This window comes from Eptatretus burgeri, chromosome 6 (assembly GCF_056783735.1).
Source record: "Eptatretus burgeri isolate ZD-2024b chromosome 6, Ebu_testis_v1, whole genome shotgun sequence".
In the NCBI taxonomy this organism is placed as follows: Eukaryota; Metazoa; Chordata; class Myxini; order Myxiniformes; family Myxinidae; genus Eptatretus; species Eptatretus burgeri.
In genome coordinates this window covers 45,698,374-45,770,462 of record NC_140966.1, presented here as the reverse complement: position 1 = coordinate 45,770,462, position 72,089 = coordinate 45,698,374, and the positions used below count along the sequence as shown (strand labels likewise).

The 72,089-nt window shown below is 45.4% G+C and overlaps 1 protein-coding gene across 1 annotated transcript; it reads left to right on the top strand.

Annotated features, from left to right (window-relative positions):
• The first annotated feature begins 16,401 nt into the window (after positions 1-16,401).
• On the top strand, positions 16,402-70,274 carry SPHK2 (sphingosine kinase 2). The gene is made up of 5 exons (XM_085884813.1): positions 16,402-16,906; positions 44,689-44,820; positions 49,371-49,465; positions 53,609-53,724; positions 64,342-70,274. Exons 1-5 carry the CDS (start codon positions 16,456-16,458, stop codon positions 65,444-65,446), a joined length of 1,899 nt encoding a protein of 632 aa, XP_085740939.1. The 5' UTR covers positions 16,402-16,455; the 3' UTR covers positions 65,447-70,274.
• Positions 70,275-72,089: the final 1,815 nt, after the last annotated feature.

Sequence of the window (72,089 nt, the reverse complement as noted above, 5' to 3'; positions counted from 1 at the left end):
CTCGAGATGGCACTCTCACTCGGGCACACGGTTGCGTGCTCCCGCATGCCCACCGTCATCTCCCTTACGTACAGCGACCTCACACACGCTGTCCCTCTCACACTCGGCCGTTCACTCACGCATGGCCTTTCACTCGCAAACGTGGTTCCACTCACACGCAGTGTTTCTTCCACACACGGGGTCTCTTTCATACTCGGGGTCTTTGTCACCCACGCGGTCGCTCTCACACACGCCATGTGCGCGTCGCAGCACGCATTTCACCACACTTGTAAACACACACCTCGACACCACACACACCGGGACCACGCTCGTGTACACACACCTCGACACCACACACACCGGGACCACACTCGTCACCACACTGGGGATTTGTGCCACCCCAAGGGTTTCCGGGGCCTCTCTACCCCCCAAGCTCTCCGTGCACCCGTCAACAGCACTCTCCCCCTCAACTCTCTCCCTCAACTCCGCGAAGCTCGACCGGACCCACCTGGTCGTGAACCGCTTCAAGGGGGCATATTCCCTCCCCTCGTTCCTGGAGGAGGCTATCCAGCTGCTTACACCGGGTCCCAACACGTTCCGCAAGCTCGCCCCTATTGTCCTCCACTACCTCCGTGTGTGTGTGTGCTCGTCTTTAACCCCGTCTTTATCGTGCAGTCTCTCCCCTATCGTTTCTACCTCCCGTGTCTCTGTTATTCTTTTTATCTCGTCCATTATCTCCATCGTCTCGATGTGTTTTACACACGTCTCAGTCACCCCATTTAATTTTTCCCTCTGTGTCACCATCACTTCCTCCGTCACCTTTACGAGTCTCGTTTTACACGTCTCCCGAATTAATTCGCCCTCACCCGCGTCCTTTGCGGGCCTGACAGCCGTTGCACTCCCCCCCAGCTCATTCGCTCCAGCACGTGGCGCCGCCATTATGCCCGCCTGCAGGCATCGCCCCACGCGCTGCATCTCACCCCGCAGTGTTTTCATTTCTTCTTTCATTCCGTTTTTTTTTTTTTAATTTGTGTTTGTATCCATCTTTTCTTTCATTTCTCTTCCCATTTGTTGCGCATTTGTTTTCATTTCGTTCATTTGTGCCAGCAGAACCATTAATAGCTGGCCCACGTCAGGTGGGTCTGTGGCGGTCGCTTCACCATCATGAGGCGTGGATTCGCCGGGGACCGGGGGGGACCTTGACTGAGGAGGGGAGGGGGAGTGTCATCCACCGCAGCCGCTGCCGCACCCATTTCGGGTTCTGGGTTCGGTTGGGGAGGGAATTGCTCCTGCACAACAAGCATTTCCTGCTCGGGGTTCTCATCCTGAGGCATGGATTCTACCAATTCCACGTCCATTTCCAAAACCCCCAGCTCCCGTTCGCCTTGAAATGCCATCTAATCCCCTGAAAGAATTTAATTTGAATCACTCGTAATTTGGGGGGAACGGAGGGGGGGGTTGCACCACTCACCCCTGAACCGATTCCCGTGAATTTAGTTGGAGACGGGGTGGATTCGAATCTCACTCCCGGACACCAGTGTTACGAATTCTGGCCCGCTTGGCGTGCGATCGATTGCGTAACTCCAATCGCAACCGTGTCGCCCACCGGATGGACAATTCAGTCGTGACCTCCTGGAACTACCGCCAGGAGCCAGTCACGGGTGGGGGTTTAACCTCACCACGATCGTGCCAATTGCCCACCCGCGCAGGATAGGGTTGCTCGCCAAATTCGACCTCCCTAAGTACCTGCGCTAGTAGTCGACCGGGTGATCGTACCTCGCCGCAGGTCTGCCTAGGACACGAACCGCTTAAGCGGTCCGTTCCGTGCTTCAGTGATAACCGAGCGGTGTTATCGCCGACCTCGACGGATCAGATTCTCTTCTTTACCCTGGGTGTTCAAAACCCACTACTAATTTATTCCGCGATTCAAGATGGCACTTTCAAAAGGGAAAAAGAAGACGAACCGGATACATTTCACACAAGGACATTTATTATAACACACACGTATTCAAAAGCAAGGCAGTCATGCAATGTACAAGAAAGAAATAGAAAGCGTTGCCACTGAATACAAGCAATGTGCAGTCACTTACATAGGTCTACTTAAAGGGAGACGGCGCGACAGCAGTCATACAAAAGCAACGGAAAACCCTCCCCATAGGCAGGGAGGTAGACGGGGTTCGTAAACCTTTGACACGGGACCTGGAGGACCGAACGGGTCCCGTGAGACCGAAGGGCCCCTGGCGTGGTCAGCGAGCTATCTCCGGCGTTGCCGTTGGTGCTTTCATGACCCACGACCAAACAAAGAAAGGACGGAAGGGCAGAAGGGGCTTCAGGACCAGAGAGAGAGAGAGTGACGTTGACGACCCAGACAGAGAGTGAGAGCGCGAGCTCGACCCTGGCCACCAAGAGAGAGAAGCACTCGACCCCGACAGAGAGCTCATGGACCAGAGAGAGAGTGACGTCGATGACCCGGACAGAGAGACAGAAGCACTCGACCCCGACAGAGAGAGAGAGAGCTCATGGACCAGAGAGAGAATGGCGTCGACGACCCTGGCCACCAAGAGAGAGGAGCACTCGACCCCGGCAGATAGCTCATGGACCAGAGAGAGAGAGTGACGTCGACCCTGGCAGAGAGAGTGAGCCCCGCACGCGGTCCGCCTTATATAGCGCGGGGCTCCACCCTTCGCTGCTCCCCATTTTCGGCTCCACCTCCCTTCGAGAAGGTTCCCGAAAAGGGGCGTTCCCTCACCCCGACTGCCTCACGCTGTTCATCCACCAATCGGCGGCAAGCTGCCCTCCCCCTTTCCTTCACACCAAGCGCGGGGAAAAATAGGCGGGAAAAAAAATCTGCGCGCCCAAAAGGGAACTCTTTTGGTTCCCTTTTTCGTTCGACGGTTTTCAACGCGGCTTGTTGCTTGCGTGGAGGTTTGTTCAAAATAACAATAGAAAAAGAAAAACGGCTATCTCAAAGAGTCGCAGCCCGATGAATCACACGAATTGCCTTTAAACAACGGTGGGGAACTATCTGCACATAAACTTAGTGTCATAACTGATCTGAGGACCCTTTATGGTGTATTGCGAATTTCCACAGCCATAACAATATACATACATACACAAACATACATATACATACATACATACATACATACATACATGTACACACATCTACATCCATCCATACATGTAAATACACAGCTACATACATTTACACATCTACATACATACATGTACACACATCTACATACATACATGTAAATACACATCTTCATGCATACATGTAAATACAAATCTACATACATACACAAACATTTACACATTTACACATCTACATACATACATGTAAATACACATCTACATACATACACAAACATTTCCACATTTACACATCTACATACATACATGTAAACACATCTACATACATACATGTAAATACACATACACATACATACACATACATACATACATGTGAATACACATCGACATACATACATACATGTAAATACACATCTACATACATTAACACATTTACACATCTACATACATACACATACATACATGTAAATACAAATCTACATACATACACAAACATTTACACATCTACATACATACATGTAAATACACATCTACATACATACACGTAAATACACATACACATACATACACATACATACATACATACATACATGTGAATACACATCTACATACATACATACATGTAAATACACATCTACATACATTAACACATTTACACATCTACATACATACACATACATACATACATGTAAATACAAATCTACATACATACACAAACATTTACACATCTACATATATACATGTAAACACATCTACATACATACATGTAAATACACATACACATACATACACATACATACATACATACATACATGTGAATACACATCTACATACATACATACATGTAAATACACATCTATATACATTAACACATTTACACATCTACATACATACACATACATACATACATGTAAATACAAATCTACATAAATACACAAACATTTACACATCTACATACATACATGTAAACACATCTACATACATACATGTAAACACATCTACATACATACACGTACATACATACATACATACATACATGTGAATACACATCTACATACATACATACATGTAAATACACATCTACATACATTAACACATTTACACATCTACATACATACACATACATACATACATGTAAATACACATCTACATACATTAACACATTTACACATCTACATACATACACATACATACATACATGTAAATACACATCTACATGCATTAACACATTTACACATCTACATACATACACATACATACATACATGTAAATACAAATCTACATACATACACAAACATTTACACATCTACATATATACATGTAAACACATCTACATACATACATGTAAATACACATACACATACATACACATACATACATACATACTGTTGTGGTTACCAGATTCGCAAACCACCATTCAGGTCCCTTAGGTGAGGTATCTCGGTAAGTGCATGTGTAGTTAGGCCCAAACCCGTTGTCTAGTGGGAATACATGTCATTTATGCGAGCTGCGACTCTTCAGGATAGCCGTTTTTCTTTTACTATCTTTATTTTGGACCAACCGCCATGATCACAACCACAACATCAACCACCAACCACAACGCCGCTTCACCACAACCGCCACGACCTTCCCGTCACACCTCGCAACCGTAGCATCGCCACCGTTCTTGCCCCGCTGTGGGTACCGGTGTTGGACTCATGCAGAACGCGCGTCGAACAGCGTGTACAAAATCACGGATTTTGTGCTTCAAAAACGGATCAAAAACGACACACGCCCACTTTTTGCCGTCCAATCGGTGAGCGAGGGGCGAATTGGCCCCGCCCCCAGGGCGATCGATATATGCAAATTTGTGGATCAAAAAGCCTTCACGCCCACTTTTTCTCGGGCCAATGGGGAGCGAGGTGAAAGGTCAAAGGGAGGGGGTCAAAGGCGAAGTTACGGGGGGATAAAAGGACGGTGTTCGTCAGTCAGAAGAGAGTCGCAAACGAGAACGAGAAGGAGTCGAGAACGAGAAGGAGTCGGAACGGAGGGGACGAGTGTGGAAGACTGGAGCCCGAAGCCTGCAGTGGCTGGAGAAGCTGAAGAGAGTCGGACGAGGGGGTGCTCGCGTCGGTGCCGGGAGCTGCACGCCCGAGGAAGGCCGGCAGCGCGACCTGGCCGAGGTGGAGACGCACACCAGGGATAATAAAGATCCTCTATACCCCGAGCATCAGCAACCCCCTCCTGTTTCCCCCCGCGCTGAGATAGTGCGACCAAGGGGCCCCCTTTTCCCACCCCCCTGCCTGACACTGTCCGCGAGGCCCGCGGAGAGAAGCGCCATCGCCGCTCCGCGTCTCATCACCAGACGGGTAGGCCCGACCCGGTCTCGGCCTCAGGCCTGCCTCATTCTTGAGGGTATTTCTTTTCCTTGGTTTTGGGTATGTGTTGTCGGCGCCGTCTGTGAAGTAGAATTGTATAAGTGTTGCCGTGTGCTCGGTAGTCGGTATTAGCTCTGCACTGTGTTTTCACTTTTATGTTTGCTTTTTGTGTAAATGGAATTGTGTTTTCTTTTTTTGTGTGCATTTGGTGGAATTGTATTTGTGTGCTTTCCGTTCGTCGCGAATAAATGTGCTTTATTGTTGAACTGTTCTCCCGCTTCGCTTCGTCTTTTCCTCCATTGAATCCCCATCTTGCTTCACGTAAAGGGTTGGTAGTGGGCTGAATACGCCCGATAATTAATCGAACCGTCGAGGTCGACGATAACACCGCTCGGTTATTCTGATAGTACGGAACGGGTCGCTTAAGTGGCCCGTGTCCGAAGTCGACCTGCGGCGAGGTGCGATCGCCCGGTCTACCCTCCGCGTGGGTACTTAGGTAGTTCGAATTTGGCGAGCAACCCTATCCCACGCGGGGGCTGATTGGCTCGATCGCGGTGAGACCGAAAGGTCCACCCGTGACTGGTTCCCGGCGTTAGTCCGAGAGGGTCACGACTGGATTGTCCGTCCGGTGGGCGACGTGCCGCGATTCGAGTTACGTGGCCGTCGCACGCCGGCGGGCGCGAAAACCGCAACACTGGTGTCAGGTCGTGCGATACAAATTCATCGCCCTCCTCGCGGCACTGGTATCGGAGAACAGGAAAACAGGCTCTCCTGTCTCCGGCTAAATTCACGGGAATCGGTCCAGGGGTGAGAGAAGCGACCCCCGATTCCCTCCAAATTACGAGCGAGCAAATTAACCCTTTAAGAGAAGCAAGATGGCGTCTCAAGGCGAGCGGGAGCCGGGGGTATTAGAAATGTATATGTGTAGTAATGTAGAATCCATGGTCCAGGATGGAATCCCCGAGCAGGAAATGTTGATTGTGCAGGAACACGGACTCGCCCAACTGAACCCAGGGCCCGAGGTGGGTGCGGCAGCGGCCGCGGTGTATGACACCTCCCCCCCCCTCTCCACCAAAACCCTTCCCCAACCCCTGCCGAAACGGCTCAGCTGAGTGCATCCGGCATGGCCCAGCTATTCACCATGCTGGCACAAATGAATGCGGAAATGAAAGGCATGAACGAAAAGATGGATACAAATACAAATGAAGTGAAAACGACGATGGATGCGAATACACAGCAAATGAGGGAAGAGATGAAAAAGTTCCGGGGTGAGACGCAGAACATGGGCCGATGCCTGCAGGCGGGCATGAAGGCCGTGAGCAGGGAACTTAAAATGGCGACTCCACGTGTCGGAACAAACGAGCTGGAAGGGGGTGCAACGGCTGACAGGCCCGCGGTGGAGGCGGGTAAGAAAATAATTCGGGAGACAAGAGACGAGGTGAAAGTAATTGGGAGGGAGAGAAAAGAACAATTAATACGGAAAGCAAGGATGAGGTACGCGGAGATCGTGAAAGAGCAAGGAGTGAAAAACAGGGAAGGACGGGAGCGACTTAAAGAGAAAGCAAGGTTGACCTACATAAAGATAAGGGAAAGACGCCAGAAAGAAGCAGAGACCAATAAACACGATGAAGACGGGGTAAGTGACGCGCACACACACACAGAGGTAGTGGAGGACAATGGGGGTGAGCTCGCGGAGCGTGTTGGGACCCGGTGCGAGCAGCTGGATGACCTCCTCCAGGAACGAGGGGAGGGAGTATGCCCCCTTGAGGCGAGTCACGACCAGGTGAGTTCGGTCGTGCTTTGCGAGGTTGAGGGGATGAGTGCTGTGGACAGGTGCACGGAGAGCTTGGGGGGTATAGAGGCCCCGGAGACCCTTGTGGGGACACAAATCCCCAGTGTGGTTGTCCCTGTGTGTGTGGTGCAAGGCGTGAGTGCGGCACCGTGTGTGGAAGCGACCCCGTGTGTGAGTGGTGTGGTGGCGATGGTGCCAGAGTGCGTGCTTCCCAGCACGCCGAGTGTGGATGAGGCACCGTGCGTGAGTGTCGCCATGTGTGTGAATGAGGCACCGCGGGTGAGTGCCCCCGCGTGTGTGGATGGGGCACCGTGTGTGAGTGTCGCCATGTGTGTGAATGAGGCACCGCGGGTGAGTGCCCCCGCGTGTGTGGATGGGGCACCGTGTGTGAGTGAGGCCGTGTGTGTGGATGAAACGGCCAGTGTGGATGAGGCACGGAGTGTGAGTGAGGCACCGCGGGTTAGTGCCCCCGCGTGTGTGGGTGAGGCACCGTGTGTGGAAGAGACCGCGTGTGTGAGTGTCGCCGTGTGTATGGATGAGGCACCGCGGGTGAGTGCCCCCGCGTGTGTGGATGAGGCACCGCGGTTGAGTGCCCCCGCGTGTATGAGTGAGGCACGGTGTGTGGATGAGGCACCGCGGGTGAGTGCCCCCGCGTGTGTGAGTAGTATGGTTTGTGTGAGTAGTGAGGCACGCGTGAGTGAACGGCCGTGTGCAAGGTCGCTGTGTGCAAGGGAGACCGTGTGTGTGAGAGAGCGGTATGTGAGGGAGATGTCGGTTGGCATGCGGGAGCACGCAGCCGCATCTCCCGGTGTGAATGTGATGGTGTGGACTGTGTGCGTCGTAACACGCAGGTGTGCGTGGGTTGAATGGCGACGACGACGACGACAGAGGAGAGAAAGCCGAGTAGCGGCTGTAGTTGTTTCGGGGACCGTGCCGGGTTCACCCAGCAGTGAGCACGCGGTTCGTGCTGTGCAACGCACGAGACCACCACGTGCTCGCTTGCGAGAGTGAAGTCCCGGTCCGGAAACGCACGCGGTGGATTTGCCGATCCCGCGGACGGACAAAGTTTAGGCAGGTAAATGGATTTGGACCGGACGGGTTCTCCACGCGATCGTGTGTGTTAAGCTCCAACGGGCAAAGCACGTGCGTTCGCGTGGGGAACCCCTCGAGACGTGGGGCTTGTGTTTTTTTCTGCGCACGGTGACGTCATGGCTGCACGTGGGGTTGGAATCCGGCAGGAGGGGTATCTCTGCCGGATGGCACCGTCCAAGGAGGGACGAGGAACACGTGCAGCTGCATGACGTCACGGGCAGGTGTAAAGTGCGCGAGCTCTGAGTTGCCGCGCAGGTGCTGCGCATGAAAAAAAAAAACAAGCCTCACTTTCGGGTGTACAGGATTCCTGGGCAAGGGGTGAAAGACCCCCTTACCTGGGCACAGGATGAAAACTAGTTAGGGGGAAGGGTTAGCTTAGTTAGACCGACTTCATGGGGCAGGGGTAAGTCCTCATGGAGTCCGTGGAATGGATTAGTTAGAGGGATTGTAGCCAGATTTAGGTTGGGAAATAAAATGAATTTTTGAGTTAGGAGACAGTGACAGACTTGTGGATGTGTAGTGGGGACGTAGTTTAGCTACGTAGTGTTAAAAGGAACGTGCTATAGTTTAAGGGACGACGTGGGAGCACGAGTTAGTTAGGGGATGTAGTTAGAAGGATGGCAGAGTTCAGCGGTGTGCGTGTTGAAGAGTTGGTGAGTTGTGAGGTGAGTACTTGTTGAGTGAGTGAGGCCAGCGGGTCTGTGTGTATGGAGTGAATGGGGAATGCATGGTGCGATGAGTGATTGGGGGGAGGAGTGACTCCCGCCCAAGGGACCCCGGGGTCAGTGTAGAGTGAGTTAGCTGGGTTAGTCAAATTGAAAAATGGAGGTTGTTTTGTTGTTGGTGGGAAAGTAGGCTCGAGACCCATTTGGAGGGGTGCAGGAGCCCTGTTGACGGGCTTGGGAGCGTGGCTGCGAAAGGTGAGTATCGCTGAGTGGGTACCCCGGGCACCAGGCTAGTCGGCCGCGGTAGGCCATGGGCCCATGGGGGGCCGGGATAGAGTAGTGGGCACGGGTGCGCCTGCTTGGTGCGGGGGCCCGGAGCGCCATTAGCCGCGTGGGCAGTGTTGTGGGCACGGGTGACCCTCGGAAAGGGGCCCGGGAGGCCGGCCTGCCACGTGTGCGTTTCAGGGGAGGTGCCATGGGGGGCACTCCCCGGTGTTAGGGAGCTGGTAGGCTCGGAGGCAGTGTAGTGCCCGGGGGTGCCATAGCGGGAGATTCGGCAGAGGGTCGTGCCTGCCAAAGGGAGCCACGTGTCCCAGCCAGGAGACCGTGTGAGGGCACGGAGAGAAAATTGGGGGGCGAGGCCCGAAATTGTGAGGACACCAACACAGGCGACGGGAATCTGGGTTGTTAGAACCAATAGTTTAAGCGAGAGGCGCTTGTTGAAAGCCCCGGGGTAGTTTAACTGTTAAATGGTTAGGGTAGATTAGGAGATGTACCCCTCCGCACCATCCATCCCCTCGCTGTCGTTGTGGGCCGCTGGACCCACTTTGGGTTATAGATCGCCGAACTCTGGGGAGGCCATTCTGAGGCTTGAGTTGGGCCTCGACAGAGGACGTTAGCTCTCCCTTATTCCCCTCCGGGAAGGGAACGTAGGGGTTGGGAGTAGGCTAGGTGACAGGATAGGTTAGCCGAACAAGGACGATAAAGGGGGGTAGGGGACGATTTATAGTGGGGAAGTAAAAATAAAAACAACAAAAAAATAAGTTGGGGCTAAATTGGGGTTTGACAAATTAAGGGAGTGGGTATGTACAGTGACAGGCAAAGGTGATAGGTTGGGAGGGAGACAGGTAGGTAGGTCCGAGCCCGCCTTCTTAGTGGCCAGCACCACCGCACTCCCTCCACCAACCTCCATTGAACGGCAAAGGCTGGCCAACTTCATCGGCTGGCCGTGTTTTGCTTCAAGGCCTGTGCCGGCCACTTCATCTGCAGCTGTGGTACCTCGAATCAACTGTGGTCCACCATCGCTTGTGGAAACACGGGCTGCGGTGAACCAGTTGAAACGGGGCAAAGCTCCAGGGATCTGTGGCATCCATGCCGAACTTCTCAAGGCTGGTGGAAATGCTGCACTCGCGTCGTTGCATGCAGTTTTGTGCTCTGCCTGGAACACAGGCATCATCCCAACTGACTGGAAGAGGGGCCTTGTTGTCCCTCTCTGGAAAGGGAAGGGTGATCGCCAAGACTGCAACAACTACCGAGGGGTGACGCTGCTCTCAGTGCCGGGCAAGGTCTTTGCTCGGATAATTCTTAATAGGGTTCGCCACCATCTGCTTGAGCACCAGCGTCCAGAGCAGTCAGGCTTTACACCAAAGAGGTCAACGATTGACCGTATCCTTGCACTTCGTGTCCTCACCGAACGCAGACGAGAGTTTCGGCAGGGGCTGCTTGCAGCCTATGTTGATCTCTGTAAAGCGTTCGATTCAGTGAATCGGGATGTCCTCTGGAGGATTCTTGGTCTTCGTGGGGTGCCACCGAAACTGATCGATCTGATGTCTGAACTCTACTCTGGTACTGAGAGTGCTGTGAAGTGTGGTGGTACCGCCTCTGACTTATTTCCAGTTGTTACTGGAGTTCGTCAGGGATGTGTACTTGCCCCCACACTTTTCAGCACTTGTATGGACTGGATTTTGGGGAGGATGTCGGAGAGATCAAGTTGCGGTGCATCGTTTGGCAATGTCAAGATCTCGGACCTTGATTTTGCAGATGATGCAGTCATCTTTGCGGAGACTTTAGACATCCTCTTGGGGGCCCTCGAGGTGCTGAATGAGGAGTCGGAGCCGTTGGGATTACGGATTTCTTGGGTCAAAACAAAGATCCAGGCTTTCGGTGACATCTTGGATGCTGCTGTCCTGTCTGTGTCTGTTTGTGGTGAGGATGTTGAGGTCGTGGATAGATTCACTTACCTTGGCAGTGATATTCATGTCTCCGCAGGTTGTGAGCCGGAGGTCAATAGACGTCTGGGTCGGGCCTGGGGAGTCATGGATTCACTGGATCATGGGGTGTGGCGCTGCCGGTACCTGTGCGGGAGGACGAAAGTCCGAGTCTTCAGGTCCTTGGTACTTCCAGTCTTGCTCTATGGGTGCGAGACTTGGACTTTGACCAAGGATCTGAGACGGAGACTTAATTCCTTTGGTACCAGGTCTCTTCGGAGAATCCTTGGCTATCGCTGGTCGGATTTTGTGTCCAACGAGCGGTTGCTGAGAGAGACTCGGATGAGATTTGTTACCTGCATAGTCCGTGAGCGTCAGCTGCGGCTGTATGGACATGTGGCTCGTTTTCCTGACGCTGATCCTGCTCACCAGATTCTCTCAGCGAGGGAGTCTCATGAGTGGAGGAGGCCAGTGGGCCGACCATGTGCCTCATGGTTGCAGCAGGTTGACCATCATCTCAAGGAGATGGGGATGGGCCTGGCATCTGCCTGGGGGATGGCCAGACGGAGGCCCCTGGAGTACCGGCGGAAAGTGGACGCAGCGACGCGCTGTTCTGGCACATGCTCCCATACCTGACCTGACCTGTGGTACTTCGAGGCCTGTGCCGGCCAGTTCGTCTGCCGGCTGTGTTTGCCTGCAGCGGCCTTGTTCTGCGGGCTGTGTTTGCCTGCCACCTTTGCCATGCCATGCCCACTGCCCACGTTCACCAGCCCCGTTCAATTTTTGCTTTGCCCCCCCCTGTTCATTTCCATGTGCGCCAGGATCAGAAAGCAACAGTTTGCAAGCTGCGAGAACTGCCCTGTTGGCAGCTACAACACGGGCCTGCAGTGGCGGCCCGTGCACCGTGTTTGTGTTCATGCATCCATTCGTTGTGCTCATTGCGTGTGCCACTTGAGCTGGCACGGAGACTACGTTTGTGCGGCCCATGCACCGTTGTGGTTCACTGAGTTCAGTTCAAAAGGGAAGGCCTTGGACTGCGTGTGAGCAGCCAGCCACGTTCCCTGTCACCTGCATTGTTTGAGCCAGAGACTGCATGCGGGCAGCCTGGCTCCCTGCTAACTGCTTTCTTTTTGCAGAGTTCAATGATCCTGGGCCATGGTTTAGTGTAAAATTTGTAAGTTAAGGTTAAGATGTACTGTACATATGAGTGCGCCCCCGGCATGTATGTCTTAGCGCCGGCAATTTTATTTAAGTCGTCCGTGTGAGTGAGTTTGTTTAGGTAGTTACGCAGCCCTTAGGTTATTTATTTTGGGGACACGAATACCATGAATGTCGCACTCAGGGATCCGTAGGTAAAATGTACTAGGGGAAAACTACACATGATGGCACACGAAAATTTGACGACTCGGGACGAGTCTGTAAAAAGGGAAGGGGGTAGTGTTGTGGTTACCAGATTCGCAAACCACCATTCAGGTCCCTTAGGTGAGGTATCTCGGTAAGTGCATGTGTAGTTAGGCCCAAACCCGTTGTCTAGTGGGAATACATGTCATTTATGCGAGCTGCGACTCTTCAGGATAGCCGTTTTTCTTTTACTATCTTTATTTTGGACCAACCGCCATGATCACAACCACAACATCAACCACCAACCACAACGCCGCTTCACCACAACCGCCACGACCTTCCCGTCACACCTCGCAACCGTAGCATCGCCACCGTTCTTGCCCCGCTGTGGGTACCGGTGTTGGACTCATGCAGAACGCGCGTCGAACAGCGTGTACAAAATCACGGATTTTGTGCTTCAAAAACGGATCAAAAACGACACACGCCCACTTTTTGCCGTCCAATCGGTGAGCGAGGGGCGGACTGGCCCGACCCCCAGGGCGATCGATATATGCAAATTTGTGGATCAAAAAGCCTTCACGCCCACTTTTTCTCGGGCCAATGGGGAGCGAGGTGAAAGGTCAAAGGGAGGGGGTCAAAGGCGAAGTTACGGGGGGATAAAAGGACGGTGTTCGTCAGTCAGAAGAGAGTCGCAAACGAGAACGAGAAGGAGTCGAGAACGAGAAGGAGTCGGAACGGAGGGGACGAGTGTGGAAGACTGGAGCCCGAAGCCTGCAGTGGCTGGAGAAGCTGAAGAGAGTCGGACGAGGGGGTGCTCGCGTCGGTGCCGGGAGCTGCACGCCCGAGGAAGGCCGGCAGCGCGACCTGGCCGAGGTGGAGACGCACACCAGGGATAATAAAGATCCTCTATACCCCGAGCATCAGCAACCCCCTCCTGTTTCCCCCCGTGCTGAGATAGTGCGACCAAGGGGGCCCCTTTTCCCACCCCCCTGCCTGACACTGTCCGCGAGGCCCGCGGAGAGAAGCGCCATCGCCGATCCGCGTCTCATCACCAGACGGGTAGGCCCGACCCGGTCTCGGCCTCAGGCCTGCCTCATTCTTGAGGGTATTTCTTTTCCTTGGTTTTGGGTATGTGTTGTCGGCGCCGTCTGTGAAGTAGAATTGTATAAGTGTTGCCGTGTGCTCGGTAGTCGGTATTCGCTCTGCACTGTGTTTTCACTTTTATGTTTGCTTTTTGTGTAAATGGAATTGTGTTTTCTTTTTTTTGTGTGCATTTGGTGGAATTGTATTTGTGTGCTTTCCGTTCGTCGCGAATAAATGTGCTTTATTGTTGAACTGTTCTCCCGCTTCGCTTCGTCTTTTCCTCCATTGAATCCCCATCTTGCTTCACGTAAAGGGTTGGTAGTGGGCTGAATACGCCCGATAATTAATCGAACCGTCGAGGTCGACGATAACACCGCTCGGTTATTCTGATAGTACGGAACGGGTCGCTTAAGTGGCCCGTGTCCGAAGTCGACCTGCGGCGAGGTGCGATCGCCCGGTCTACCCTCCGCGTGGGTACTTAGGTAGTTCGAATTTGGCGAGCAACCCTATCCCACGCGGGGGCTGATTGGCTCGATCGCGGTGAGACCGAAAGGTCCACCCGTGACTGGTTCCCGGCGTTAGTCCGAGAGGGTCACGACTGGATTGTCCGTCCGGTGGGCGACGTGCCGCGATTCGAGTTACGTGGCCGTCGCACGCCGGCGGGCGCGAAAACCGCAACAATACATACATGTGAATACACATCTACATACATACATACATGTAAATACACATCTATATACATTAACACATTTACACATCTACATACATACACATACATACATACATGTAAATACAAATCTACATACATACACAAACATTTACACATCTACATACATACATGTAAACACATCTACATACATACATGTAAACACATCTACATACATACACGTACATACATACATACATACATGTGAATACACATCTACATACATACATACATGTAAATACACATCTACATACATTAACACATTTACACATCTACATACATACACATACATACATACATGTAAATACACATCTACATACATTAACACATTTACACATCTACATACATACACATACATACATACATGTAAATACAAATCTACATACATATACAAACATTTACACATCTACATATATACATGTAAACACATCTACATACATACATGTAAACACATCTACATACATACACGTACATACATACATACATACATGTGAATACACATCTACATACATACATACATGTAAATACACATCTACATACATTAACACATTTACACATCTACATACATACACATACATACATACATGTAAATACACATCTACATACATTAACACATTTACACATCTACATACATACACATACATACATACATGTAAATACACATCTACATACATTAACACATTTACACATCTACATACATACACATACATACATACATGTAAATACACATCTACATGCATTAACACATTTACACATCTACATACATACACATACATACATACATGTAAATACAAATCTACATACATACACAAACATTTACACATCTACATACATACATGTAAATACACATCTACATACATTAACACATTTACACATCTACATACATACACATACATACATACATGTAAATACAAATCTACATACATACACAAACATTTACACATCTACATACATACATGTAAATACACATCTACATACATACACGTAAATACACATACACATACATACACATACATACATACATACATACATGTGAATACACATCTACATACATACATACATGTAAATTCACATCTACATACATTAACACATTTACACATCTACATACATACACATACATACATACATGTAAATACACATCTACATACATACATACATGTAAATACACATCTACATACATTAACACATTTACACATCTACATACATACACATACATACATACATGTAAATACACATCTACATACATTAACACATTTACACATCTACATACATACACATACATACATACATGTAAATACACATCTACATACATTTACACATCTACATACATACACATACATACATACATGTAAATACACATCTACATACATTTACACATCTACATACATACACATACATACATACATGTAAATACACATCTACATACATTTACACATCTACATACATACACACATGTAAATACACATCTACAATCCACATAATTTACACATCTACATACATACACACACATACATACATGTAAATACACATCTACATACAGAGATACAGTTGTTAGCTATGAATGACAGTCCGCCTTGACGAGGCTGAAGTCTGATCATGGAGGGACTTGTACTTGTACATAAATCACAGACAGACACATTATGAGACTTTTTCGTGACTTTTGAACCCTCGAGGTCACATGACTTACCGTACATTTGTGGGAGTTTGTCCAACTTTGCAATTTACTCGATGATCGTCGACATAGTTTTACCTCCTTCATAAACCAAGATTTATAAAATATCAACCGGCGGCGTGGGAGGTTCACAAGGTCTTTTAAACTTTCACAAATTAATCGGAAACTGGAAGAGGAGAAGAAGAAGATTAATAATTCCTCCTCTCCGTCCTCCTCCTCTCCGTCCTCCTCCTCTCCGTCCTCCTCCTCTCCGTCCTCTCCGTCCTCCTCCTCTCCGTCCTCCTCTCCGTCCTCCTCTCCGTCCTCCTCTCCGTCCTCCTCTCCGTCCTCCTCCTCTCCTTCCTGATCCTCTCCTTCCTCCTCCCTCGTCCCCTCTCTCTCCTCCCTCCTCCTCTCTTTCTCCTCCTCCTCTCTCCTCCCACTGCTCATTCGCAGAAGGCGAGACGGACTCGGGTCATTCGGGAAGGTATGGCAGGCGGCGCTGCCCTTTCGGTGGAGAACGCCGTCCCCGAGGCCGACTTGGACGGCCTGATCCCGAGTACCGAGGTTGTGCTGCGGGGTGAGGCCGGTGGGTATCCACGAGCGAGCTCGCGTTACGTGCTGAGCCTCACACCGGACGCGCTGCACGTCCGGCGCCTGCGATCGCGGCCCGAGGCGAAGCGAAGTGTCCGGAGCCTGCTGATGCTGCACGACGTCGTGGGATGTCGCACGCTCCGCGCTCGCAGCCCGGGCACGAGCGCCGCCTCGGCCGCCGCCTACCTGTCCGTGTACTCGTACCCGCGAGGAGGGGGAGGCGCGAGGAGGCGCGAAGTGCGCACGTTCCGCGTGGACGCGCACGACCACCTCGACGGGAACGTGGCGGAGGCCGCGCGATGGGAGATGGCGATGCGACGGCTGGTGTCACCTGCCTGTGAGAGCGGTGAGTGTGCTGCCTCGGAATGGTTGGACGTAAAGATTGGAAGGAGGCGAGCTTGGAGGGGAGTGGGTGGGCTGACAATGGGGAGGCGTTGATGGAGAGGAGTTGGAGTCGTTTGTTGGGGAATGATCGATGATGCAAGAGATCGGGGGTGACATTGCTGAAGGTTGTGGGGATGGTTCGAGTCATGGTATTCTGTGGTGATGGTTCGGGTCATAGTCATGGTTCAGGTCATGATCATGGTTCAGGTCATGGTCATGGTTCGGGTCATGGTATTCTGTGGTCATGGTATTCTGTGGTCATGGTTCAGGTCATGATCATGGTTCAGGTCATGGTCATGGTTCGGGTCATGGTACTGGTTATGGTTCGGGTCATGGCCATTGTCATGGTTCGGGTCATGGTATTCTGTGGTCATGGTACTGGTTATGGGTCATGGTCATAGTCATGGTCATGGTTCGGGTCATGGTATTCTGTGGTCATGGTTCAGGTCATGGTATTCTGTGGTCATGGTTCAGGTCATGGTATTCTGTGATCATGGTTCAGGTCATGGTCATGGTTCGGGTCATGGTACTGGTTATGGTTCGGGTCATGGTCATTGTCATGGTTCGGGTCATGGTATTCTGTGGTCATGGTACTGGTTATGGTTCAGGTCATGGTTCGGGTCATGGTCATAGTCATGGTCATGGTTCGGGTCATGGTATTCTGTGGTCATGGTTCAGGTCATGGTATCTGTGGTCATGGTTCAGGTCATGGTATTCTGTGGTCATGGTTCAGGTCATGGTATTCTGTGATCATGGTTCAGGTCATGGTCATGGTTCGGGTCATGGTACTGGTTATGGTTCGGGTCATGGTCATTGTCATGGTTCGGGTCATGGTATTCTGTGGTCATGGTACAGGTTATGGTTCAGGTCATGGTCATGGTTCGGGTCATGGTCATAGTCATGGTCATGGTTCGGGTCATGGTATTCTGTGGTCATGGTTCAGGTCATGGTATTCTGTGGTCATGGTCCAGGTCATAGTATTCTGTGATCATGGTTCAGGTCATGGTATTCTGTGGTCATGGTCTAGGTCATAGTATTCTGTGATCATGGTTCAGGTCATTGTATTCTGTGGTCATGCTTCGGGTCATGGTCATGGTTCGGGTCATGGTATTCTGTGGTCATGGTTCGGGGGATGGAGGAATGGTAATGGAAATTGTGGTTGGGCGATGATGATGATGATGATTTGCCTGGTGTTGGCTTCATGGTCAGGGTGGTGGACTTGGGATCCGAGGATCTGAGCTCAAATCCCACTTAGCTGTTGAATTAATACCAGGTGGGGTTGACTCTGCCCGTCATCCTTCCGAGGTCGGCAAAATGAGTGCCAGCTTGCTGGTATCCCTTGTCGGAGTGGTGACCCGTCCAGGATTGTGCCCAATAGCCAAGGAGACTGCTTAGGCAACAACAACGCTCTACACAGAGTGTGGTCCCAATGGATTGGATGGATGAACTGGATTACCGAGGAGATAGAGGTGACACGTGTACCTGTGCCTCAGGCTGTTTGAAGGAAGAGACTCCACTTCGTACAGGTGTTGCATGCTCGGCAACTTTGGATGAATATGGTTTATGACTTGAGAGATTCAGCTCTTACGTCTTACACAAGCAACGATTTCAACATTGGGGGCAGAGAAGGAGGTGTGGGGTAAGTTTACCACGAATCAACACGTTGAGGGAGGTCTCCGCTCAGCTAGAAACAAATATATTCAGTATTCACCCAAACCATGTAGTCTCAGCCATCGGGTCATTCTTATGTTTTTATTTTTCCGATTGGCTCGGTGTCGTCACACATTTTTTGCTTCTACGCAGGTATCTTACAATCTCTCCTGCGTCGGGTGAATACCTCGAGTTGGGGTTACCTTCAGTTTCAAGGTATTTGTAACAACTCGACCACAGAATGCAGTTCGACATGCCGAGCAATTTCCGAATTCTATCAACCTCTTCGGAGTGCAAATACAATGCACCTGAAGTCCTGGACACCGCAGTCGACCATTTGGACCATAATGTCTGCACTTGGATCCACACCCCATCAACTGAACCCATCGTTTATGATACCGAGTCAATATTTGCATTTTAGTTAATATTTACAAACGACTTTGTCAATGATTTTTAAAAAGCATTATAACTTATCTCGAGTCGGTAATAACTCGGTTTCTCTCGTTCTCTCTGTCTCTTCCTTGGTGTTCATCTGAGCATGGCAAGGTCAGCGCCGAATGAGAATTCGACATTCTTCTCGATCCACGGCTCTTCCGAAGCACAGCTTTCAAGAAAGTACCGGAACCTGCTTTTTTAGTTGAGAATTTAGCGATAAGAGGATACACGAATGCCATTCATACCTGAACTCCTCGTACGTTTACCTGTACATCTGACGTCGATTGTGTGCTGAAGCAATTTGTTTCTCAAAGCATGAAATTTGTTAACATCACAGTCTCCCTCCTCCTCCTCCTCCTCCTCGTATACGACACAAGGCTGCAGATATCATCATTGGCTGATGCTGTGCCCCTCCACCAGTACACTGGTACTCATTTCGCTGATCTCGGAAGGATGACAGGCTGAGTCAACCCCACCTGGTGTTCATTCACCAGCCAATGGTGCTCAAACTCAGGACTCTAGGATCGCAAGCCAGCCACTCGAACCGTCAAGCCAACACCAACCTTTACATCACAGTCTAATGATAGGGTGTATATATATACTCCTGTGTTCTGTTTGTTGTACTCGTATATATGTAGCAGGTAATGCCCTGAGCAGTTCTCTATTTTGTCGAATATATATATATATATATATATATATATATATATATATATATATATATATATATATATATATATATATATATATATATATATATATCGAATGTTGACACATTTGGGTCCAACATCCCCCTAACCTCCAATCTACCTGTGGAACCATCCCTGAAACCAAATGGCAATGCTGACATCTTGATGACTGTTGGAAGTTTGAAACTCAATGATTCGTTGTCAATTGATTTACATTTGCAATTTGCACCGTGCTATTGTATTCCAGCAGTATCTTCTTCCTCTTTATTTGTTTTGCTTGTCTGGTTTGTCAAAACGTCCATTGAAATGTGTCCAAAATGTTTCCTGGAACGTTGATGCCGTTCCAAAAACAGAAGGACGGAGGTGTGCACGCCACCAGTGGAAAGTTCAACTGACAAATGTGAAGAGAGTGTGAAAGGTTCGCAAGTGGACATGAGGTCTCGCATATGGTGACGACGTGGATTCCCTTTGCACGACTCGGGGAGGAACAGAACTTCAAGAAGCTGGAACTCATTATTATTCGGCTGAGAGAAACCCAAATGAGATTTGTTACCTGCATGGTCCGTGAGTGTCAGCTACGGCTGTATGGACATGTGGCTCGTTTTTCCTGACGCTGATCCTGCTCACCAGATTCTCTCGGCGAGGGAGTCTCGCGAGTGGAGGAGGCCAATGGGCCGACCACGCGCCTCGTGGTTGCAGCAGGTTGATCGGCATCTCAAGGAGATGGGGATGGGCCTGGCATCTGCTTGGAGGATGGCCAGACGGAGGCCCCTGGAGTACCGGCGGAAAGTGGACGTAGCGACGTTCTGCTCCCATACCCGACCTGACCTTGTATGTTGAGAGGAGCTGAGGATTTTTGGGAAATAACTTGTCCATTTGAGATTGTGTCTCTTCAGGCCATCTTTAAAGTATGTTCTGCTCAGTACAGATCTTGGCTTGTTGTGAAGCCAATGAGGTTCATAATCTGAGCGATGATGAGCGTTCCACCACGTAATGGGGAATATTTCATCAGCAATCCTTCTAGAAATGTACTGTGACAGAAGACGAGGCTAATTTTGCTTGGAATTCATGTTTTATGAATAGATCGGTGTTTAATTTTAATTTTTTTTTTCCAGCTCGTCAAACAGAGCTTGTTGGTTGTGTTGATAAAACTGTGCAGAATAAGGCGCAATTATTAGCAAAGTGGTTGTTGTCATTTCTATGCTCGACTGGTGAAGGGAGGGGGTATCAAAGTATTCCTGGGGACTGTTGATTGTGAGCATCCACAGTTGAGAAGTTACCCTTGGACAGGTCACGAGCAGCACGTTGCGATCCAGGATAGCATATCCCTCAATACAACTAGAACGGCACTCTGTAGAGCACTTACGTCCACCAGGGTGAACAGTTTACATTTTGTAACCCACTCATCGGCCGGATCTGGATCTGGACCCAAATCAAAGTCTAATCCGCTTGCTCGTCACCTAACCAATTCACCCACCGGGTTTTGTCATAACTCGTCCACAACTTTTTTGAACTATCGTATTTGGCCTCATATCCTAATGGTTAAGAATCACTTAAAAAAAAAAAATAAAAAACAATTAAAAAGTTCTCATAAACGGATCCGGATCTTCACGAAAATTTAATCAATTCTTCCTTTCCACACACCCAACCTGTCCTCCAAGTTTTGTCCAAATCTACCTCCAACTTTTTGAGATATCGTGCTCGCAGGCGGGGATGAAAACGTAACCCCCGTCCACCTTCAGTGAGACGGGGCTAACAAGGGTACCAGAATACATTGGCCGAATCTTTTGAGAGATACCATTGGATTTTTAACGTCCACCAGCAGACAGGACGGCTGACTTTAGGTCATAATTCTGAAGGGCGGAATCCTCATTTGAGCGATCCCTTGCTTGCCAAGCACGTGGATCTGGACCAGGAAGTGAACTGAGGACCTCCACCAGGAACAGGAGAGCAAGCGATATTACGATGGCCACACAGTGGGGCGACTTGTCAACGCCAACAACGCATGATTGTCCGAGAGAAATCGACAAATTCGCCTGGTTCTCACAGCTCTCCGATTCACTCTGCTTCCTCGTCTTGCCTGAATGATTCTATAAAACCGTTGATCTCTCCCTGACTGGGGGGTAGGAGGTGGACGAGGCGGGAGATGGTGGTGTCAAACTTATAGAATTTGATGTGGATATTGTAAGAGAAACATGGATGTGATTTGTTCTGTTATATCCGCCAGTGAATTGCTTGCAGAGCGGGAGATGTTCTGCTCGGTGCCGTTCACAGAGAAATGTTCAGGTGGAAGAAATCATTTCCAGGTTGGTACCAATGATGCTACATGGACAAACATTGAGGCAGTTGTCGGACGATGCCAAGGCAACACGAACGTAATCCGCATGGACTCGTCACTCCATTGTGTTGTCGGTTTTAAATAGAGGATGCTGCTCCTTATTATTTTAAAAGGAATATCTGCCATTTGCAATCTACTGTGTACGGTAGTCTTTCTTAACTTGCGGCTCCTGTTGAGCTGTGCGTAATGTCCTCTTGATTACTATTATGAACATGAAACTAATTGATGTGATTGCGGAAGTAGTTGCGCCATGTTAAACCACAACGCCGAATTGCATGCTTTGGTTCCTTCAAATGCACATGATCAATCTCGTCGTCATTTCAATGGCCCATTGTTCGTTGTCAAAACACTTGTGGTTTCCATGTGCATTCATTTTTAACAATTTGATATTTTTAATGCTAATATTCAAAGTTCATGACTGACGTTTTTGTTTTGGCCTTCCTTGGTGCCGGCATGCGTGGGCCGACACTCTGTGTTTTGGTGGTGCCCTTTTCTGTTGCGCAACTTGCCCTCTGGCCTTTTGTTGTACGTCATCGCACGGGCATCTACATGGTCTGAATGAGATAGTTTTGTTCTCTCTACGAGGGTAACGCTGGCACCAAACTCAGTGGTGTTATGGTATGAGCGAGCATCCGCTTGGAGTCCCGCCGTTTGAACCGCCGCCGAGTCATCCCAAAGACTTTCAAAATGGTAAGAGCTGCTTCCTTTGCTTGGCGCTCAACATTGATAAAGGATGGAGCACAGACAAACAACCCCGGGAAGGCAATGGCAAACCACCCAGTATAACCCTTGCCAAGAAACTGCTTCGGCAGCACCGATGCTCTGTAGGAGAGTGTGATGCATCAACATCAACGAGGGTAACGATGAATGGCTCTGTTCCTCATTTCTTTTTTAAAATCCATGGTGATCTTCACTTCGGTTTGGGATCGATGTAAGTCAAGGTCAGGAAACTCTAAATATGTTGCAGTATCTGGGGTGCAATGCTTCCAGTTCGAGGAGTTTTGCTTAGGTCCAGTAACCATGGGCTTGCAATGCTCTCAACAGAGATGTGGACCCTCTTGTGTACAGAGTGCGAGCAACATGCCATGATGGGCCTTTGTGCGCAGAACTTCCGCCAAAAAGCTCATGTGGATGCTTTGTGAGATTACAGGAAGTAAATGAATAGCATCAGTTTTCAGGAATAACATTCTCTACTTTGGATAGACTGAAGAACTAGTCTTGCTCCTGAAGACCACTTCCCCTCTTTTTCTCTGATGAAGGGTTAACGCCCGAAATGTCAGCTTCAACTCGCTGCCTCCAGTGTTTAACATACCTTGATCAACGTTCTGTTGATTTTATCCAGATTCCACTTTAGGGCGTTTGTCTAGGCTAAAAAGGTCAATTTTCATGATGTTTTTTAAATTTACTATGGTATATTGTTCTTTACTCGAGTACCTTACTCCCATTGCCCTCCATTCATTAATTGTTCATTACATTTCCTTCTCCCCCTCCTTTTTCCTCCTGACATTTATAATGAACCTCTTCTACCCTTGCTTTTCTCTGCTCACCTTCCATTCATTTTACTTTTTCACAATTTCTCTTTCTTAATCCCCAACTCTTCCCCACCCTTCATCCTTGCGCACACACACACACACACACACACACACACACACACACACACACACACACACACACACACACACACACACACACACACACACACACACACACACACACACACACACACACACACACACACACACACACACACACACACACACACACACACACACACACACACACACCCAAACATCTCTTTTGGCCTTTTTGTGCTTTTTCTCTCCCAAATAATACCTTCATCTTTTGTTTTTGTTTCATAAATACATTTTGGAAACAAAATAATCATTTTGATACAACATTGCTGTTTGTAAATTGACAATGAAGGCCTTGCTCTGATCATGCTAAAGTAGCAACATGATAAAAATTTAAAAATACCTTTCCTGTTAAAATCATCAAAAAACGCGATCGAGTTAAATGGTGCAGGTCAGAAGTCTACTGGTTCTATGTATGGGATGTTTGGTTGTAGAGCAGAGTTCATCCAGTGTCTGTAACCTCTACCATCTTGAGTTGCTCCAGCAGAGTAGATCCAGTGTTTGCAACATCCTCCATCCTGAGTTGCTCGAGCAGATTCCATCCAGTGTTTGCAACATTCTCCATCCTAAGTTGCTGGAGCAGAGTACATCCAGTGTTTGCAACATTCTCCATCCTGAGTTGCTGGAGCAGAGTACATCCAGTGTTTGCAACATTCTCCATCCTGAGTTGCTGGAGCAGAGTACATCCAGTGTTTGCAACATCCTCCATCCTGAGTTGCTCGAGCAGAGTCCATTCAGTGTTTGCAACATCCTCCATCCTGAGTTGCTGGAGCAGAGTAGATCCAGTGTTTGCAACATCCTCCATCCTGAGTTGCTCGAGCAGATTCCATCCAGTGTTTGCAACATTCTCCATCCTGAGTTGCTGGAGCAGAGTAGATCCAGTGTTTGCAACATCCTCCATCCTGAGTTGCTGGAGCAGAGTAGATCCAGTGTTTGCAACATCCTCCATCCTGAGTTGCTGGAGCAGAGTAGATCCAGTGTTTGCAACATCCTCCATCCTGAGTTGCTCCAGCAGAGTACATCCAGTGTTTGCAACATCCTCCATCCTGAGTTGCTCGAGCAGAGTCCATTCAGTGTTTGCAACATCCTCCATCCTGAGTTGCTTGAGCAGAGTCCATGATCAGTGTTTGCAACCTCCATTGTTTTCGAGGGTGTTTGAGGTCTGGTGTCGATTTGATATAATGGATTCTGCCCACCAAATGTTGGAATGGGTTCATCTGATTATTTGAGTTTATCTTGATTGGGATAACATTCTTATGAACTATGTCAGAGTTATTTCATCGTGCTCAAATGTTCTAACCATATATTTTGAGTCTGATCGAGGAGAGGTGGCTTCAAAGTTGCACTTAATATCATCTGATTGAGTTTCTATAGATACCATTTTTTCCATTCTTCATGGATGTAAAATGCATGGGTTATAAAAATTGGCATCATGCAAAACATATAAACGCATGAAAATTAGGAATGCGGGACTTTCAAAATGGCGTAATCCACCCCAGAATTCTCGGCGGCACGCATCTGCAGAACCCTCTGGATATGGCAATTGTTCGGGGCATGTGAACTGCTGCCGTGCGTGTGATGAGGATTGTTACCTAAAATGACTCGTGACCTCAAATGTCATTTCAAATGTTCCGTATTGTGAAACAGTTTTCGTCCTTGGTATTGGGCTTGAACTCCTACTTTCGCTGTTCACCTCCACTCATTCGTTCCTCCTTCCTCCTGCCTGTGGAACCAACTTGCACACTTTCTGCAATCTCATTCTTCCCTCCAGGTCTTCAAGACAGCTGTTCACAACCATCTCATATCATTCCCCATCCACAACCATGATCTTTTCTACCCCTATTAACCCTCATTAACTCCACCTCGTTCCATGTTTCTAGTTTATTTCCTTCCTGAGAGTTTCTGGCTGTATCCATCTTGTTCATGCCATGCATCCTCCCCTACCCCCACCCACCCCCCCATCCTTCTCCATAATCCCTTATTTGTCCAAGTCTCCTTATATTTTGTCCCCTCATTCCTGCTGTTTGTGTGTTTCCCTCATCTCTTTCTACTATTCCATTACATCCTGATCTGTTCTATGTTCCAGCTCCTCAATGAGCCTTGACATTTCATACAAAGATCCATCCATGTGATCCGAGGCTCCTGAGTTCAAATCCCACTTGTCTGTTGAATTAATACCAGGTGGGGTTGACTCAGCCTGTCATCCTTCCGAGGCCGGCAAAATGAGTGCTAGCTTGCTGGTATCCTGTGTTGGAGTGGCAGCCCGTCCAGGATTGTGCTCAAGAGCCAAGGAGACTGCTGAGGCAGCACCAACGCTCTGCACAGAGTATGGGCCCAATGGATGGATGGATGGATGGATTTGGACCATACTCTGTGCAGAGCATAATGCTATTGGGCACAATCCTGGATGGGTCGCCACTCCGATGCAGGATACTTGAATAGCTCAATCATCCTAGCAAGCTGGTACTCATTTTGCTGACCTTGAAGGATAACAGGCTGTCAACCCCACCTGGTATTAATTCAACATCCAAGTGGGATTTGAACTCAGGACCCTAGGACCCGAAGCCCACCATCCTAACCAGTAAGCCAACACCAGGCATATACAAAGATGGATATTCCTTTTTGTACAGTATTTCACTGCACATTAGTTTGTTTCGTTAGTCATTCATCTTGTCTTGATTATCAGTTATCACAGTGAATTGCTCTGATCAAATTTTACACCACCTTATAAAATATGAAAATACTCATAACTGGGCTCTTAACGTGTTGGATGTATTAACGAGATCTTCCAGTTTCAGCCGCATGAAGTTTGAACACGTGACTTGCATTCGAAATGGGGATTCACAAAATCAATCCATTTTTGAACATGTATTTGAGTCTCAAGGAAGAGCGAGCAGAGTGACAGTGACAGTGACAGGGGTTAGTTGGAAAGCAAACAGGTCAACAGCCAAAAGGGAAGAAGGGGAAACAGTGGGATAACAACAAAAGGATGGGACAAGGAGAGGAATTGTGGGATGGGGGTGAGAAGAGTGTCTCATGGCTGGAGGAAAGCTCAGTGCTGCCTCATGTAAATGGGATAGATCATGAGGTGACGGTGGGCAGTAGATTTAAATTCCTTTCGGGATGAGCTCACCATAACAGACTCAGAAAAAAAAAAGTTCCACCAACTCATGTAAGTCTCCATGGAGGGTTCCCAGATGACGTCATTTCCCTCACCAGAGGGCATGGCGGCCATGTTGGCCAGGTTCAAATCACAGTTGCAGTTGAGTGTCAAGCGTTGATGTGTTTTTGTGTTAAAATGATTCACTATTGTGTCGTATTTGGCTGCACGTTTGAAGGCGCTACCATAAGAATACGAGCTGGAATTAAGAGTTGAGGCAAAGCAACACTATATATCTATACTAATAAAAGGGCGTGTGCACGTGTGCGCGTGTGTGCGTGTGTCCTCCATAACTTCAAAACTATAAAACCTCGCAGCCTGAATCTTTGCTTGCATACTAAGAAAACTCCATGGAAGTGCAAGAGTGAAAATTGGGTTTTTGGGTTAACTAAAACACCCCTTTTGAAGATAATTTAGTTGTGCTCATCAAAAAAACCCCAAAATAAGCCCTCTGTGGTTGCTGGAGTCTTCAGCCGCCATTTTGTTCAGCCTATACCTTGATTTGGAAATACAATATACTCTTACGGACTAATTAAAGTGTGTAATCAAAATATAATGTCGCATTTGAGAATCGGATCTGGTGAACAAAATAAGTCAAAATGTGGAGTGAAATCCGAAAATTTCAACAAATCACCGATTTTTGTACCTTAGCGTATTTATTGAAGCGAAGAATTAAACAACTTTTTTTCTACTGTTCCGACGATTATATTGAGTGAAGAAAAAATGATTGAATGTGTAGAAAGTGTAAATTCATGGAGTGATCACGTGCTTTATAACCTGCTTTTACCATCCATGACGGCACAGTCCACAGGGGGTCCTTTTTTTTTTCGATAATTATATGAATATACTATGATAGTTCCGCCAATATATTAACTACTCGGTAGTTTCCTCAAGCAAAGATAAGTTCTTTGTTTGTTGCTGCAAGTGAAGAGGCTTTTTTATTTTTATTATTATTTTTTATTATTTAATTTTATTTTTTATTACTATTTTATTTTTGCTTAACACCGGGACCAAGCTGAAGTGTTTTTGTACATGCGGTTTCAGAAGGTGGAACGGATCCCTCCCAGGTTTCAAAGTATCCACCGTCGTGTGCGTGTGTTATTGGTATACATTGTCGAGGCTCATATGAGAGCGAACGCACAAGAGGGGCAAGAAGAGCAGGAGACGGAAGGACAAAACAGTGGGGAACAGAGGCATAAGGAGATCTGTGGAAGGGAGAGGGAAGGGGCAGAGAACACGGGGAATAGAAGATGGACATTACAGGGACTTTCAGGACCGACGGTCTCTTGCTCAACGGTCTCTCGCTCGATGGTCTCTCGCTCGACGGTCTCTCTCTCGACGGTCTCTCGCTCGACGGTCTCTCGCTCGACGTTCTCTCGCTCAGCAGTCTCTCGCTCGACGGTCTCTCTCTCGACGGTCTCTCTCTCGACGGTCTCTCGCTCGACGTTCTCTCGCTCAGCGGTCTCTCGCTCGACGGTCTCTCGCTCAGCGGTCTCTCGCTCGACGTTCTCTCGCTCGACGTTCTCTCGCTCGACGTTCTCTCGCTCGACGTTCTCTCGCTCGACGGTCTCTCGCTCAACGTTCTCTCGCTCGACGTTCTCTCGTTTGACGGTCTCTCTCTCGGCGGTCTCTCGCTCGACGTTCTCTCGTTTGACGGTCTCTCTCTCGACGGTCTCTCGCTCGACGGTCTCTCGCTCGACGTTCTCTCGCTCGACGGTCTCTCGCTCGACGTTCTCTCGTTCGACGGTCTCTCGCTCGGCGGTCTCTCGCTCGGCGGTCTCTCGCTCGGCGGTCTCTCGCTCGACGTTCTCTCGCTCGACGTTCTCTCGCTCGACGTTCTCTCGCTCGACGTTCTCTCGCTCGACGGTCTCTCGCTCGACGTTCTCTCGCTCAGCGGTCTCTCGCTCGACGTTCTCTCGCTCGACGTTCTCTCGCTCGACGTTCTCTCGCTCGACGTTCTCTCGCTCGACGTTCTCTCGCTCGACGTTCTCTCGCTCGACGTTCTCTCGCTCGACGTTCTCTCGCTCGACGTTCTCTCGCTCGACGTTCTCTCGCTCGACGGTCTCTCGCTCGACGGTCTCTCGCTCGACGTTCTCTCGCTCGACGTTCTCTCGCTCGACGTTCTCTCGCTCGACGTTCTCTCGTTTGACGGTCTCTCGTTCGACGGTCTCTCGCTCGACGTTCTCTCGTTCGATGGTCTCTCGTTCGACGGTCTCTCGCTAGACCGTCTCTCGCTAGACCGTCTCTCGCTCGACCGTCTCTCGCTCGACGTTCTCTCGCTCGACGTTCTCTCGCTCGACGTTCTCTCGCTCGACGTTCTCTCGCTCGACGTTCTCTCGCTCGACGGTCTCTCGCTCGACGGTCTCTCGCTCGACGGTCTCTCGCTAGACCGTCTTTCGCTCGACCGTCTCTCGCTCGACGTTCTCTCGCTCGACGTTCTCTCGCTCGACGTTCTCTCGTTTGACGGTCTCTCGTTCAACGTTCTCTCGCTCGGCGGTCTCTCGCTCAACGTTCTCTCGTTCGACGGTCTCTCGCTCGACGGTCTCTCGCTAGACCGTCTCTCGCTAGACCGTGTCTCGCTCGACGTTCTCTCGCTCGACGGTCTCTCTCTCGGCGGTCTCTCGCTCGGCGGTCTCTCGCTCGACGCTCTCTCGCTCGACGGTCTTTCGTTCGACGGTCTCTCGCTCGACGGTCTCTCGCTCGACGGTCTCTCGCTCGACGGTCTCTCGCTCGGCGGTCTCTCGCTCGGCGGTCTCTCGCTCGGCGGTCTCTCGCTCGGCGGTCTCTCGCTCGGCGGTCTCTCGCTCGGCGGTCTCTCGCTCGGCGGTCTCTCGCCTGACGTTCTCTCGCCTGACGTTCTCTCGCCTGACGTTCTCTCGCTCGACGTTCTCTCGCTCGACGTTCTCTCGCTCGACGTTCTCTCGCTCGACGTTCTCTCGCTCGACGTTCTCTCGCTCGACGTTCTCTCGCTCGACGTTCTCTCGCTCGACGTTCTCTCGCTCGACGTTCTCTCGCTGGACGTTCTCTCGCTCGACGTTCTCTCGCTCGACGTTCTCTCGCTCGACGTTCTCTCGCTCGACGTTCTCTCGCTGGACGTTCTCTCGCTGGACGTTCTCTCGCTGGACGTTCTCTCGCTGGACGTTCTCTTGCTCGACGTTCTCTCGCTCGACGTTCTCTCGCTCGACGTTCTCTCGCTCGACGTTCTCTCGCTCGACGTTCTCTCGCTCGACGGTCTCTCGCTCGACGGTCTCTCGCTCGGCGGTCTCTCGCTCGACGTTCTCTCGCTCGACGTTCTCTCGCTCGACGGTCTCTCGCTCGGCGGTCTCTCGCTCGACGTTCTCTCGCTCGGCGGTCTCTCGCTCGACGTTCTCTCGCTCGACGGTCTCTCGCTCGACGGTCTCACCTGCAGTCTCTCGCTCGACGGTCTCACCTACGGTCTCTCGCTCGATGTTCTCAACAGACTTTCCCACACTATCTTCAACGACACTGCCTCACTCACCCTCACCATGCTCAGGCTTCCTCACCACATGCAATCCTGCTCCCACACACTATCAACAGCTTCCTGTGTGTATGCATGAAAGTTTTGGCATGATGCTCTATAATTGATCTATAAATGCATTCCTTCCCCCTATTTTATTTATTTATCAATGGATGTGGATGCGATAGTGATCCAGAAGATGGGGATGAAGTTGGATAAGATGAGGACGAGTAATGCCTAGTTATTAAAGTCGACTTTATGCTGTCGTTGTATCACAAAGGTTCACCAAATGGCCTGCGATGCCCATTTTCATTTTGCCTTTTCCATGGCTTTGTGGCTTTCTCAAATTGCCAAGCTTTTATCTTTCAATGCTTTATTGACACCTTTCATTCATTTACTACTGTTGATGCAGTTCCACCTTGCTCGAGAGCCCTCTATGTGCTGACTGCCTGATCTGATGGTTCAAGCTGAGATCAACCTCACCTGTTCTATATGTCCTGTTTAATAGTCAGAGTAAAATAATTTCCTGCCATGTTTCCCAAATTATAGTCTCCAGGCCATGATGTGAATTACGTTTGACTCGGGCACACATCGTCCAAAAAAAAAATCTGTTGTTTGACAATTCTCAGATTACAGTTGAGCAAACAAATGTCTGACCGGATTAACAGACTGACTTCAAAAGCCAAAGTGAAGGATACAATTAAATCTGTCTTTTGTAATAAATGGACAAGCCATAATTACATTGCCATTTCTGAGCATGATATGATTTGTGTGTCCACCGCAGCTCACCGTGTTCGTTAAACAAGTGATTGACGTAATATGGTTATTATTTATATATTTTGTCCACTTTCCAGACAAAAGTGATAATTTTGCTTTCGTCTGTCTGTAGCCCGAAGCAACGTCGCTTTGCATTCCACGTTACAAATGTTGAGTGTGATGTGCGAGTGACCCTTTTTACGTTTTTTTTAAAAAAAGGAGAGAAATTTGTGTGATGGATGAATTTAAATGCCATTACTTGAAAGTGTGATAATGATCTACTTCATTATTTGTTTATTTATTTATTTATTTTACTGATTATAGCATGACCTACTTTTGTTTTATTTTAATTTTATTTTTTGGAAGATCATATTTCGTTTTCACAACCTAAATCCAGGTGGAACAGCTCGACTTTGTCATTACATTCTCACTTGATGGACTTTGTGCACCTGGATGCAGTAACCGTTGTTGGTGCCAGATTAGAGGAGCAGTTTTTCGTTAAAGTGTCATCCCATCAGGGAGCAATTAACCCAGACAGGTGAACTCAGTTGTTAGCACACTAAGACTTTCTCTCCTGTCCTACAACATTTCTCTAAACTCCCTCTTTCCCCTTCCTTTTGCCCTTCTCTATTCTCCCTTTTCCATTTGCATGTGTATTTCCATATGGCACAAAAGTTACTTTCATCCAATTTCTCAATCAAGGAAACACAGATTTCTTGCTACATTGTCATTAAAATCATAGTCCACGACTTTAGTTTGGTTAGTTTATGTCTGTTTGAGGAATGGAAGTATAACTTAGAGGTGTTTGCACTCCCTTTTGAGCTATCTCGTCTGGCTTTGAATTGTGGAAGGTGGTCAGGGGGTCGGAGGGTGGGGGGCGAGATGGAGGGGGGTAGGGGAGTGGGGGGGAGGAATTCATATATAGGTTGTCATTAGACTTTAGTATGTATCATGGAATTGCGTAACTTAGGTTTTTGTTCTGTATTACCTATTTGTCCGAGATAATTCAAGTTGTTAAATGTATACCGAGGAGGTGGCAAGTGTAAATTTTAGAGCAGTGTCGAGTAAAATTGTATTGTGCATATCCTGCTGTCTTCAGGCGAAACCAGGTAGAGCACTTGTGGGGACAAAGGCACCGGAAAGCGCATCACACTGGTAAAGGGAACCATCATGGGTTGTTTGGACAGCGTACTGCAAGTAATGGTGGCAAAGTCTTCTGCAGAGCTCTGGAGAAGGGCAGGACAGCCAAAACAGCAGCGCTGCCCACTTGAAGTGGGCAGCCAATGAGAGGAACCTGTTGTGCACGAGAGCAGTTCCAGAGATTACGAGGGCCATCACCACGCTGCGCGCAGCAGTTGATCTTTATGTTATGGAGAACTCAGCATCTCTTTCTGTTTTTATTTTCATCGCACAAAGCTGAAGGACGCATGGTTCCGGAGACCAAGGATAACATCTCCCAGCATCACAGATCATCTTTCTCATTGCAATTCTTCGCTCTGTGCCACACCACATCCTGTGACTTCCTGCAGCCACTACCAACTTGTGCCTTGCTGAAGTCCTCGCCTGCCCCTTTGTTCTTTGTGTGAGAGCCTAGTATTTGACACCATTAAGTGGTTAGTTATTTCTCTTGTACATATTTTCTGGTCAATGCTGATTAAGATCAACACTGGACGGATGGACCGAACTTGCTTTTACCTCCCTCGGACTACGTTGGAACAATGGCGGCTTTGCGCACATGGGAATCGCAAGAAGCACACAAGGCTCTTAACTCTTTTAAAACCAACGGGTTTATTTCCCAAACAAATAACGGGATGGTGAATGCAATGGTGGAGATGATGACGGGTTGAGGTGGGGGAGAAAGGGGTAACACAGAATCGACAAATAAATAATTATATACAATGACAATTTGCTCTGCTGGTGGATGAGGAAGGAGCAGGTCCATGGGCTGGAGAGATGAAAGGGCGATGAGGCAGGTGATGAAGGCACACGAGCAGGAACTAGGGATGACAAAGCAGGCACAGGGCAAAGGCACAAACACGGGCAGGCAGGCAGACAGGCATGGCATGCACCACAGACAGAGCAACCATTTCCTCTCCACAAGACCTCCTTCTCTCTCACGATTCCAACTCCCCTGGCTCTCGTGAGAGGTCCCAAAAACTCCGCCCTCGCAGGGCAACAAAAACTCCACCCCTTAGGAGGCGATCCAAGGCTCCACTACTCGGGAGGCGATCCAAGGCTCCACTACTCGGGAGGCGATCCAAGGCACCACTACTCGGGAGGCGATCCAAGGCTCCACTACTCGGGAGGCGATCCAAGGCTCCACTACTCGGGAGGCGATCCAAGGCACCACTACTCGGGAGGCGATCCAAGGCTCCACTACTCGGGAGGCGATCCAAGGCTCCACGACTCAGGAGGCGATCCAAGGCTCCACTACTCGGGAGGCGATCCAAGGCTCCACTACTCGGGAGGCGATCCAAGGCTCCACTACTCGGGAGGCGATCCAAGGCTCCACTACTCGGGAGGCGATCCAAGGCTCCACTACTTGGGAGGCGATCCAAGGCTCCACTACTCGGGAGGCGATCCAAGGCTCCACTACTCGGGAGGCGATCCACGGCTCCACCCCTCGGGAGGCGATCCAAGGCTGCACTACTCGGGAGGCGATCCAAGGCTGCACTACTCGGGAGGCGATCCAAGGCTCCACTACTCGGAAGGCGATCCAAGGCTCCACACCTCAGGAGGCGATCCAAGGTTCCACTACTCAGGAGGCGATCCAAGGCTCTGCCTCTCAGGAGGCGATGAAAAGCTCCTCCCCTCACTCTCTGGACAGTGCAGCCCCTTTTAAAGCCCCTCCTCTCCATTTGCTTCAGCCTCACCTCGGCACCTCATCCGTTCGAACATACAAGAGGTTACACTTACGATACCTTGCCTTAAACCCTAATTATTTATTTCAATGCCCCACCCTCTGCATGGTGCAATTTTAAACAGACAATCCTGAAGCTACTTTTCCCGACTTGATCACATCGAGATGGGCTAACTACTCGTACACGGACCCTACTACTCTATACATTTCTATCTCCTTCAAGATAATAGTGTTACGGTTGTGGAAATTCACAGGACACCATATAGGTCCTTAGATCAGTTATGTCGATAAGTCTGTGTTCAGATAGATTTCCCCACCGAGGTCTAGAGGGATTTATTCGTGTAACCGGGCTGTGATCTTTGAGTCAGCCGTTTTTCTTTTACTATCTTTATTTTGGACCAACCGCATTTCAACCACCACAACTGCCTTCACAACAACCACCTTCTCCACAACCGCCTTCACAACAACCACCTTCACCACAACGACATCTCGCCATCTCCTAAACCACATCTCAACAATGAACAGCATCGCCTCACCTTCATCTCAGCAAACGCAGCCATCTTTGCACCAGCCACGGCAAGTTCCCCACGAACGGCATCGCCGCCGACAGACGCAGGGGTTCCCTGTTAGATTGGGGTCAGGTGATTCCCACAACGTCCGTGTGGGGCAGATGATCTCTGCCACGTCTGCTCTCTCCGAGCTTCGCATCGAAATCGGATCAAAAGATCGAAAGAGGCGGAGCCAGCGGGGGGTCAGAGGTGAGAGATCGGAGATCAAAACCTCGCCTCACGGATCCCATACAAAGGCGCGCAGAGACGCCAAGCGCGGAGTTGTGTGGAGCCGCGTTGGGAGCTGGATCAGTCTGGAGTCTGCAGTCGGTGAGGAGCTGGCGAGAGCGGAGGAGATGGGAGCCTGGAGCGTACCCTGCCGTACCGAGCCGAACTGGGGAGAGGCTGGAGAGGAGTCGCCAACCAGCGGCATAACGGTCCGAGGTGATCGGGCCCCGGGACAGTCCAAACGACGCTGAGGAACGGAAGGGCTCTTAAGAGAGCATCAACTCTGAAAGAGCAAAGGCCCATTCGTTCCTCTGAGGCGTTGTCGACTAGGCCCGATCGATCGGGCCGCATGACAAGGCCTGGGCCGCGCCACGATCACGCCAGCTGCCGTCTGAACGGGACACCGAGGAGCACCCAGCGAGTCGCCACAAAGGCGGCAGGTAACCAGCGTGGCCTCTCGGAGCTTTTTCGATTTTCACAGCTCCGTTAACTATTAAAGGCTCACGAGGCCCAGTTCTTGCCTTTTTCTTTCCGGTGTTTTCTTTGCATGAACGTTGTGGCGCCATGTCTTTAAGTATAACTGTTAAATGCATGTGTGTACATAATAAATAGATGGTTGTAGTTATTTTTGTTGCTTGTGTCCTGTCCCTTACCCCCATTGCATGAATTGCATTGCTTGTATACGTGCATTGGTTGCATACATGACTGCATGACTGCTTACGTATGTGTAATAAATGTCCTTGTGTAAATTTTCACCTGCTTGTTGCGTCCTCTTCCCTTAATTGAACTGCCATAATTGAGTTTGGAATATCGCTGGCTTTTTAATAGCCGATAAGAGAATCGGATCCGGTGGGGATTGGCGATATACACCGCTCGGCAAATTGCAAACGGAGCGAGCTGCTTAGCGGCTCGTTTCCAAGCAGGTCCCGTTGAGGTACAGTCTCTCGGTAGTCTGCCCGCGCGATTAATTAGGTAAATCGACCATTCGGCGATCGGACCCTGTAGCGGGTAGAGTATTGCCAAGGCTGTGGTGTGATTAAAGATACACCCGTAGCTGGATTTCGGCGTTGATCCGAAAGCTGCGACTAGGTTTGTCCGTTCGGTGGGCGAGAGCGGCCGCCATTGGCTAGAAGCGGTCGCCTGCACGCCGAACGGGTGGAAACAACAACAATATCTACCCCCCTACAAACGTAACAATATGTTCCGGTTTTTGCATCCTCCCTTCCCAATGTGTCTATCCTCGTGCACCGGATCTGTCCAGGTTCTGTTGTGTCGTCTATTCCCGTGTTGGTATTTCTCTTATCATTAGGCATTTTAATCATAAGAAGAGTCTTCCAGCCTTTTTGCCTCCTTTGTGTTTCACTGCCAGGTTCAGCTTTAATTTGGATGATCCTTGGGGAATGGTAAATAGCGATTCATTGAACACAGTAGCTTTCATGTCTTTCAGTCACTCGCGGGGGTTGTTCCCCTTGCTCAGTCAGACCATGTTCACAGACTCCGTCTGATGTGACACCACTCTCATCCTGGGGTTTCCATGCAGGGTGTGTGCACCGTCCGGCTGAAGGACATCAATCTGGAGGGCCTGTCTGACAAAATTGGTTGTTGGTGAACTATAAAGATTGTATGATGGCTTTCCTGACGAGGAGGTAAGTTATCTCTGCCACCCTGAACAAATCACAAATTCCTGCAACTTCAGTCATCGGGCCTGGCCAGTTGCTTTGTGAAAGACTGGCCACAAACGTTGTTGGTCAATAAGAACTTAGCAATATTTGGGGGCCGTAAAATAAATATTAGTTGTAGTAGTTTATGTGACTGCTTGAATTGACTCACTTCCTTTAATCTGTGGTCTCCTTTTGCTTCTTCCCAGTCCATCTCTATGGTGCCAGTTCGTAATTCCTCTTGTCCATTGGTTATCCGTTGTTCTTGCTGTGTGTCCCATTCAGTTCCTTTCAGTTTTTGATTGTGACCAATATGTCATTGAAATTACTTTTCTCTCTGATCCATTGGCTTCTCTCCTTGTCTCTTTGTTTTGCCAAGACAGCATCTATCCATGGCTTTTCGCGTGATGATCAATTTTTCTTAAGAGACCGCCTTTCAGGGCCATTCATCATTTTTGGTATTACACATTGATTGTGAACTTTCTTTTTCAGACACAAAGGCAGTTTGCTTTTCATGGCGTTTTTTTTCCCATCCCAAATGCTGCTTATTCTTTGACGGCAAATCCCTTCACTTCCTCAAAGTGATCCATATCCATAAACCTAAGTAAAGGTAATCGTTGATTTCTTCCATTTTGAAAAGATGGTGTCCAATTTTTGCTTTCTTGCATAGTAATTGAATAAGATATTTGTCTTCGTCATGTTCATTCCTCTGGCTGGAAGGATATTCCAGAAGTACGCACACTCACCTTCGAGCCACTGTGTATCCTGGGTTCGAATCTTGGCCCGGCTACAGACTGTCATCCCAGTGTTTTACAGGCAGGGTGATTCATCAATGTGTATGGCTGTTTGCCATCCCTCTAATGGATGTTAAAGTGGCATCCCATCTGCTGACATTAAAGATCTCATGGTGTCCTTTGCAAAGAGTAGGCGAGCTATTGCCAGCATCCTGAACAAATTACAAATTCCTGCCCAAACCTACATAGTTGAATGTCAGGCTGGGCCAGCCAGTTCGTGAAAGACTTGGGCCAAAAATTCCCGTGCCATCCCCCCCTCCCCCCCCCAATGAGGTGGTAATAATTGTGGCCATTGGATATTGTCATCATTTCGAGTCCAATCTTCTGTCTCTCCAAATTTAGCTCTTTAACCCTTTGAACCCTAGCGGCCGATTTACCAGCCGCTCTTCAAGCCTCCATGAACTTGAACAGTCGGATTTTCCTCCAGGGAGCTCAGGGTGGTGGAGCTGAAAGTCCAAGGAGCTCAGGGTTGAAATGGTTAATCAAGATTTTCATTTTTAGCTCGTCTGTTCGAAGAACAGAGAGCGATAGCGATACCCCCGGCATGAGCGTCAGCGTGAGCGTGAAAATGTTAAAGTTTTTGGTGCAAGTTATTTCCTTTCTTATGTTTTTATCTCCCACACTATTTTTTACTGATTATAATATACAAATACATATATTGCATTAAAATTATTTGGATCAGACTTCACTGCAATGCTTTATAAAAAATATTATTAGACGAGTCTTTTAAAAACGATAAATGTATAAACAGGCGAGCATTGGGTGGCTTTGACACCAACTCTGGTTATTTTTATTTCTATCTGATTACAATTTTCCAATGCTTAACATTGTCTTCCACTTTGACAATGCATTCAAATTAACAATACCTTGTAGGAACTGAAATTGGAAGGAAGAAGGTTGGAGAGAATGGTTCGAACAAACAAAACGCTTGAACCAGTTTTGTAAGGAATAAAAAAAGAACAAATCTGAGTTTAATAGAAATCTGAGAGCTGGTGACGAAGGTTTTGTCATTGTTTTAACAGCTGATGAAATGTGTTGGGTTTTTGCCAGACGCAGGTTCAATACAGGGCCCAGACAACTCGTGACTTTCATCTCGGAGTTGTGGTGCAGATGTAAACGGCCAAACTGCCTGCTCTACTGATGACATTTCCGATGCATGACTAATGTCTCGTGCCACGCAAGCTCATGCACCCATATATAAAGATTATGATGTTTTGTGCTATGTCATTGCCATGACATTTTGCACTCTCTTCCTGAAATCTACTTTGTACAAGCATCAGATATGAAAGGCTATGCATTCTAACAATGCCTCAATCGCAGATGAGGATAGAGTATCCTGATAAATTCTGGAAAGCAGACACCGTGTCTTGCCTTGTTTACGTGTGTCAAAACGAGCAGTTTGTTTTAAACCCTCGCCCCTCCACTCAAAAAAAACAAACAACACAACCAATCGAACTGTGCTGAATAACGTAGACTGAAATACGCTGTAAATATTTAAAATAAATAAATACTGTCCAGAGCAAGTACAGTTCCTCCTTGTGTACCGAACCCATTTTATTTCATGGCTTCAAGATATAGTTTTGGAGTTGGCTGTTTCCCAACAGTATGTAATGCAACATGCTTGTGTCACATCTTTGTATTCATGCCAAAAGAGGTTTTTGTACTTTTATCAGCCTTGGATTCATGCTGTCACTCAGCTTTAACGGCTGATTTTTATTTTTTTATCTTGCCAAAACGAAGTTTTTGCAAGATATGTTAGTCAGCTTGTATGTTTTTTTTTTATTTTTGGCTGTAATCACGTATAAAAAATTCTACAGAGCACAGTTATCATCGGAAATTTTTGTAACTTCGCATATCAGAGGCCTATAGAGGTCCCTTTCAGCGCATAAAATTTTGAAGGTCAAGGTCAAAGGTCAAGGTCACTTTGTCGCAAATCAGGGGAGTTGACGAAACCCTTATTTTTTGAGTAATTTTGATCGGATCGTCTTCAAACTTCATGGGAATATAGTTCATGGTCTGGTGCTCAGCTGATTAATTTTTGGTGGCGATTGGCCTTGACCTTCATGGTTAGCGCCTGAGGTCAAACATATTTGAACCCAAGGTCAAATTTTCAAGTTTTAGGAACCATATCGTGTAGTACCTCAAATTGAACACCTCGATGAGTGCTTTCTAGATATGTCAAGCTTGAGACATTATGACGTCATTTGGTGACATTATGAGGAAAAAGCATATTTTTCATGGTAACTCTGTAGAACGATTCTCATCGGAATCTCTCGTAGGCAGATATTCCTCAAGGAGTCGTTCCTGGTGGATAGCAGCTCTGTTCACCTCAGTGTGACCTTAAAGAAGTCACACGTGGTCACCTTTTGGCAAGATACGGGTCACCCTGTGGGTGACGTTGGTTTATTTATTTTTTACAAAGTTTGACCGTTTTCGTCTTCCCGGCATAGCCATGAAGCAGAAACAGCTGTCCAAAACTAGTTTCTTTAAAAAAAACCAGAGGTGCAGGCTCATGGAAGAGCTGAACGATGTGGGTGAGAGGTCAACAACCAGCAATGGAGCCAATGAGAACAGACGGACAGGGAGCTAACAGACAGACGACGCACTAGGTATAGACATACGAACAGGACAATGGATTGAAAGGAGTGGGGGTGGGGACAAGTTGCTAAATGCCATGCAAGTGTAAATCTGACGAGCAGGATAGAACTTGTGTACATGCATGGTCTTTGCACTCTACCCCTTTTTGGGTCATGGTCCATAGTAATACTCAGTGAAGATCTCACCCTTCCTTCCTGTAGCCACGTGGAAGATTTTTTTATTGCATGTACCAACCGTATCCAAATGTGTGTAATGTACTTTGCACTATTCAGGAGGTGCAGACTTCATATCTCGTTGGGTTTGACCAAAGTTGAACGCCCCGCCCTGGAATACACCACCGTGACCATTAAATATTTTGCGAAGAGTCAAATGGGAGCTTTTTGAAAGCAATGAAGAAGCATCATCGACACAGTCTAACAAAACAAATGCACGAAAATATCAAACAACTCCAAAAACAGGTCCTGGATTCTATCCTCACGCCAAAGCTACCATCTGTGCAACATTGCCAAACACTCATTCTGACCGCAGACACTGTCTAGGCCTCACACTCACTGGGTAGGAAAGTAAAATGGAGACAAAATAGGAGAACTCAACTGGCAGGATCGAAAAGATGGCGTTGCTTCTCTCAATCTGCGGAAAGCAAAGTGGAGGTGAAAAGAAACGTCTATTGTTGGCATCAAAAATACATTATGGTAACGAACATTCACACGTGTTAATGTTCTTGAGCCGTTTCACACTTTTACAAAGTGTAAGGGAAGACCCCTGGCTGCTCGAGAATATGTACACGCACACACTATGTACACTTGACATGTGATAACTGCAAATGTTACACGAACAAGCTTCAAAACTGTATTCGGGGTATACGTCCTCGAGTTGGGAGTAGAGCATGGAGGAGAAGCAGTCTCTCCTGTGACTGTGCGTTTTACATCGATGACTAACTTGCAGCAACCACTCGGTGCAGTGAGCATGAAACGATGATGTGAAGCTGTTTAAATTTGCTGAACAGAACGTCACAGTAAGCAGCTTGAAACTGAATGATTCTTCCATTACACTGCATTTTTATACACCCGATATATATATATATATATATATATATATATATATATATATATATATATATATATATAATGTATATATATATATATAATGTAAATGTATATATATATATATAATGTATATGTATATATATATATATAATGTGTATATGTATATATATATATATAATGTATATATATATATATATATGTATATATATATATATATATGTATATATATATATGTATATATATATATGTATATATATAATGTATATATATATGTATATATATGTATATATATATATGTATATATATGTATATATATATATGTATATATATGTATATATATATATGTATATGTATATATATATATGTATATGTATATATATATATGTATATGTATATGTATATATGTATATGTATATATATATATGTATATATATATATATATCGGGGCGTATTATGTGATACCGGTCGTCCGTCCGTCTGTCTATCCGTACGCCCGTTCCTGTCCGCACTCTAACTCCCAAAGTTTTCAACTTTCACGTTTCATATTTGGTACATAGGTTCAGACTGTGGAGACGGTGTGTCGCAACATACGTTCGTCATCTAAAGTGGTTGCCATGGCAACCAGGATGCTGTTTTCCATGTCGTAGCACAATTCTGTATATACCTTCTTGTTATTCATAAATTGACGTGTTTGAATATATAATTGTGTGTGTGCGTGCGTGCGTGCGTGCGTGTGTGTGTGTGTGTGTGTTACAGAGACTTTTTTCGGGCGTATGTTGTGCTCACTTGCGCTCTTGTTATATTTTTCTTTTGTTAGTGAACCGAAGCATTGACTTGACCACAACACAAAGATGCCCGTCTTGTTGGCATTCCACCTTGCATGCTTTCGTTTGTATGCAGTCAACTGGGAATGAGTAGCAGGCATACGATATTCATAGTTTTTATCCTTTCTTAGTCAGATGTGAGTCTGTCTTCTGATATTCACGCCAATTTCAGCACCACACTTCCGTTACAATCAGCAGGCAGGAATTTGAACAAGGCAACGGCAGACAATGGTTGACTAATAAATAGATGCCTCATCTTATGAGTGGAGTTCAGTTCGGGGGGGGGGGGGGGAGTTAACTCGAAGAAAAACTGTGCTTTGCTCTGAGAAAAACCCCATCTTTTAGAGTGAACCTGGAGTTGTTTGCTTTCTCCACATGCCGACTTCAACAGAGTTTTGTGATGTTCATAGTTAGCCTCGCCCGAAAGGGGTGTCCACGTGTGTGCGTGCATCCGTCCGATGCGGATCAACTTTAATTTACCCTCCAAGCAGCCTCGGGCACCCAAGTACATATATATATATATATATATATATATATATATATATATATATATATATATATATATATATATTGTTACGTTTGAGGGGGGGGTATGCATTCAAAGGGTAATTAGGATGTTTAATTAGGTATGCCATGCTGTTCGAGTTTACCAGGATCTCGATGTAATAAGTAGCAATTCAGTGGTGATAAGTTGTCTAGTAAATGTTCATTTCTTCAAGGGGGAAATGATAATTGTCACATAATTAGATAGGGACACGGGATAGGGTAAGTGTGTCTGCGTAAACCCCTTTTGGTATTCTCTGAAGACTGGCCGTGACGTTACAGGACAGTGCAGCGGATGGCTCCGCCCCGTGATCACGATTGGCGGAAGGCGATGGCGGTGGGCCAATAAACGGCTCTATTGGAAGTGACGAGGACCAAGGATAAAAAGGTTCTGTTCGGGGTCGAAAAGGAAGAGGAAGAAGATTACAACCAAAAGATCGTGTTTTTTTGGTGTGGTTCCCTGTGGCGGCAGAGAGCGTCCTTGTTGTTGTGCTGAATTGATCGTGTTCTTCATCGTGTCCTGGAGCCTTGCTGAGCCTCGTCCCTCACCTTGGTTGGCTCTGGGGTTCTGCTGACTCAGAGTACGGGGTCGAACGGTGGGCGGACCTGCCTCCCTCTCCTGCTCGCAACTTGGCGCCAGAACTGGTTCCCTGGCGGCTGTGAGCGGACTTGGGCCAAGACCAGGAGGTCGACAGCACCATGGTTTCTCCTGCCCCCCCCCCCCCGACGAGAGCAAGGCCAGCTCGTCCGACGCCGATCCAGGGACAGTTGCGTCCACACCACGGTCCAGCCTGACCACCAGAAATAGCTACGTTGTGTGTGTGTGTGTGTGTGTGTGTGTGTGTGTGTGTGTGTGTGTGTGTGTGTGCTTGGCGCCTTAGAGAGATTGAGATCTGTATATTCATTGGAATTGTCTGTGTTTTTCCCCACGCCCGATCCCACGCCATCCCGTCGAATCGCTCCCGATCCCTCTTCTTGCCGAGTCTTGTTATTTCTGGTAATAATAAAAACAAATAAACATCATCAACTCAGTGAAAAGTGACTCGTGCCACCTTCCTTTGCGGTAGAGCGATTAGAACCGCCATGTTTGGGTTATAAACAAATAAACCGCCTCCATCGTTTCGGCTCATTCTACGTTGGCGGGACTGTTCAAGTCCCGTGGACGTCACAATATATGTATATATATATATATATATCACAAGTTGATTATTGTAATGCTCACGTGATGAGCTCTCATCATCAACGTGTGTTGGCACTTTACAAAAGTGTTGGCAATGCTGAAACAGTTTCTTGTCACAGGTTATGCTGGATGGTTTGCCATTGCCTTCCGCACAGTTGGTTCAGGAAGGAATTTGGAATTTTGCCAGGGTGCCGGCGATAGCTCGCCTACCTTTCGCAAATGACACCATGTGATCTTTAACTTCCACCAACCAATACCGGCAGATGGGCATCCAGTTTCATGTCCATCCAAGGGACAACACACACATTGATTAATTACCTTGCCTGCGAAACACCACGATGACAGTTTATAGCTGGGTTTGGATACGGGTTTCCAGGTGAGGCAGCTCAGAAGTGAGTGTGCATACCTCTAATACCGCATACACTCGAGGGAAGGAAACAGAAAGATAGAAGGTATTTCACCTATTTAGGTCCCACTTTTAAGCACGTTTTTTTTTCTCGAACATGCACATATTACCATGTTCGTTGACATGATCGTATAATCTTGATTAAAGTTTGAAGGAAAAATACCTTGAGGTACCACCAAGAAACATTGGGTCACAAAAAAAGCTGAAAGTGTCTTGATTTTATTTTTTAGCATGGTGAGATAACTTATGTTTATCGAGAAAAAAAAAAGATGATTTAAATTGGAAGGTAAGGAGGGATGGATTTGGAGAGAGAGAGAGTGTGCAATGAATGACAACAAAAGTAACACCGTCGTCATGCATCTTGCGCTGAAGACATTCGTAATGCTCCTCTCACTGTTCAAAATTGTCCAATTTGTGAATGTTATGAAGTACGTATTGCAAATCATTGGAATTATCACTGGGTATCATTTCTGTTGTACATTTGCAATCTTTGGGGGGTGGAGTGTTGGTTCAATTATTCTTAAGGTGAGTGGTTGCATGTGTTACACTGTAATGATATTATTGTTCTTGATGGGGTAGGGTGATGAGGCAGAAGGATCAAAGCAGAGTTACCGTTCAAGTTCCGAGTTATTTGACTGAAATAATAACCAATAGTACAACACATGAGATGCAGGCTTCGTGCGTTCCACAGCACCGTTTACAGCAACCAGAAGTGTTGTAAAAAGAGGGGCGCTGTTGTTGCCACCTGGTGGCTCGAGGCTGCATCTCCTTTTAATATTAATATTATTCAGGCTGCGTTCTGAGTTTTAATGTCATTCTTATTGTTTTTCTAAATTTTAATGGAGTGGCAGTTTTTCTCGTAACACATGCTATGTATGGAGTTGTACATTTCCTGCATTAATTGGTTGTTACTCTCTGCTTTCAGGACGTCCACAGAGGCGGATGCTGCTCCTGGTGAACCCTTGCAGTGGCACGGGGCGTGCGATTGCACGCTGCCGACAGATTGTGTTGCCAATACTGGAAGAGGCAGGCATTGAATATGAGCTGAAAGTTACAGGTAAGTCAATTAAAAACAGATGGGTGTTAGATGTGTACGAGAAATTGGCATCCTCTTGGTCCTTTTTCTGTGACAACATTCCCAAGTTTGGATTTTGTTTTGTATGTATGTATGTATGTATATATGTGCAAAACACATCTTGACTTGGTGGAGCAGCAAAGCATAGATTGTCTCACCACAGCTGAAACTACAGATCCTATGAGCAACAATGGTCTTCTGCCACACAACACATTGTTTCTGCCCTTTTGCACACCAGACTAGAGGTAAAATAATCAGGAATAAAAATAAAACCAATAAATGGCTCGTCCGGCCTAATGGTAGCAACAGCGTGACATGACGTCATGCTGCACCTGCGAGCCACATCGCCTCCATTGCCGGAGGTGTCCGTGGCCACACTCAGTAGAAACTGAGATTTACGTGTGTGTGTGTGTGTGTGTGTGTGTGTGTGTGTGTGTGTGTGTGTGTGTGTGTGTGTGTCAGTGTGTGTGTGTGTGTGTGTGTTTGTGTGTGTGTGTGTGTGTGTGTGTGTGTGTGTGTGTGTGTGTGTGTCAGTGTGTGTGTGTGTGTGTCAGTGTGTCTCCTCCATAACTGCAAAACCATGAAACCAAGCAAGTGAGACTTTGCATGCTTACTAAGAAAACTCCAAGGAAGTACAAGAGTGAAAATTGGGTGTTTGGGTTAATTAAAACACCTCTTTTGAAGATAATTATAATTAACGGCCTTATTTAATTATATCCTTCATCAGGCGCATCCTTGGTCACCGCTCTCGAAGGGGTCTGAAGGCAAATCCTAGGTAACCTCGCTGGGGTCTGAAGCCCCCATGTTTTTTTGGCCTGCTCAGCCATGCCTTGACTTGGAACAGGCCGCAACAATTTCTTAATGATATAGTTTTTTTTTTCACTTTCCTCACTCAAATTGTCGAATGCCTGTTCATCATAGTGAAAAATCGCTGGTTAGAATGCAATGCTTATGAACACCCGGAGACGTCAGCATTCGTGGCTTTATTTCATTTCCGCACGTGATCACTACGAGTATCTTTTAAACTAAGCAGAATTACAAAATTTAAGCTTGAGAATCGAACTTACAGGCAGTTCCGACTCCAAGAAATGTGTTCATTTGTCCATTTTGGACATATTTGACATTTCCGGCATCTCCGGGAGGTGAATGCTTAATATGACGGTTCGGTGATTACTAATCGCATGCCAAGCGATTCATTTCTCATCAATCCTTTTCAATGGCGTGCTTAAACCACTTGGTGAGCGCTCTACAATATTCAAACCATCACTGGATACTGTATATCGATCGACTTTAGCAAAATTCAGGATAGCATGTCGGGATTCCAATCCCGACATGCTATCGCACTCAAATTTTAACCGCTTGCAGTTGTATCATTTGCATTTAGTGGTACCAAATTTTGAAATCCTACCTTTAATAATTACTGAGTTATGGAAATTGCTTTTGTTCAAATTAACTTACGATCGACTTGAACAAAGTTCCAAACAAAGTTCATGCGTTCTTAACCACGTGTTCTGGGTGCAACAGTCGGTGGCTGGCTCGCTGAAAATGTGAAATTTTATTTTCCACAATGTTTCCCCTTTTTGTACGATATTCCATTATACGACCCATCACTTCGGCATCGATAAATACAAATAAAAATGAAACGTTTCGTTTTTAAAAGTTTCTTCAAACGTTTTGCTTGGTGAAGCCACTTGGTGTGTTTACGTTTCAGTGGTGATACCGCAATTCCATACTGGAGATAGGAAGGCAAAATATATTATTATATCACAATGAGTAAAAAATATTTTCAGTTTTGACTTAACTAATCCCCATATCATGGCAGGAAGGCCGAGAGGTAAGCATGCTTGCTCTGTGTAGCCTGGATTTGAATCCCGACCCAACTATAATCTGTCATCCCGGTATTTCACAAGCAGGGTGATTATCAATGTGTGTGCCGTCTCTCGGATGGATGATAAACTGGGCGTCACATCTGCCGGAATCCCTCACTTCTCTGTCTTCCTCACCCTTCTCCCTCTCCCCCCCACCCCCTTGCCTGTCTCACCCTATCCCACCCCTCTCCCTCTTTCTGACCCCAACTTCTCCCTCTCTCTCCGACCTTTCCCCTCTCCCCCCCCTTTCTTCTTCCCTCCCTCCATCTCTCCCACCCCTCCCCCTGCTCCCCAACCTCTGTTGAGGGACCAGCATGTACAAATCAGATTCGGAGTAAGCCGACCGGTGGGGTGCGAAGGTCGCTGCATGTACGAGCATGCATGCATGCACACAGACCTTTGCCAGGGAGATAGCGTGGGTTTTACTCTCACCTTTGCCAACTATCACTGGTACAACTTTGGCATTCTTCAGCTTCCAGGATCTTTTCACTTTATTCTTGAGATTTTGGTGTTTGGTCATTTTCTTGATTTCTATAAGCCTGCTGTTGGCTTAGTGGTTAGGGTGGTTGGCTTGGGATCCGGGGGTCCTGAGTTTCAGCCCCTGTCGGCCATTAAAGTAACGCCAGGTGGGATTAACTAAGCCTGAAATCCTTCTGAGGTTGGCAAAATGACTGCCATTGTACTGGGTAATAACCATTCAGGGTAACCTGCGTCAGAGTGGTGACCCGTCCAGGACTGTACTCCTTGCCAATGAAACTGCCTCGGCAGCCCTATGCGCCTTTATGTTATTATTATTATAATTACTAGTACGTGCCCGTATGTGCGTGGCTGTACGTGCAAACCAAAATAAAAAAAATTAAACTTTCAAACCGCCAACCAGAAACATACACACAGGCCGTTCCTTCACTCTCGCGTGCCCGTACATGCGTGCCCGTACGTGCAACCCCCCCCCCCAAAAAAACAAACAAACAACAAAAAACTTTCAAACCGCGAGCCAGAAACAACTACACAGGCCGTTCCTTCGCTCTCGTAAACGATGACTGGATTGGGGCATTGTGTTTATCTATAAATGTGCATAAGAAATCGACAAATTTTATTAGAATACATTGTCATCACTATCCGGAAGTGGTGCGTGCCCGTACGGAATGTTCACATGCATTCCACGAATTATCGCTTGCATTGAAGTAACAACTGCTGTGATACTGACACACACAGAGTTAATTAAAATCCAAATTAAAATCAAGTTTACCTCCCTGTCTTTGCTTGCCATGACATTCGCTGCCATTGACCATTGCCACTCCTACCCCACGGTAACTAAGGCACCGATCCCCATCGTAACCGGCACGGCACGTGACGTCATCGTCGGCCGGCCGCGAACCGACCTACGCAGCCACGCCTACGCAGCAACGTGTCCTTTCATTGGTTGATAAATAAATGGCCATAACTTGGGAAGCACTTGTCCAATTAATATTAAACCTTGAAAAGGTATGCATCCACAGGGCCCCAGCAATATACCTGGCAAGTTTCAATTAGATCGGACCAGTGGTTGTGGAGAAACAGCGGTCTCACTCTCTCACGCACGCACGCACGCACGCACGCACGCACGCACGCACACATTGCTGGAATTATAGATAGATTATTATTATTATGTTGAAAAGTAATGCCTCTTCTTCTTTTTCTTCGAAGCAGGTAAAAGATATTTGAATGAAACGAAGTGCAGTTTGCACATTAGTTCTTCCCACCACTGCATGCAAAGTTACGTGATTGACACAAGATGTCTCAGTGCTACATTCGTCAAGATGGCAGAGTCAGGGTCTTGGTAGATGTTGTCAGTGCTTTGAAGCATGAAATACTGGAGATAAGATTGGGTTCACCATTGCGATCCTGAGAGCAATAGACAGTCAGTGGAATACGGTCACAAAGAATCACCAGCCCCGACTTGGCTCCGTACGATTTTCATCTCTTCCCCAAACTTGAGGAATACTTTCGTGGATAATTTTTTTTTCTGACGATGACATCAAGGCTGCTGTGAAGAGCTGGTTAAGGTAGTAGAATGCACAGTTCTACCGTGACGGGCATCACAAAACCACTTGAACGTTAGCAGAAATGAGTAGACTGCAATGATAATTTTGTTGAGAAATAAATTTGCACCCTGGTAGAATAAATATTGATGTTCGTATCTGGTCTTTGTTTTAGTTCAATATCTTTACCTATTTTGGAGAAAAAGAATACTCGGCATGACTTTTCAACATGCCCGTGTACCTTGTAAACTCTACATGATCAGGTAACATCCCACAACTGTACTCACAACCACAGTTAAATCCTGCCTTGCAAGAAGTGTCCTAACTCGAACCAAAGGAGTCGTGGAGATGCTGAATTTGGAAAACGTGACATAATCATTGCTCATACATGGCTGGTGTATTGATATCTGCCTCAACCTCCAACAATACTAAAGGAAAGACAACTAACTTGACTCTGACATGATCTGGTTCCAGAAGGAAAGAAGTTCAGCAACTCCTCGTGAAGACAAAGCATATGTTGTTTCCCTTTTGTCCAAGCTACTATATTACTATGCTTGTTATTTTATTTTATCCTGAGTTTTTTTTGTTTTTTGTCTTTCTGCATATGGCTGTGTGAGCATGTTATGCATGTTGCTGTGTACAGAGAGACAGAACCATGCCTGGGAAATGGTTCAGAGTCTGAGGCTGGAGGAGTGGGATGGTTTGGTCATCGTATCTGGAGATGGTCTTCTTTACGAGGTTGGTTCTTCGAGTTTGTCTCCATGCTCGAGAAATGTAGGGGTAGTGGCTTTATATGCTTCAGCGGAAATGGAAGTGACCATGTGACATTGAGAATGCTTTGTGTTTTGTTCCATGGTGCTAATCTTTGGCAAAGTTTTTATTTATTTATTTAAGTTGTGAACCTTACCCCCTGATTGCAACCACACCATAACTCATGACACAAAAACAATCCATTCTATTGTGAGTGTCACATCAGGACTGTCTTGTTGATGATTTATTGCACCTGTTTTTGCCTCTCTTCGATCAACTGTTGATGAATTGTCCTCATTGCAGGATTATCTTCACCCTTTCTGTTATTTTTCCTTTTCTTAACTTGATGACATAAGGTTTTTGGCTGCAGCTTGTCCCTGTGTTATTGGTTGTGTGTTTGTCTGATACTTCTTTTAATTTTTAGTTCTACTGCAGCTCTGTTATCCAAGTAAGTGTAATTGCCGTGTGATTCACTGTAAGCATCTGTCACATGCCCTTGTGTTGGTTGCCATATCAGTGATAGGTAGTGGACAAAAAATGGAAACACCAATGTAAAGTCACTTAATCGGGCATTGGGCCACCACGTGTGGCCAGTACGGCCTACATACGAGGTTGGTTGTTCGAGTTTTTCTACGCCGTAGCATATAATCCACCAGTGTCTGGAATTCTGCAGGAAGGATGCAGCTCCATTCTTCCACTGGAAAATCAATCAACTCACACCTATATGATAAAGGTGGGAAAATCTGTCCAAGGCGTCTTTCCAGAATATCCCGTAAATGCGCGATTGGGTTCAGATCTGATGAGTGAGAAGGCCATGACGTATGGATAACATCAGTGTCATCCTCATCAAACCAATGGGTGACCACACATGGTCTCTGGATGGGGGCATTGGTGGGGTCTCCTCTTGGAGCCATGCTAACCATAATTATAGGCAAACAGGCCGGTGCAGAATTTTCATCCATGACCCCTAAGCATGCTGGGATGTTATTTGCTTAATCAACACATGGGCCACACCTGTGTAAAAGCTGTTGCTTGGTATCCCTCATTTACACAGGTGTTTCCATTTTTTGTCCACTACCAGTCCATCACTGTGGCTACACTATTGCTTTATAACCTGGTTCTAGGGTTGCATATACTTGGGTTTTTATATACTCACTCATGCACATACTTGGGGTTACTGTGCTCCCTGTGGGAAAAAGTTTTTTGTTGTTTTTTTTGTAGACATAGTCAAGGCTCATGGAAGAGCTCGAACAAAATGGAAAGGGGAGAACACCAACAGCAGAGTAAAAGTGAGATTGAGAATGAGATTGATAGGGCGGCGGAGAAGGATACATATGGGTGAACAAGCTACACACAAACTGAATGAAACACAGCAAGAAGAGGAATGGGAAAGCAGGGAAACAGAAAAGCAACAGACCAAAGGACAACTAACAAAGGAAAAGAGGTGAGGGAGAGATGGTTAAAATCACAATAACCTGGAAAAGGAGAGTGTTTGGGAATCTGGTGTTTTGGGGTAGAAGATATCATGAACATGGATGTGGATGACTTGAGGTGGTGGTGAACATCTGTCTTAAACCCCTAGAGGGAAGAATAGGACTGAACAGACTGGGGAAGTTGGTTACACAGGTGAGAGCAAAGAGAAACAAATGAGTGGAGGTGAGCAGTGAGCCTGGAAAATCAGGAATGTCTGCAAAGCTAAGTCAAGGGACGCAGAAGGTTACATATTGTCGCGTCCAAGTGCCCGTTGATACAGGATTCCTCAGAGTTGGGACCTTTTGAATTGAGAGATGGTCTAAACGTTCTTTTATGGCACTGTGTTCAATAATTATTGTACTTTACTCTACCATTCCACAAGGTCGTCCAAATGAGCCGAAATAGACGGCAAACACACACAGAGAGCAGATGGCCGAAACACGTTTTCTTCCCCTTTAAAGGGTTTATTTGAAAAGCAAAGTACAGGAAAAGGGTCGACAAGACACTATAATAAACGGAACAAACAAAGCGAGTCAAAAGACACCAAGAGGAGAATGGGAATATGCAAACTTGTAGACAAGAAGGAGAAATAAAACACAAAACATAACCCACTGGGCACAACAGATCACACTCGTACAACAAGACAATAATGCAGGTGGGACTTCCCCTTGTCTACGATGCGCAGGATGGATTCAGGCCTCAAATACAGTCTGCTTTAGAAACCAGGAGTGAGACGAGAGCCAGTAACGATGATGTCCAATATCAAAGTCAAACAGCCACGAGCAGGGCCAGCGATGAGTAGGCCTTAAACCAGGTCACGTGGTCCTCCTCCCCCCACCCCCCCCCCGCAACGAGGCCACTTGGTCGACACTTCTTCCTCCTCCAAGGGCTGAGGTCTTTCTTCCCCTTTCAAAAGGCACGGTGGCTACTTCTCTTCAAAGGTGGGGTGATAACAGCTTTGGTGTCACCCAAAGCTTCCATAAGACCACACTAACGTCTCCCTCACAAACCCCCTCCATGGACCATTTGCTCTACCATATCTATTAATTACATAGGCTGCCTCAGCTTCATGTGGAACAAATGACTTGCTCTGACAGATCCCTGTTACATGGACCATACTACACTTACCACAGTCTATCTATGCATCCCCCCCCACCCCCTTGTCCATATAACAACATTATACTCCCTGGATACTGAATTAAAATATGTGCAAAATCAACCCAGATAATAATAATCTTGAACTTCTTAACCAGAAGAAGCTTGAAGAAGAAGCTTGAGCTTGAACTCTCTCAAACAGAAATAATGTTCATCCGTCCTGAGACAAGAGCCTGACACCAGGCTCATCTGAGATCCAATTTTTCTGACTTCTCTTCATATCGTAAGTTCATCATTACAAAATGCTCCTCATTGATTAAGGGCACAGTCACGATGGATATCTTCATGCAAACCTCTTTCTCACTCTCCCCAATAATAAGAAAATGTATCTGACCGACCTCAATACCCATGTCATTATCAGCACCTTGATCATAAAAACTTGTGCTCCTCTACATCTGCCATGTTTGCTCTTTCTCTGCTTTACAGCCAGTCCTCCTTAGAGCACCATATATTTTCATCATATAAATTTGACATCTTTGTCGCTATTTACAATAAGGGTTCTAAACGAGATACAGTGCTCTCAATTACAGACAAAAAGAGCAAAGTCATGGAATTTTTTTTTTATTATTGCAAACTTAACGTTTGTACGTTTGTTTGTTTTGTCTGATCTCAGGTCAATCACTTTATTTTAAACTCGTAGCCACTCTACACTTGACATGCTAATTCTGCTTTCTCAGGAATGGATGGTCATACCGATATCCCTTATGCAACACATCAGAGCCATCTCAGTTCTGGACAACTCCCATGCCTTTACATACTTTATAGCAATAGCCCTTGCTTTCTAAATTTTCATCCATTGGCATTCAGGGCCCACTTCTTCATTGTCTGACAGATTTCCTCCATGCAAGGAAGCAGTGTGTTGCACAATATGACTTTTTTTCTGCTGGTGATGGAGTGTGTCGTTTCCACGATAGAACTCTTCAGTTGCTGATGTTTCACCGTTGATGAATGAATTCTGATGTGAGAGGTTTGACACTTCTGATTGACACTCAGTAGATGGGATAGTGGATCTGCAATCATTTGCGTGCCGGAGGTACACACAACTTTGAAGTCGCAAGACTGCAGGCAGAGTACTCATTTCTTTACCGGGCACATTTGTGGTCAAACCTCCCCACGGATTATGTTGACTAATCACAAACCCCAAATTAAATCGATCGGATCTTTTATTCTTCCATGCCTGGCATTCCCACTTCATGTTACACCAATTCTGCTAAAACACAAATGCTGCAGTAATGTCCATGGCGTACACGACACTATTCTAATTATTTGTTATTTATTATACACAAGCTTTGATCTATAAGCAATTTGGGGGTTGGGCGAGTGGTATATGAAATGCTTTTGAAATTTATGTTATTAATAATTTTCTAGAATGTTCATAGATCTCAAACCTTCATCAATTCCTTTCTTTTTCTTTTTCTCATCACAGTGTTTCAGTGCAAATCTGTGTTGATAAACCTCTGTTCAAAAGCGTTTCCCTGGCCTTTTTCTGAACCATGTGCTTAGGTTATCAATGGGTTGATGGCCAGGTCAGATTGGGAGCAAGCAATAAAAATCCCACTCGGCATTGTTCCTGCTGGCTCAGGAAACGCCCTGGCTGGTGCTGTTAACCACTACACAGGGTGAGTCAATGTTGCCATCTGTGTTGCCTCTTTGTGGTCTGATTTATGTCTTTGCCTCCATATGGATCCCGATGCATATATAAAAAGTAATGTGCGTGTTTTATGGGGGAGATGTTTTTGTGTTGTAGTAATTACATTCTTTTGGATAAAGTGTTGCTCTTCATTTTTATTAACGTATCCAGCACTTACTTGAGATGTTTCCAAATGGTGATCTTTAAAATGATTTTTTTTTTAATTTCTCGCAGATTGGATCTGCATTAGCGATTTTAAGGGATGACTTTCTCGTTGTTCACAAGCTTAAACCTTATAATAGCCCTTTTGCTATTTCAAAAATATTGGCGTGTCCAGGGGGTTAGCCCCTTCCTGGATGGATAGCCAAACTTCTCCCTTGGAGGTGAACACGTGATCGTTGGAGATTAATGACGCGAGTGGGACCGAAGGGCAGCGAGGACGGAGGCACACGGGTTTATACTTAAACCCACAGCAAATAGACAACACAAGCCACTTAAATAGGTACAGGGGTTTAATGAAAATAATTCAAAGTGTAATAATAACCAGAGAGATGGTGTCAAAGCCACCCAATGCTCGCCTGTTTATACATTTATCGTTTTTAAAAGACTCGTCTAATAATATTTTTTATAAAGCATTGCAGTGAAATCTGATCCAAATAATTTTAAAGCAATATATGTATTTGTATATTGTAATCAGTAAAAAATAGTGTGGTAGATAAAACCATAAGAAAGGAAATAACTTGCACCAAAAACCTTAACATTTTCACGCTCACGCTCATGCCGGGGGTATCGCTATAGCTCTCTGTTCTTCGAACAGGCGAGCTAAAAAGTAATATGTAGTTTTTTGACTTCACAAATATTGAGTCTCTGAAAAGGTGCACCAACAAAATTTATTTCATTTGGACTTAATTGCATCCCTAGTACACATATTAAATGAATGGCAAGCGTCTAGTATAAACAGGCGAGCATTGGGTGGCTTTGACAACATCTTAGGTTGAAATTTTTTTTTTTAATCATTTGTTAATTTCAACTTCACTACACCAATAGTATACCCCAACCGAAACTCCATGCCAAATATCAGCATCCAATACACATATTAAATGAATGGCAAGCTTCCAAATAACTTGCACCAAAAACTTTAACGTTGATGTGCTCCAAAAGAGTTAAGTTCAAAACAGGTCAAAAATTTAAAACATTTGAAATTATTTTTTAATTTCAACTTCACTACATCAATAATATACCCCATAGGAACCTCCATGCCAAATATCAGCATCCTAGTACACATATTAAATGAATGGCAAGTTTCTAAGTAACTTGCACCAAAAACTTTAACATTTTCACGCTGACGCTCACGCTCACGCCGGGGGTATCGCTATAGCTCTCTGTTCTTCGAACAGGCGAGCTAATAACGGAACGTGAGGAAAAACTAAATACCGATTTTAGGCGCCTCCACACGGACTTTAATACAGCAAGAGGACAGAATAAATAAAATAAAAATCCTCCCTTTCTTCTGGCACTTCGCTGTGTGGCCAGAGATGAGTTTCTGGAGTTTGAGGTTCGCCAAACCGTGTCGTCACTGTGTGGGAAAACGTGGCCAAAAATGGTGCCAAGCCACTCTTTCTGCGGGAAGCGTACAAGAGGTAGTTTGGGTGGTGATATTCAACATCAGGGCTCAGAAACCGCCATGCAGCTTCTTTTCGCGTTCTCACTTGCTGACGCCACTCCTCTGCAAAATGGTGCTGCCTTCTTCCCCGATGGCCCAACACGAGGCTCTGAGGCGCAGTATCACACAACCCAGCCGAGCAGTCAATGGCCAGCGTCTTGCTCCGTCACATGAGCAAATCACTTCACCACCAACACGAGAATCACACAGCCTTGTTCACCGTGTCGAGGGAAAGCCAGCTGTAATGCCCTTCTCTTCCAACCACCATCTCCTCACTCTCTTCTGTCCCGTACCTTCTGACCCTTACTCCATCCTCGTCTCTCCTCCAAAACTCTCTTCTCTCAAAAAAAAACCTCGCTGATGTCATTCCCGTTGTCATCCACTCCAGGGGCATGGTTTGCTCGTTGTCATTTCAGTAGGCGGGGTTTCCAGCCTGCTTGGAACGTGCAGCTCAGTTGTTGTTGTTTTAAGGACGTGATCCCTTTTTATCGTCGGTCTTGAAATGCAAAAATATAGGAAAAGGTCACAGGGGTAATCGCATACTGGGAAAAATTATTCTTAAACCTTACCTAATGAATACTGCATCCCCCCTCCCCCCACCTCGGGTCATTCCGTGTCAAATCAGCCAAAAAAATGAAATTCTGCGTTGACCCCCTCAGATTTTCCTGAAAAAATTCTCAAAGCGACCTTAACATATATGAGGAAGGTTTGCCAAGTTATAGCTTAAAATTCCATGTAGTGTCCGAGATATGGCCCTACAAACACCCTCGGGGTGTTTCAATTCTGGCAGTCGCGAGTTGCAGATTTGTATCTGAAGCATTTTTGGAGGGCTCTAAATTCCAGAGTTTTACAAACAGAGTTCTGAAAATTCACACAAATGGTGCCTATTAGTGAGGCTTTCAGAATCTGACATCAAAAATGTTCGACTTAAAATACTTATTAAGATGAGTACTCTCAAAAGTAATGATTTGTAACATGCAGTCAAAAAAATTGGAGTTTTCAAATTGCTTCCAACAGTCAGTTTATTCCTCATGAAGAATTTTGTTTCCTGATTTACATAATCTAGTGACTGGATCATTTACACAAGAAAACTGAAACCTTTTGGAGCAAAATCTTGGGTGCTATAGGTGTCTGAACTTTGCTCCAGACTCAACGACACAAATTTACCCCGGTTTTACCCCAGCGTTCGCCATGTTGACAGTTACACAGCTGTTTTAAATTTTTGTCACTTAAAGACACATACATAGGCAAATTGTGGTAGAAAATTCAAGAGTTGTTCTCAATGCCTTCTATTTTTAAACGAATTCTTTTTAATGCATCAATTTCTAATGATTCTGCAGTCCCAAAAGCTACTTTTTTATACGCCCGATATATATTGTTACAGGCTGGAGTCGGCCGCCAACCGACTGCTCTGAACGGAACCGCAAGTCGCGTCGGCCCGACCGATCGCCTGGAATATAGAATGCCGCCCGGATAACTCCGAGCGACGGGTCCTTGTACAAGAACCGAAATACGCCAATTGGCAGATCACGTGGGGTAGGGTGATTGCCAATCTTCAATGTACCTAAATACCCACGTGATCCAACTAACGGGGTATTCCACCCTCGACGGAACTCATACGGAACAAACCGCCGAGGTGAGCCTATCCCGTGCACGATTCCGTGCGGCTTAATTGCCGAGAACCGTTGGTCCAAATGTCCCCCTTTTACGGCAAACCAACGGCTTTCTAACTACCAACACACGAAATGCTCAGTCAATGAAAGAATCGACGCGACGAGCTGAAAACATTTAACAATTGGGGTATTTATTAATAATAATGGGGAACTAGGGAAGCATGTAAGAGCAGAACTATACCGACTTTACGAAATACAATACAATCATTTACAGCACACAAAGCACTTAACAATTTCCTACTTATTAGACGGGCCCACGGACACACGTTCGCACACACACACACACCCAAGAAATAGTGGCTGAGGCCTTTAATAGCGAGCTCCAACTTGGAGGACAGGTGAGCTGAAACCCAGAGTCTATCTCAAACCTCTCCACCTCGTGTGGTCTTCAAGATGTTCGGACCCGGGCTCCAGCGAGAGTGAGCTGGATCCAATCTCCGTGAGCCGCGATCCTTCCTGAGCTCCCGTGAATCCTCCCGCGCTTCTCAACACGTGCTGGTGAGACGAGGCGCCGATCCTTCCCGTCGATGCGCCGATCCTTCCCGTCGATGCGCCGCTTCCCCGAGGAACCACCTCCAAGAAGAGGTCGATGAGTCGCACCAAGTTGGGAACCAAACGGAGAACAAAGAGCTCCACGATCAAAGAAGAAGAAGCCACCATTCGCAGCTCGAGCCAAACAAAGCAGCTCGAAGCAAAAAGCTCTCCCGAGCCAAGCAGAAGCCGAAGCTCACTGAACCACCAAAGCAAAAAGCTCTCCTGAGCCAGGCCGCAGCCGAAGCTCACTGAGCCAACCGAAGCAAAAAGCTTCTGAAGGCCTCAACCCAAACGCAAGCCAAACAGGACCCGAAGGTCTGCTGAACGACTACTCTCTGCCGAAGCAAAAAGCTTACCACTCAAGAACAAAGAAAGGATCTCGTCCTTATCCTTCTCCGCCCCCCTCCCCCACGCCCGGCGTGACTCATGCCCTCGTGATCCATCCCCCCGCTCAACCACGGGTGGGAGGGAGTTGTTGACATCATGAATCACGGGACGGCAGGGTGGTTCTTCCTCTTCGCAGAAGAGGGGGAGGGATGTCTCCATTGTTCGTTCCCTAACTATTAAATCGATCCGCAGCGCATCTAATTGATTTCTGAACATTTAAACTATGAAAGGTGAGCTATCTAGGGAACAAGCACTTATCAACATAGCTGACGAAAGGAACCTGTATGTTGTGTGCAATCGAATTCCAAATTCGTAACTATATATATATATACTAGCAGGGATACCCGTGCTCCGCACAGGAATCCCGTGGATGACGGCGGGTCTGAAGGAGTATATGTCACAGTTAATTGTAAAATTGTAGAGGCTGCCACCATTATTATTTTTTTTCATCACCACTATAATATTATATTTTCCCCGCCATGTTTTATATGCAGAAGACTCGAGTTCAAAAATGTTAAGATTTATTGCCGCATCACATAAAAAAAAACCATAATGCTTCAACAATGTGAGGCTGGTTTCATGTCATCATTTGCGACTTAATTAATTCTCATTATCTTGCAAATTCCGTTGGTCCCATGTCAATCGGCTGAACTTGAAAAATTAACGTTATGCAATCAGGTGATGACGTCATAATTCGGAAACCGGGAAGTCGGAAATCATTGTCTTCAATTGACTGTAGCATTATTTTTTCATTCTATTGCAAATTCCGTTGGTCCCATGTCAATCGGCTGAACTTGAAAAATTAACGTTATGCACTCAGGTGATGACGTCATAATTCGGAAACCGGGAAGTCGGAAGTCATTGTCTTCAATTGACTGTAGCATTATTTTTTTCATTCTATTGCAAATGGCGTTGGCCCCATGTCAATCGGCTGAACTTGAAAAATTAACGTTACGAAATCAGGTGATGACGTCATAATTCGGAAACCGGAAGTCGGAAGTACAATTCTTTTACATTGGGACACTCCCGGGTACATGTTCTGTCAGCATGTGAAGTTTGGTGAGGATCAGTCCAGTACTTTTTGCGTGCATAGGTCACAGAGAAACACAGACACACAGACAGACACACTTTCAACTTTATACTGTGTGTGTGTATATATATATATATATATATATATATATATATATATATATATATATATATATATATATATATATATATATATATATATATATATATATATATATATATATATATATATATATATATATATATATATATATATATATATATATATATATATATATATATATATATACACTATATCAGAGCGTATTATGTGATACTGGTCGCCCGTCCGTCCGTCCATCCATCCGTTCCTGTCCGCACTCTAACTCCCAAAGTTTTCAACTTTCACGTATCGTATTTGGTACATAGGTACAGACTGTGTAGACAATGTGTCGCGACATACGTTCGTCATCTAAAGTGGTTGCCATGGCAACCTGGATGCTGTTTTCCATGTAGTAGCACAATTCTGTATATACCTTCTTGTTCGGGCATATATTGTGCTCACTTGTTAAAATATAATTTTACTAACAAACATATAGAAAAAATATATATTTTTTTCTATACCTTGGTCGAGGCTCGTATGAGAGCTAACACACAACTCACAGCAAGGAGGCATGAGACAAGAGGGGCGGGAGTGGAAGGGACAAAACAGTGGGGAACAGACACATTAGGTGAACTGTGGAAGGGAGAGGGATGGGGATGGGACGGGGAACATGGCGAAGAGAAGATGGACATTACAGGGACTTTCAGGAAGGAAAGCAGGGGAATTGAAGGAAGTGGGCTTGGGTGGATTATCGGGGTAGAAAAGATCGAGGATTTGGATGGGGGAAGATAAGAGGTGGTGGTGAACAGCTGTTTTGAAAGCCTGGAGGGAAGAATGGGAAAGAATAGAGTGAGGAAGTTTATTCCAAAGGCGGGAAAAAAGAGGAATGAAAGAGTGAAGATGAGCAGTGATTCGTGATTTTGGTAGTTTTACCAGAAGGGGGTTGTTGGCGGACCTTGAGCACCCTGTGGAAATGTGGTGGGGACAAATCGCAGAGAGAGCAGGGGGGGCAAGGCTGGAGAGGAGTCGGTAGAAGACAGAAAGACCACCGACCAACCTGCGGTGATTGAGTGAGAGGCCCAAAGACTCAGCTTCATTGCGGGAGATGCCGATGATCCTAAGTGCCCTGGTTTCGACAGCGTGAAGCCGAGAAAGGTGGGAGGCAGGAGCACCAGCCCAGAGGGGAGAGCAGTACTCCATCAGGCTACGGACAAAAGCTTTGTAAGTGGTCAGGAGCTCAAGAGGGCCGAGGAAGGACTTTGCACGACGGAGGATTCCCAGTCGGCGACTGGCTTTTGAGGCGAGGTTGGAAATGTGACTTTCCCAGGAAACGTCATGGCAGATAGTGAGACCCAGAAGCTTGAAAGAAAAGACTTCTTCCAGAGGATTGTTGAGAAAGTGGATGGGGGGGGGGGGTTCTAAACGGTCCTTTCGAAGAGACATAGTGAGAGTGTGAGATTTGTCTGGATTGAAAGACATGTTCCACGTGTTGGACCAGTTTGTGATTTTATCCAGATCTGCAGTGAGCGAAGAAGCTGCTGCTTGCTGGCCTGAGGGATGACAGATGGTACGGCAGAGGGTGGAGTCGTCGGCAAAGAGAAATAGAGGATTTTCCAGAGAGTCCGAGAGATCATTGATGAAAACCAGAAAAAGAACAGGGCCCAGAACGCTACCTTGAGGAACTCCAGCATGCACAGGAAGAGGGGATGAAAGAACTCCATTTAGGGCCACACGTTGACTGCGACAGGAGAGGAAGTCTGCGAGCCATGAGTGGAGATGGCCTTGAATACCATGGGAAGAGAGTTTGGTGAGTAGGGCAGGGTGCCAGACTGTGTCAAAAGCACGTGATATGTCCAGGGATACGGCTCGGATTTCCTGTCTGGCATTGAGGACCTCCATCCATTGATGGGAGAGGACCTCCATCCATCCATATTGTAAGGAAGTATGACTTAAGTGGAATCTAACAATATATAAATTAGTTTAGTAAAGCTTAAAGAAGTGTTCCAAAATCATTTCCAAAGTTAGGCATTAAGCACAACTCTCTATTATTTAAGCTTTAACCTAATACACAGCCCTGTAGTCACTGCCAATGCTCATTGTTACATTTTATTATATCCTGGCAATTATAAAACTAATCACTGTTCACTTTGTACAATGGATCCAAGTACATTTGTCCAAACAATTTGATATGAAATTATGAAAAAAAAGTTGAATCAGATATTGTACCTTCATTTACAAATGGATGTAGACTTTCGTACAATGTACACTAAGTATATAAACAATTAGATATGCAAATTAATATTTATAATGGTGATTATTATGATCACATTATGTCTTAATTTGTAGTTGAGATTGGCGGCGGCCTTAAAATAAAATATCCTTTTTAAAAAATGTGAGCCAAATTAAAGTAACCACATACTTGTTCTGACCAAAAAACACAACAATTTGATCATTGTGGTGCCAACTTATGAATGTTTGGCATGGCTTCCACTTCAAAAGCACACCTATTGCTTTGATTCTTCATCTTTCATCGAACATGTTTTTTTTTTTTTAACAGTGGGCCTTTTTAAAAATCGTTTAAAAATAGAAGGGATTGAGAACAACTCTTGAATTTTCTACCACAGTTTGCCTTTGTATGTGTCTTTAAGTGACAAAAATTTAAAACAACTGTGTAACTGTCAACATGGTGAACACTTGGGGTAAAACCGGGGTAAATTTCAGTGTCGTTGAGTCTGGAGCAAAGTTCAGACACCTATAGCACCCAAGATTTTGCTCCAAAAGGTTTCAGTTTTCTTGTGTAAATGATCCAGTCACTAGATTATGTAAATCGGGCAACAAAATTCTTCATGATGAATAAACTGACTGTTGGCAGCAATTTGAAAACTCCAATTTTTTTGACTGCATGTTACAAATCACTACTTTTGAGAGTACTCATCTTAAAAAGTATTTTAAGTAGAACATTTTTTTTTATGTCAGATTCTGAAAGCCTCACTAATAGGCACCATTTGTGTGAATTTTTAGAACTCTGTTTGTAAAACTAGAATTTAGAGCCCTCCAAAAATGCTTCAGATACAAATCTGCAACTGCCAAAATTGAAACACCCCGAGGGTGTTTGTCAGGCCATATCTCGGACACTACTTGGAATTTTGAGCTATAACTTGGCAAACCTTCCTCATATCTGTTAAGGTTGCTTTGAGATTTTTTTCAGAAAAATCTGAGGGGGTCACCGCAACCCCCAGCTGAAATGACATGGAATGAGCCCCTGTACAGTGGCACGTATAGCGACCAGGCAATCATGCTGCATATGGAAATCAGACAAATCATTTGGAATCTCACAGTAAGTGTGAGCGAGATCGGCTAGTCTGGCCTTAAGTGCTTCGTTTGCCTCATTATATACTGATACATGCTGGAACAGCTGAGCGTACAGAAGCCCGAATTCCAAAAATACCTCCTCTCGCTTGATGTTACGATTCGGTATACCGAATGTGAAACCATGAGCCATACTAACCATTACACCACTGAGTCTGAGTCTGATCAAAACATGGTACGTGCTGGTCTTGCTGCTCTTTTAAATAATATGTTGCCATATATGATCTTCCATATGCAGAGGCAATACCAAACCATTGGCAATGTCAGGAATCAATGTACATGGTGAAGGGGCACAGAAATGTCACAACGTCTCAGGAAGATTTCCATTTACAAATGGCATCACATGACCTTTTGGAAATGTTTCTTGATTGAGAAATTAGCTCAAAAATGAAGAGATTGTAATTTGTACCAAGACTTTCACAAATTGGTTCATGATGCTGATGTGATGTCCAGAATATGTGAATGTCTAAGATGCGTTAAGGATCGTAGCAAATGGACCAGAAATGATTGGATGGTAGTTTTCACTGAAGATTACGAGTCCGTTTTGATTTTATCGACAGGGATGCCAAGATCCACATTAATATGAGTTGAATGTTTCTTGCTCCGGCAAATTTCAGAGCATGTATGATGTGCAAATGGGAGTGAAATGATGGAAAGGAAGAGGTGTGTGTGCTTGCTTGCATGCGTGCGCATTACACATGCATGTCATGAGGTCTTGGCGGGGTAAATGTAATATGTGGATGGTTCCTTATAAAAGTGTAGGGAATTCCCATTCATTCTGAACATCCAATAACAGCGCATCGCTCGACCCCTCCTGCTCGATATTTACGAATGCGCAACTAAGTGGAACTTGTAGCTTAAGTTTTTGCATCACAAGAGTTTTGAGGGCAAAAGTATTTCTACCATTTAAGTTATGCTTTTAAAATTAGGAATGCTTCCATTAACTTAAAACTTCCACAATTCCAAGCTTCCCATAAGAAGGTTTTTGGTGTCATGAGTTTCCTTTAATTGCTTTTGTGGATCCTGCACGTGTTGGTGCAAGCTTAAGTATTTTAATTAGGAGCTGATGTTTATACCCCCCCACCTACCCCCGAGACGAACGGATCGACCAGACTGCTGCCAATGAGTGCATGTCTGCTTTCTGTGTTTTTATTGCCGTATTATTTCCTTGGGCTTGTAACTCGGCCATTTTATATCCACCGCTTTGCCCACGGTTCAAGCCACGGAATGTGTCGCATTTTGCACGTGCTGTGCCACTGTGCAGCAAATCCAATTCCATTTTTTTTGTTTTCTGCACGTTTTCTGGAAAAGTGAAATTTTCACACGATGCCATGATCTGCCTTGTTGTGTGAAAATTACAGTCGATATAATAAAATAATTTTGAATCCAAGATGTGTTAAAAATGAATAATATGATTCTACCCCACCTATTATTGGTCGTTTGGTTTTTTTCTATTTTATTTTGTTGATTGCGTGACTATATCAACGGAAGCCATTTGGGTGTTTGTGTTGTATCGTTTTCCATTGTTTTATATGAATGGTGCATTTTTAAAAAAAAATTTATGTATTAAACATAGATGTTTTCATTATTTATTTTTTGGTATACAGAGTGGAGGCTTGGGGAGGAGCTATAAATGTTGTCCAGTATTTGGAGATTACTTAATTTAAACTTTTAAAACACCTACTTATCTGGTTTGGACATTTGGTATTTGATATGTGGATATACAGTACCAGCTGTCCAGCTGAGGTTTCGAGTTTTCTCTTGTTATGTTTTGACAGGTATTTGTTCCTAAATCTGTAATATACTGCTTTACTCTGTTTATTTTTATTTTTATTTTTTACTAACTCTATGTGCTGACGTATCTTTCAGGCACAAAAGAGTCATGGGTGATAACCTCTTGACCCACTTGGCATTTCTGCTATGCAAGGGAGCATGCCGTCCACTGGACCTGGTCTCTGTTACTACATCACTTGGCCGCCGCCTCTTTTCTTTTCTTTGTATTGCTTGGGGGTTTGTGTCTGATGTGGACATCGAGAGCGAGAGATTTCGTCTCCTGGGTGGTGCACGCTTCACTTTGGGCACTTTGGCACGCATCGCCTCATTGCGTACTTACAGAGGTCGACTCTCTTACCTACCTACCACCATCCCTGGAGATAGAGCTGCAGCGATGGCAGCAGGCCGCAATTTCATTCGTAGTGCAACGCTTTGCGGACAAAGTGATGGGCCAAAGCTTGCTGGTCGGAGAGCTGCCATGCATAGAAACATGTCGGATGGTGCACTTGTGGAGGAGATGGGTCTTGCAGGTAAATGGGAATCTACTGATGATTGGGATGGAAGCCCACCACAAGAAGGCTATTCTTCATCGTGTCAGAGTCCAGATAGTGAGACTCCTCCATTTTCCGGAATCTGGCAGCTTGGTGAAACTGTGCAGTCGCCTGATCCAGTAATTAATAGAACATTCATGACGTCAAATGGAGGAGAACTTGGGGGAAAGGCGGATGGTCCTGGATTGGTCTATGGTCCACCAGATGACCTACTACCTTTCTTGGATGAGCCAATTCCACAGCATTGGCGACAGGAGGAAAATGATTACGTCCTTGTTCTTGCAATATACCAGTCGCATCTGGCTGCAGACCTGTTGTTCTCACCACTTGCTCTCCCTGATGATGGAATCATCCATTTGTGGCTTGTACGAGCGGGAATTTCTCGAAGGGCTCTTCTTCGCTTCTTTATGGCACTGGCCCGAGGACGGAATTTAAATGTTGACTCTCCACATGTTGTGCACATCACGGCTCGCGCCTTTCGACTGGAACCACTCCAGCCGGGAGGTATCATCACGGTTGACGGCGAGCAAGTCGAGTATGGGCCTCTGCAGGCTCAAATCCATCCTCATCTTGCTCGCCTAATCGTTGGCCTTCAAAAGGCAGAAAGCCCAGATGAAAGTTGGGAACCATCTTTTGGAGGAGATGAGTAACTTCAAATTTGACTTTCCACCATCGATCTGCTTTATTTTCATGCAAGTTGTTCACTATCATTCCATTTATTTACAACTTCCATGCATCAGCTCTGTCCCTTATTGGATAATTGGGTCAGCTGTATGTCTCTGAGATGTGATGAGGTAATGCACCTCTCTCCTTAGAGTGACCTGACTTCTTGTTTCCTGTGTTTTTTCAGGAAAATGGCGATGCATCTTTTCGGTTTTATACAGTGCTTTTGCTATGTGCATTGGTGGAAACTTCATGACAGTAATGCCTTTTGATGTGATATTATTTCAACAATTATATTTATGATTATGATATTTGCTGTTGTTTCAAAAATGCTGTGAAGATTTTACTCTGTATTTTGAGGTGCATCTGCCTTTGATTCCATTGAGAAGAGAAAAATTTAAACTTTATCATTGAGGTTTAAAAGTTTGAATGTGTTTCTTTGGTTATTTCTTTTTGTAATTTATTTTTTATTTCAATTTTTTTTTGTTTGCTTTGCTGCACTTTTTGCATGCTATTGCTTTTTGTTTTTATAAAAAATATTATTTACTTGCCTCCCCCCCCCCTCAACCCTCACCCAAAAAGTATCCTTCCTCTCCTCTTAACTACGTTTTTTTCACATCTTCCTACAACCATCTCTCCTCGATTCCCTCCGATCTTGTGTGCATAATATGTAGTTGTCATTTTAACCTTCATGTCAACATTATTGCATTTGCCAACCTGCAATAGTGATAACTTATTTGAAACGTGTCGGATAGAGTGCATATGTCCCGTTAAAGCTATTGTGAATGAAATCTTAGGAACAAGAGAATCCTGCGTAGAAACATTTTACCATAGTTGCGATTTAGTAACTTTTGTAGATGCATCCAAGGAATGCGTCACTTTAGCAACCTGATAATTTGAGCTTTAAAAAGGCCAAAACATACTGAATAATCTTGAAAGTGGTGGTATTGCAATAAAGTGTGAGCCTCAGGATGTCAGGTAATAGTTGACAAGTTTGTGAAGGGAAGGGAAAAAAAAAATTGGTGAATGTTTTATTAACTGTAATATTTTTAGTCTTTGTGTTGCTTTGTAGAGTTTAACAATTTTGATATCAGACTGCACTCAATAATTGACATCCAAAAAAACTTCATCCGAATATGTTTTTAGTGTTTGGGATTTAAACGACTTGAATTGCAGTGCAAATCTCTTTTGGATAATGTAGAGAGAACAATGTACATCGATTGTTTAATAATGATCTTCTTTATTTCTCATTCCTCCCTCCCCCCCACCCCCTTCCCTGCCCAAGTAAATCATGTGATCTGAAAGTTTGGCAAATTTTGGTGGATCAATGTTGTTTTTGTTTTTGTTTTTTTGCTCCCAAAGTTTTAGCAGCTCAACAGAATGTAACAAAATCTCAGTTAAAAAATAACTTGGTTGTCATTGTTGGAATACAGGAACCTCCAATCCCCAAATTCTAACCTGCCTTTTTCTGTAATTTATGAGCCAATTTTCTCATTCAATTTTATTTTATTTTATTTTATTTTGCTTTTCAAATTCAGAAGAAAGATGTACTATATGATGATAAGTGCTTTTGTAGTGGCGATACACGAATGCAAGCTGACTTGCTTGTTTTATTGTTTTCTCTGACCACACTATGAAGAAATTCTGCCATATTACAGCCGACACCACTTCACCTCAACTCCTCGGTTGCTGTTATTAGTTGCTATTAACTGGCTGTTGCTTATGAAGAGAGTAGCGGCAATACGAGAAACAGTAGCAAAATATGTCATTCATAAAACGAGCTTTCATGATTTAGCATCGTGAAGTGCATGAACCAAGGAGGTTATCCAGGTGTATCGAGGTATATCTTATGAATGCAAACAAAAACACTGAAAGTCAGATAGTTTGCTTAAAGAAGTTATTTTACACTTGTCTGCCTTTTGATTACACCAGGTTTACACCAGGGTGCTCGCATGCGCAAATCAGCACTTTGTTTTTGAAACTCAACTCGTGTGATTTCCTCAATATTTTCACAAACTGTGCAGACACCAGACAAGATAAACAAATAACATCAATCAGTGAGTTGTTATCCTCTAGGGTCGACGCTAATGATAGGAAGTAGAAGAGGACCTGCTCAGGCCATCCAAATAAAGCACGTGATATTATGTATGATGTGGCAAGAGGCGTCGACTGCATCCAAAGGTTGTTTAATTAGCTGTATACCTAACATTCCATCAGGGGTTCAAGCCATGTGCTCACCACTTTCTCATGTTAATTCCCAATCTTCACAACATCCATTTCAAGTTGTAGTGTCGTGTGAATGTAACAAAGGGAATGTCTACAGATTACATCACAGCACACCGTGTATTGACGATTTATTTGAAACCTCATATATTTATCCTTGCAGTAACTTTGAGTGTGAAAAATCACATATGTTGGTTTTTGTGAACCACTTGTTTTGTTGTTGTCAAGTGTGAAACAAATGCCGTTCATTGCATTAATTTTCTAACTTGTGATTTTTGGAGTGGTGGTGTTCAATAATTCAAATGTGATTCAACAGCTCAATAATGAAGCTAGGCACCAATTGAAAGCTTCACTCATTGTGAGGAATCTGGTTGTAGGAAATGAAGAAAATGGTGTGTGTGTGTGTGTGTGTGTGTGTGCGTGTGCGTGTACGTGTGCGTGTACGTGTACGTGTATATCTTTCTAACCACTCACTCACTGACTCGCTGACTAATATTTAAGATCGGTACCTTCCGGGCGATGTAGAAAGCTGAAAGTTTGCATGCCGATGCACATCAAAGCCGATACACCAGGAAAAATCACAGAATTGTCAGAAAGCATCCGTAGATGAAATTATAAATAAATGAAAAAAAAGAAGAAAATAAATAAATGAAAAAGCAAATGCAGATGAGCGACCCCAGACATTGCTGAAGCATGGTTCATATGCTCACACAATGTGTAAGCACAATCCACTAGTATATGCACATGTATGTGTATAATATATATATATATATATATATATATATATATATATATATATATATATATATATACATACACACACATCTCAAAGGAAACATTAGTCAATTTACTGTACTTACCTCATATGGTTATTTTTTTCGGCTAAAATGGAATTTGATTGTTGACAATTCTTGTTTTGTAATCTATTGTCTGATCTAAAAGTTCCCTGGCCCTAAAACAATTTGTTTCATTGACATTCACCAATATATTGGTAGATTGTTAAAAGCAAGAAATAGAGTTGAGAGGACGATTTAAACTCAAATGAAAATATGTATACATTAGTGGATACGATTATGATTTGTAACCAACCCCTTGCCTGTTTCTTGACCTGTTTTTTTAATCTGGGTTCTCTGATGTTTTCACGAACAATTGGTACGTCCGATGACAGAGGTTGGAATATCAGTGTTTCCTTGGAGCGAGGCTGACATTCCTGTGACAAAAGTACTGCCTCGTGAGGACAGCTTGCTCTTTACAGCAGCAGATGTTCTTTCTTTTGTTTGCAATTAAATATTGAACTTTACAGTTTAATGTTTTTTTTTTAACATTTTTGCATCATTGATATTCAGTGACTGTTGTGTATATATTGGAACATTGTAAAAATGGCCATCCTCTAATGGAAACATATTTGCCAACAGCTTCTTACATCTTCTTTCAACTAATTGCGACTGCCCTAAAAGTGTGCTCTACCAAGCGTCCCACGGCGGTTAGCACACCTCTGTCGAACTTGGGTTGGTAAAACCTCTATCTTTCGAAATGTCTGCCAACGCAGACCGAAACTGTCCTTGACAAAGTCCAGTATTGCTCTGATTCTTACATGATGTGTTCATGAGGTTGTTTACCCACTCCGAAGGAGAGGATATTGCATTTGGGTCTATCTGTCTGTTTGTTTATTTTATCTTTTTATTGTTTGCCATTTCAGACACTTTTTCTTGTTTAAAATCTGACATCATTTGTAGCTAGTTGTACACCAGCCACATGTTTGGTGAACAAATGTCTGGGAATTTTGTCTTTTGATGACCTCCCTCAAGACTCAAACAAAACATTTTTTCTCTGTCCCAGCATTAGACCTGAAGGATGATTAAACTGTGCTGCTGGAATGCTGCTTTGTAATTGCACTGATGTAAGGAGTAATAAATGGTGTGGCAAATGCAGCAATGCCATTCTTTTTTAATATTGTTTGTGCTGCATCAGAACAGTATGCACGTGCACACACACACACACCCACACACACACACACACACACACACACACACACACACACACACACACACACACACACACACACACACACACACACACACACACACACACACACACACACACACACACACATTCCAGGTTAGGATATATTACACAAGTGGATTGCACTGACTGTTTGTGTTCAAAATCGTCCGCAAATCTGGTTAATAGTTCTCAAGTTCGAGAGCAGTTTGTGATGATCATTGGACCAATTAATTGCACATGGTTTATTGTCTGGAAATAAATGTCAAAATTGATTTGCATGTTGGCTTTGGCTGATTGGATTTTAGATTCTAACGTGGAGAAACCATTTTGAACTGGTTATAGAATTTTTATAATTTTGTAGCAGAATATTTTATTTTTATGTTTATAGTTTTGTTTAAACTTTGAAACCATTAATGACCACCATTAAAAAAACAAAGAATGTGAAATGTTGTCATTCTTTCGGACATTTTCTTTAATTCACTTTCCTTTGACACTTCTAAGCTGCTGAACAAAAGGGTTTTGACAATGAAGGTTGTATACAGTTTGTTTGCTCTTCATTTTCTGCTTGAAATAAACTTCAATGCTTGACTCGTTCTTGTTTGTTCCACAATCAAACACTAACTACCTGTTCTATCTATTTGTGAAGGAAAGGTACAAATGTCAGATTTACCTTCATCTCATTCCCCACCACTCACTCCTTGGGCACAGAAAGTTGCATAGCTGCTCATGATTTGATTTCCTCACTCATGATGGATGCAAGTCCATCAGAACCTCGAAACGCCGGACCGTCACAACCTCAGAACAACCAACCTCCAAATACAGAAGTTAGATTTATCACCAAAATAGTAAAATATATCAAATGGTGTAAAAGGCATGGTATTGCTCATCACAAGACCAGCAATGCCATGGATAAACCATAAAACGGTATTTTAATATTACAATATAAATCTACTGTGTATTATATAAAGCAGCATTGTGTTTTTTTGTTTGTTTTTTGTTTTTGCCAATCCTAAGCCTCAAGTATGTATATCATCCTATATACTATAGGGCATGTTGTACTAACTTGGTTGTAGTTCCAGTGCATTCAGAAAATTTTGATTTACTGTACATCACTCATTTATTCCTCTTTTATCTTGTCTGTGGAACCACTACCCAGAGACTATTCAAACCCAATCTTAACACTCTACAGAACTTCGAGCAGGTGTTGCATGACTTGTGGTATGACTATCTCGTGATGATGCAGTTTGACCTAGAGGTACGCACACTCGCCCCTAAGTTGTCTAGCCTGGATTTCAATCACAAACCAGCTAGAAATTGTCATCACAAGCAAGGTGATTCGTCATCGTGTGTGCCATCCCCTCGAATGGACGTCAAACTGAGCGTCCCGTCAGCCGGTATCAGTTTGGACGTTGAATATCCCACGGTGTCCTTCACGAAGAGGTAGGTGAGTTATCACTAACACCCTGGCTAAATTCCTGCTATAACTTACAGGGTTATACAGTATACACGGCATCAGCGGCACAGCTGCACCCCCAGCAATGATGAAAACCAGCAGCCACACGCTGCACACTAAATGAATGAATGAACCACCATACCATATCATATTCCACATCGTGATGTGCGATCGTTTCCACCTCCATTAACCCTACAGAACCTAACCGTCTCACTTGCAGGTTACTGTTTCCTTCCCTCATGTCTCCTCTTTTCCTGAATTATTATTCCATCGCTTGATCAGTCAAACTGTTACCTCACTGTCAGTTGATTGCCTTTTCACCCCCTCTCACTGCACTCTTCACATGAGCCTCGATCTTGTCTAAAAACGGTTTAATTGTTTCGGTGGAAGTCAGAAAAGGAAATTGCACAATTCTGGGTATTTCCAAGAAAGTGTGTTTGTATTGTTGCACTTGGTTTTATGAGCTTGTGCACTGAATTGGAGAAAAGATTTGTACTACAGTGGAGAAAATATAATTGTGATGTTTGCACAACAAGTAACCTCAAAATTGATTTTTGCAAAAGGACAATAAAATGTTTCAGCCCTTCGTCGATTACTACAACAGCGTTATCCCCACCCCCCCTCCCCCAGAAATATGCTTGGAATCTGGAAACTAATGTAAATTGTGTGATACTTGAGGCTCATGGAAGAGGTGAACTATTTGGGGATATGAGAAAGAAGGTAAAATGGCAGATTGATCTGAATTTTTCAGATAGAGTTTCATAAATTTGACACAGTTTCATTATAAGGCGACTGTAAGCTGACAATTGACATCTTGCGTGACAAGTCAGTAGCAGGACTGTGTAATATCTGGAGGATGGGTTCCACAGTTTGATGAAACTGGGGGCAAGGAGTAGACAAGTCTGGATTGTGAGAAGCAAACGAGGAGTGAGTTTAATCTAAGAGGGGTT

Bases quoted from the DNA above. Each gene is read 5' to 3' on its own strand.
- SPHK2 (XM_085884813.1), top strand. From the start codon at position 16,456: ATGGCAGGCGGCGCTGCCCTTTCGGTGGAGAACGCCGTCCCCGAGGCC. The intron at 49,466-53,608 runs GTTGGTTCTTCG...CCATGTGCTTAG, and splicing joins GAGATGGTCTTCTTTACGAG to GTTATCAATGGGTTGATGGC. The intron at 53,725-64,341 runs GTGAGTCAATGT...CGTATCTTTCAG, and splicing joins GCTGTTAACCACTACACAGG to GCACAAAAGAGTCATGGGTG.